Below are 69,764 nucleotides of genomic sequence, written 5' to 3'. Positions count from 1 at the left end.
GCTGCAGGGGGACGGTGAAGACCAGCAACAGCTTTCAGGGCTGCCTCCTTCCGTGTGGGACAAGGAGCCGGACGTGTGCCTTTTCGGAATCAGGCTATGCCGAGGAAGAGAGCCATAAGATGTTCCTCCTCTGGGCAAGCCCGGGTCCCAGATCCTGTTGTACCTGTGAATAGGCTGCAGGGGGACGGTGAAGACCAGCAACAGCTTTCCGGCCTGCCACCTTCCGTGTGGGACAAGGAGCCGGACGTGTACCGTTTCGGAATCAGGATCTGCCGAGGAAGAGAGCCATGAGATCTTCCTCTTATGGGCTTGCCCGGGTCCTGAATCCTGTTGTGCCTTTGAATAGGCTGCAGGGGGACGGTGAAGACCAGCAACAGCTTTCAGGGCTGCCACCTTCCGTGTGGGACAAGGAGCCGGACGTGTGCCTTTTCGGAATCAGGCTCTACCAAGGACGAGAGCCATGAGATGTTCCTTCTCTGGGCAAGCCCGGGTCCCAGATCCTTTTGTGCCTGTGAATAGGCTGCAGGGGGACGGTGAAGACCAGCAACATCTTTCCGGCCTGCCACCTTCCGTGTGGGACAAGGAGCCGGACATGTGCCTTTCCGGAATCAGGCTCTGCCGAGGACGAGAGCCATGTGATGTTCCTCCTCTGGGCAAGCCCGCGTCGTGAATGATGTTGTGCCTGTGAATAGGCTGCAGGGGGACGGTGAAGACCAGCAACAGCTTTCAGGGCTGCCACCTTCCGTGTGGGACAAGGAGCCGGACGTGTGCCTTTCCGGAATCAGGCTCTGCCGAGGACTAGAGCCATGATATCTTCCTCCTCGGGGCAAGCCCGGGTCCCAGATCCTGTTGTACCTGTGAATAGGCTGCAGGGGGATGGTGAAGACCAGCAACAGCTTTCAGGGCTGCCACCTTCCGTGTGGGACAAGTAGCCGGACGTGTGCCTTTCCGGAATCAGGCTCTGCCGAGGACGAGAGCCATGAGATGTTCCTCCACTGGGCAAGCCCGTGTCCTGAATCCTGTAGTGCCTGTGAATTGGCTGCAGGGGGACGGTGAAGACCAGCAACAGCTTTCAGGGCTGCCACCTTCCGTGTGGGACAAGGAGCCGGACGTGTGCCTTTTCGGAATCAGGCTCTGCCGAGGACGAGAGCCATGAGATGTTCCTCCTCTGGGCAAGCCCGGGTCCCAGATCCTGTTGTGCCTGTGAATAGGCTGCAGGGGGACGGTGAGGACCAGCAACATCTTTCAGGGCTGCCACCTTCCGTGTGGGACAAGGAGCCGGACATGTGCCTTTCCGGAATCAGGCTCTGCCGAGGACGAGAGCCATGTGATGTTCCTCCTCTGGGCAAGCCCGGGTCCCAGATCCTGTTGTGCCTGTGAATAGGCTGCAGGGGGACGGTGAGACCAGCAACAGCTTTCAGGGCTGCCACCTTTCTTGTGGGACAAGGAGCCAGACGTGTGCCTTTTCGGAATCAGTCTCTGCCGAGGAGGAGAGCCATGAGATGTTCCTCCTCTGGGCAAGCCCGGGTCCCAGATCCTGTTGTGCCTTTGAATAGGCTGCAGGGGGATGGTGAAGACCAGCAACAGCTTTCCGGCCTGCCACCTTCCGTTTGGGACAAGGAGCCAGACGTGTGCCTTTCCGGAATCAGGCTCTGCCGAGGACGAGAGCCATGAGATGTTCCTCCTCTGGGCATGCCCGGGTCCTGAATCGTGTTGTGCCTGTGAATAGGCTGCAGGGGGACGGTGAAGACCAGCAACAGCTTTCAGGGCTGCCACCTTCCGTGTGGGACAAGGAGCCGGACGTGTGCCTTTTCGGAATCAGGCTATGCCGAGGAAGAGAGCCATAAGATGTTCCTCCTCTGGGCAAGCCCGCGTCATGAATCCTGTTGTGCCTGTGAATTGGCTGCAGGGGGACGGTGAAGATCAGCAACAGCTTTCAGGGCTGCCACCTTCCGTGTGGGACAAGGAGCCGGACGTGTGCCTTTCCGGAATCAGGCTCTGCCGAGGACGAGAGCCATGAGATGTTCCTCCTCTGGGCATGCCCGGGTCCTGAATCCTGTTGTGCCTGTGAATAGGCTGCAGGGGGACGGTGAAGACCAGCAACAGCTTTCAGGGCTGCCACCTTCCGTGTGGGACACGGAGCCAGACGTGTGCCTTTCCGGAATCAGGCTCTGCCGAGGAGGAGAGCCATGAGATGTTCCTCCTCTGGGCAAGCCCGCGTCGTGAATCCAGTTGTGCCTGTGAATTGGCTGCAGGGGGATGGTGAAGACCAGCAACAGCTTTCAGGGCTGCCACCTTCCGTGTGGGACAAGGAGCCGGACATGTGCCTTTTCTGAATAAGAATCTGCCGAGGACGAGAGCCATGAGATTTTCCTCCTCTGGGCAAGCCCGCATCGTGAATGCTGTTGTGCCTGTGAATAGGCTGCAGGGGGACGGTGAAGACCAGCAACAGCTTTCAGGGCTGCCACGTTCCGTGTGGGACGAGGAGCCGGACGTGTGCCTTTTCGGAAACAGGCTCTGCTGAGGACGAGAGCCATGAGATGTTCCTCCTCTGGGCAAGCCCGGGTCCCAGATCCTGTTGTGCCTGTGAATAGCCTGCAGGGGGACGGTGAAGACCAGCAACATCTTTCCGGCCTGCCACCTTCCGTTTGGGACAAGGAGCTGGACATGTGCATTTCCGGAATCAGGCTCTGCCGAGGACGAGAGCCATGAGATCTTCCTCCTCTGGGCAAGCCCGGGTCCCAGATCCTGTTGTACCTGTGAATAGGCTGCAGGGGGACGGTGAAGACCAGCAACAGCTTTCAGGGCTGCCACCTTCCGTGTGGGACAAAGAGCCGGACGAGTGCCTTTTCGGAATCAGGATCTGCCGAGGACGAGAGCCATGAGATCTTCCTCCTCTGGGCAAGCCCGCGTCGTGAATCCCGTTGTGCCTGTGAATAGGCTGCAGGGGGACGGTGAAGACCAGCAACAGCTTTCAGGGCTTCCACCTTCTGTGTGGGACAAGGAGCCGGACGTGTGCCTTTCCGGAATCAGGCTCTGCCGAGGAGGAGAGCCATGAGATGTTCCTCCTCTGGGCATGCCCGGGTCCTGAATCCTGTTGTGCCTGTGAATAGGCTGCAGGGGGACGGTGAAGACCAGCAACAGCTTTCAGGGCTGCCACCATCCGTGTGGGACAAGGAGCCGGACATGTGCCTTTTCAGAAACAGGCCCTGCCGAGGACGAGAGCCATGAGATGTTCCTCCTCTGGGCATGCCCGGGTCCTGAATCCTGTTGTGCCTGTGAATAGGCTGCAGAGGGACGGTGAAGACCAGCAACAGCTTTCAGGGCTGCCACCTTCCGTGTGGGACAAGGAGCCAGACATGTGCCTTTTCGAAATCAGGCTATGCTGAGGAAGAGAGCCATAAGATGTTCCTCCTCTGGGCATGCCCGGGTCCTGAATCCTGTTGTGCCTGTGAATAGGCTGCAGGGGGACGGTGAAGACCAGCAACAGCTTTCAGGGCTGCCACCTTCCGTGTGGGACACGGAGCCGGACGTGTGCCTTTCCGGAATCAGGCTCTGCCGAGGAGGAGAGCCATGAGATGTTCCTCCTCTGGGCAAGCCCGCGTCGTGAATCCTGTTGTGCCTGTGAATAGGCTGCAGGGGGACGGTGAAGACCAGCAACATCTTTCCGGCCTGCCACCTTCCGTGTGGGACAAGGAGCCGGACATGTGCCTTTCCGGAATCAGGCTCTGCCGAGGACGAGAGCCATGTGATGTTCCTCCTCTGGGCAAGCTCGGGTCCCAGATCCTGTTGTGCCTGTGAATAGGCTGCAGGGGGACGGTGAAGACCAGCAACAGCTTTCAGGGCTGCCACCTTCCGTGTGGGACAAGGAGCCAGACGTGAGCCTTTTCGGAATCAGTCTCTGCCGAGGAGGAGAGCCATGAGATGTTCCTCCTCTGGGCAAGCCCGGGTCCCAGATCCTGTTGTACCTGTGAATAGGCTGCAGGGGGACGGTGAAGACCAGCAACAGCTTTCCGGCCTGCCACCTTCCATTTGGGACAAGGAGCCGGACGTATACTGTTTCGGAATCAGGCTCTGCCGAGGAAGAGAGCCATGAGATCTTCCTCTTATGGGCTTGCCCGGGTCCTGAATCCTGTTGTGCCTGTGAATAGGCTGCAGGGGGACGGTGAAGACCAGCAACAGCTTTCAGGGCTGCCACCTTCCGTGTGGGACAAGGAGCCGGACGTGTGTCTTTTCGGAATCAGGCTCTACCAAGGACGAGAGCCATGAGATGTTCCTCCTCTGGGCAAGCCCGGGTCCCAGATCCTGTTGTGCCTGTGAATAGGCTGCAGGGGGACGGTGAAGACCAGCAACATCTTTCCGGCCTGCCACCTTCCGTGTGGGATAAGGAGCCGGACGTGTGCCTTTCCGGAATCAGGCTCTGCCGAGGACAAGAGCCATGAGATCTTCCTCCTTGGGGCAAGCCCGGGTCCCAGATCCTGTTGTACCTGTGAATAGGCTGCAGGGGGACGGTGAAGACCAGCAACAGCTTTCAGGGCTGCCACCTTCTGTGTGGGACAAAGAGCCGGACGTGTGCCTTTCCGGAATCAGGCTCTGCCGAGGAGGAGAGCCATGAGATGTTCCTCCTCTGGGCAAGCCCGCGTCCCAGATCCTGTTGTACCTGTGAATAGGCCACAGGGGGACGGTGAAGACCAGAAACATCTTTCCGGCCTGCCACCTTCCGTGTGGGACACGGAGCCGGATGTGTGCCTTTCCAGAAGCAGGCTCTGCCGAGGAGGAGAGCCATGAGATCTTCCTCCTTGGGGCAAGCCCGGGTCGCATATCCTGTTGTACCTGTGAATAGGCTGCAGGGGGACGGTGAAGACCAGCAACAGCTTTCAGGGCTGCCACCTTCCGTATGGGACAAGAAGCCGGACATGTGCCTTTTCGGAATCAGACTCTGCCGAGGACGAGAGCCATGAGATTTTCCTCCTATGGGCAAGCCCGCGTCGTGAATGCTGTTGTGCCTGTGAATAGGCTGCAGGGGGACGGTGAAGACCAGCAACAGCTTTCAGGGCTGCCACCTTCCGTGTGGGACAAGGAGCCGGACGTGTGCCTTTTCGGAATCAGACTCTGCCGAGGAGGAGAGCCATGAGATGTTCCTCCTCTGGGCAAGCCCGCGTCCCAGATCCTGTTGTACCTGTGAATAGGCCACAGGGGGACGGTGAAGACCGGAAACATCTTTCCGGCCTGCCACCTTCCGTGTGGGACACGGAGCCGGACGTGTGCCTTTCCAGAAGCAGGCTCTGCCGAGGAGGAGAGCCATGAGATCTTCCTCCTTGGGGCAAGCCCGGGTCGCATATCCTGTTGTACCTGTGAATAGGCTGCAGGGGGACGGTGAAGACCAGCAACAGCTTTCAGGGCTGCCACCATCCGTGTGGGACAAGGAGCCGGACATGTGCCTTTTCAGAAACAGGCCCTGCCGAGGACGAGAGCCATGAGATGTTCCTCCTCTGGGCAAGCCTGGGTCCCAGATCCTGTTGTACCTGTGAATAGGCTGCAGGGGGATGGTGAAGACCAGCAACAGCTTTCTGGGCTGCCTCCTTCCGTGTGGGACAAGGTGCCGGACGTGTGCCTTTTCGGAATCAGGCTCTGCCGAGGACGAGAGCCATGAGATGTTCCTCCTCTGGGCAGGCCCTGGCCCCAGATCCTGTTGTGCCTTTGAATAGGCTGCAGGGGGACAGTGAAGACCAGCAACAGCTTTCAGGGCTGCCACCTTCCGTGTGGGACAAGGAGCCGGACGTGTGCCTTTTCGGAATCAGGCTCTGCCAAGGACGAGAGCCATGAGATGTTCCTCCTCTGGGCAAGCCCGGGTCCCAGATCCTGTTGTGCCTGTGAATAGGCTGCAGGGGGACGGTGAGGACCAGCAACATCTTTCCGGCCTGCCACCTTCCGTGTGGGACAAGGAGCCGGACATGTGCCTTTCCGGAATCAGGCTCTGCCGAGGACGAGAGCCATGTGATGTTCCTCCTCTGGGCAAGCTCGGGTCCCAGATCCTGTTGTGCCTGTGAATAGGCTGCAGGGGGACGGTGAAGACCAGCAACAGCTTTCAGGGCTGCCACCTTCCGTGTGGGACAAGGAGCCAGACGTGTGCCTTTTCGGAATCAGTCTCTGCCGAGGAGGAGAGCCATGAGATGTTCCTCCTCTGGGCAAGCCCAGGTCCCAGATCCTGTTGTAGCTGTGAATAGGCTGCAGGGGGACGGTGAAGACCAGCAACAGCTTTCCGGCCTGCCACCTTCCATTTGGGACAAGGAGCCGGACGTATACTCTTTCGGAATCAGGCTCTGCCGAGGAAGAGAGCCATGAGATCTTCCTCTTATGGGCTTGCCCGGGTCCTGAATCCTGTTGTGCCTGTGAATAGGCTGCAGGGGGACGGTGAAGACCAGCAACAGCTTTAAGGGCTGCCACCTTCCGTGTGGGACAAGGAGCCGGACGTGTGCCTTTTCGGAATCAGGCTCTACCAAGGACGAGAGCCATGAGATGTTCCTCCTCTGGGCAAGCCCGGGTCCCAGATCCTGTTGTGCCTGTGAATAGGCTGCAGGGGGACGGTGAAGACCAGCAACATCTTTCCGGCCTGCCACCTTCCGTGTGGGATAAGGAGCCGGACATGTGCCTTTCCGGAATCAGGCTCTGCCGAGGACGAGAGCCATGTGATGTTCCTCCTCTGGGCAATCCCGGGTCCCAGATCCTGTTGTGCCTGTGAATAGGCTGCAGGGGGACGGTGAAGACCAGAAACAGCTTTCCGGCCTGCCACCTTCCGTTTGGGACAAGGAGCCGGACGTGTGCCTTTCCGGAATCAGGCTCTGCCGAGGAGGAGAGCCATGAGATGTTCCTCCTCTGGGCATGCCCGGGTCCTGAATCCTGTTGTGCCTGTGAATAGGCTGCAGGGGGACGGTGAAGACCAGCAACAGCTTTCAGGGCTGCCACCTTCCGTGTGGGACAAGGAGCCGGACGTGTGCCTTTCCGGAATCAGGCTCTGCTGAGGACGAGAGCCATGAGATGTTCCTCCTCTGGGAAAGCCCGCGTCGTGAATCCTGTTGTGCCTGTGAATTGGCTGCAGGGGGACGGTGAAGACCAGCAACAGCTTTCAGGGCTACCACCTTCCGTGTGGGACAAGGAGCCGGACGTGTGCCTTTTCGGAAAGCGGCTCTGCCGAGGACGAGAGCCATGAGATCTTCCTCCTCGGGGCAAGCCCGGGTCCCAGATCCTGTTGTACCTGTGAATAGGCTGCAGGGGGACGGTGAAGACCAGCAACAGCTTTCAGGGCTGCCACCTTCCGTGTGGGACAAGGAGCCGGACATGTGCCTTTCCGGAATCAGACACTTCCGAGGACGAGATCCATGAGATGTTCCTCCTATCGGAAAGCCCGCGTCATGAATCCTGTTGTGCCTGTGAATAGGCTGCAGGGGGACGGTGAAGACCAGCAACAGCTTTCAGGGCTGCCACCTTCCGTGTGGGACAAGGAGCCGGACGTGTGCCTTTTCGGAATCAGGCTCTGCCGAGGACGAGAGCCATGAGATGTTCCTCCTCTGGGCAAGCCCGGGTCCCAGATCCTGTTGTGCCTGTGAATTGGCTGCAGGGGGACGGTGAGGACCAGCAACAGTTTTCAGGGCTGCCACGTTCCGTGTGGGACGAGGAGCCGGACGAGTGCCTTTTCGGAAACAGGCTCTGCTGAGGACGAGAGCCATGAGATGTTCCTCCTCTGGGCAAGCCCGGGTCCCAGATCCTGTTGTGCCTGTGAATAGCCTGCAGGGGGACGGTGAAGACCAGCAACATCTTTCCGGCCTGCCAACTTCCGTTTGGGACAAGGAGCCGGACATGTGCCTTTCCGGAATCAGGCTCTGCCGAGGACGAGAGCCATGAGATCTTCCTCCTCGGGGCAAGCCCGGGTCCCAGATCCTGTTGTACCTGTGAATAGGCTGCAGGGGGACGGTGAAGACCAGCAACAGCTTTCAGGGCTGCCACCTTCTGTGTGGGACAAAGAGCCGGACTTGTGCCTTTCCGGAATCAGGCTCTGCCGAGGAGGAGAGCCATGAGATGTTCCTCCACTGGGCAAGCCCGTGTCGTGAATCCTGTTGTGCCTGTGAATAGGCTGCAGGGGGACGGTGAAGTCCAGCAACAGCTTTCAGGGCTGCCACCTTCCGTGTGGGACAAGGAGCCGGACGTGTGCCTTGCCCGAATCAGGCTCTGCCGAGGACGAGAGCCATGAGATCTTCCTCCTCGGGGCAAGCCCGCGTCGTGAATCCTGTTGTGCCTGTGAATTGGCTGCAGGGGGACGGTGAAGACCAGCAACAGCTTTCAGGGCTGCCACCTTCCGTATGGGACAAGGAGCCGGAATTTTGCCTTATCGGAATCAGACTCTGCCGAGGAAGAGAGCCATGAGATTTTCCTCCTATGGGCAAGCCCGCGTCGTGAATGCTGTTGTGCCTGTGAATAGGCTGCAGGGGGACGGTGAAGACCAGCAACAGCTTTCAGGGCTGCCACCTTCCGTGTGGGACAAGGAGCCGGACGTGTGCCTTTCCGCAATCTGGCTCTGCTGAGGACGAGATCCATGTGATGTTCCTCCTCTGGGCAAGCCCGGGTCCCAGATCCTGTTGTACCTGTGAATAGGCTGCAGGGGGACGGTGAAGACCAGCAGCAGCTTTCAGGGCTGCCACCTTCTGTGTGGGACAAAGAGCCGGACGTGTGCCTTTCCGGAATCAGGCTCTGCCGAGGAGGAGAGCCATGAGATGTTCCTCCAGTGGGCATGCCCGGGTCCTGAATCCTGTTGTGCCTGTGAATTGGCTGCAGGGGGACGGTGAAGACCAGCAACAGCTTTCAGGGCTGCCACCTTCCATGTGGGACAAGGAGCCGGACGTGTGCCTTTCCGGAATCAGGCTCTGCCGAGGAGGAGAGCCATGAGATGTTCCTCCAATGGGCAAGCCCGTGTCGTGAATCCTGTTGTGCCTGTGAATTGGCTGCAGGGGGACGGTGAAGACCAGCAACAGCTTTCAGGGCTGCCACCTTCCGTGTGGGACAAGGAGCCGGACGTGTGCCTTGACCGAATCAGGCTCTGCCGAGGACGAGAGCCATGAGATCTTCCTCCTCGGGGCAAGCCAGCGTCGTGAATCCTGTTGTGCCTGTGAATTGGCTGCAGGGGGACGATGAAGACCAGCAACAGCTTTCAGGGCTGCCACCTTCCGTGTGGGACGAGGAGCCGGACGTGTGCCTTTTCGGAATCAGACTCTGCCGAGGAGGAGAGCCATGAGATGTTCCTCCTCTGGGCAAGCCCGCGTCCCAGATCCTGTTGTACCTGTGAATAGGCCACAGGGGGACGGTGAAGACCAGAAACATCTTTCCGGCCTGCCACCTTCCGTGTGGGACACGGAGCCGGACGTGTGCCTTTCCAGAAGCAGGCTCTGCCGAGGAGGAGAGCCATGAGATCTTCCTCCTTGGGGCAAGCCCGGGTCCCATATCCTGTTGTACCTGTGAATAGGCTGCAGGGGGACGGTGAAGACCAGCAACAGCTTTCAGGGCTGCCACCATCCGTGTGGGACAAGGAGCCGGACATGTGCCTTTTCAGAAACAGGCCCTGCCGAGGACGAGAGCCATGAGATGTTCCTCCTCTGGGCATGCCCGGGTCCTGAATCCTGTTGTGCCTGTGAATAGGCTGCAGGGGGACGGTGAAGGCCAGCAACAGCTTTCAGGGCTGCCACCTTCCGTGTGGGACAAGGAGCCGGACGTGTGCCTTTTCGGAATCAGGCTATGCCGAGGAAGAGAGCCATAAGATGTTCCTCCTCTGGGCAAGCCCGCGTCATGAATCCTGTTGTGCCTGTGAATTGGCTGCAGGGGGACGGTGAAGACCAGCAACAGCTTTCAGGGCTGCCACCTTCCGTGTGGGACAAGGAGCCGGACGTGTGCCTTTCCGGAATCAGGCTCTGCCGAGGACGAGAGCCATGAGATCTTCCTCCTCTGGGCATGCCCGGGTCCTGAATCCTGTTGTGCCTGTCAATAGGCTGCAGGGGGACGGTGAAGACCAGCAACAGCTTTCAGGGCTGCCACCTTCCGTGTGGGACAAGGAGCCGGACGTGTGCCTTTCCGCAATCAGGCTCTGCTGAGGACGAGAGCCATGTGATGTTCCTCCTCTGGGAAAGCCCGGGTCCCAGATCCTGTTGTACCTGTGAATAGGCTGCAGGGGGACGGTGAAGACCAGCAACAGCTTTCAGGGCTGCCACCTTCCGTATGGGACAAGGAGCCGGACGTGTGCCTTTTCGGAATCAGACTCTGCCGAGGAGGAGAGCCATGAGATGTTCATCCTCTGGGCAAGCCCGCGTCCCAGATCCTGTTGTACCTGTGAATAGGATGCAGGGGGACGGTGAAGACCAGCAACAGCTTTCAGGGCTGCCACCTTCCGTGTGGGACAAGGAGCCGGACGTGTGCCTTTCCGCAATCAGGCTCTGCTGAGGACGAGAGCCATGTGATGTTCCTCCTCTGGGAAAGCCCGGGTCCCAGATCCTGTTGTACCTGTGAATAGGCTGCAGGGGGACGGTGAAGACCAGAAACATCTTTCCGGCCTGCCACCTTCCGTGTGGGACACGGAGCCGGACGTGTGCCTTTCCAGAAGCAGGCTCTGCCGAGGAGGAGAGCCATGAGATCTTCCTCCTTGGGGCAAGCCCGGGTCCCATATCCTGTTGTACCTGTGAATAGGCTGCAGGGGGACGTTGAAGACCAGCAACAGCTTTCAGGGCTGCCACCATCCGTGTGGGACAAGGAGCCGGACATGTGCCTTTTCAGAAACAGGCCCTGCCGAGGACGAGAGCCATGAGATGTTCCTCCTCTGGGCATGCCCGGGTCCTGAATCCTGTTGTGCCTGTGAATAAGCTGCAGGGGGACGGTGAAGACCAGCAACAGCTTTCAGGGCTGCCACCTTCCGTGTGGGACAACGAGCCGGACGTGTGCCTTTTCGGAATCAGGCTATGCCGAGGAAGAGAGCCATAAGATGTTCCTCCTCTGGGCAAGCCCGCGTCATGATTTCTGTTGTGCCTGTGAAAAGGCTGCCGGGGGACGGTGAAGACCAGCAACAGCTTTCAGGGCTGCCACCTTCCGTGTGGGACAAGGAGCCGGACGTGTGCCTTTCCGCAATCAGGCTCTGCTGAGGACGAGAGCCATGTGATGTTCCTCCTCTGGGAAAGCCCGGGTCCCAGATCCTGTTGTGCCTGTCAATAGGCTGCAGGGGGACGGTGAAGACCAGCAACAGCTTTCAGGGCTGCCACCTTCCGTGTGGGACAAGGAGCCGGACGTGTGCCTTTTCGGAATCAGACTCTGCCGAGGAGGAGAGCCATGAGATGTTCCTCCTCTGGGCAAGCCCGCGTCCCAGATCCTGTTGTACCTGTGAATAGGATGCAGGGGGACGGTGAAGACCAGCAACAGCTTTCCGGCCTCCCACCTTCCGTGTGGGACAAGGAGCCAGACATGTGCCTTTTCGGAATCAGGCTCTACCGAGGACGAGAGCCAAGAGATGTTCCTCCTCTGGGCAAGCCCGGGTCCCAGATCCTGTTGTACCTGTGAATAGGCCACAGGGGGACGGTGAAGACCAGAAACATCTTTCCGGCCTGCCACCTTCCGTGTGGGACACGGAGCCGGACGTGTGCCTTTCCAGAAGCAGGCTCTGCCGAGGAGGAGAGCCATGAGATCTTCCTCCTTGGGGCAAGCCCGGGTCCCAGATCCTGTTGTACCTGTGAATAGGCTGCAGGGGGACGTTGAAGACCAGCAACAGCTTTCAGGGCTGCCACCATCCGTGTGGGACAAGGAGCCGGACATGTGCCTTTTCAGAAACAGGCCCTGCCGAGGACGAGAGCCATGAGATCTTCCTCCTCTGGGCATGCCCGGGTCCTGAATCCTGTTGTGCCTGTGAATAGGCTGCAGGGGGACGGTGAAGACCAGCAACAGCTTTCAGGGCTGCCACCTTCCGTGTGGGACAAGGAGCCGGACGTGTGCCTTTTCGGAATCAGGCTATGCCGAGGAAGAGAGCCATAAGATGTTCCTCCTCTGGGCAAGCCCGCGTCATGAATCCTGTTGTGCCTGTGAATTGGCTGCAGGGGGACGGTGAAGACCAGCAACAGCTTTCAGGGCTCCCACGTTCCGTGTGGGACAAGGAGCCGGACGTGTGCCTTTCCGGAATCAGGCTCTGCCGAGGAGGAGAGCCATGAGATGTTCCTCCAATGGGCAAGCCCGTGTCGTGAATCCTGTTGTGCCTGTGAATTGGCTGCAGGGGGACGGTGAAGACCAGCAACAGCTTTCAGGGCTGCCACCTTCCGTGTGGGACAAGGAGCCGGACGTGTGCCTTGACCGAATCAGGCTCTGCCGAGGACGAGAGCCATGAGATCTTCCTCCTCGGGGCAAGCCCGCGTCGTGAATCCTGTTGTGCCTGTGAATTGGCTGCAGGGGGACGATGAAGACCAGCAACAGCTTTCAGGGCTGCCACCTTCCGTATGGGACAAGGAGCCGGAAGTTTGCCTTTTCGGAATCAGACTCTGCCGAGGACGAGAGCCATGAGATTTTCCTCCTATGGGCAAGCCCGCGTCGTGAATGCTGTTGTGCCTGTGAATAGGCTGCAGGGGGACGGTGAAGACCAGCAACAGCTTTCAGGGCTGCCACCTTCCGTGTGGGACAAGGAGCCGGTCGTGTGCCTTTCCGCAATCAGGCTCTGCTGAGGACGAGAGCCATGTGATGTTCCTCCTCTGGGCAAGCCCGGGTCCCAGATCCTGTTGTGCCTGTCAATAGGCTGCAGGGGGACGGTGAAGACCAGCAACAGCTTTCAGGGCTGCCACCTTCCTTGTGGGACAAGGAGCCGGACGTGTGCCTTTTCGGAATCAGACTCTGCCGAGGAGGAGAGCCATGAGATGTTCCTCCTCTGGGCAAGCCCGCGTCCCAGATCCTGTTGTACCTGTGAATAGGATGCAGGGGGATGGTGAAGACCAGCAACAGCTTTCCGGCCTCCCACCTTCCGTGTGGGACAAGGAGCCAGACATGTGCCTTTTCGGAATCAGGCTCTGCCGAGGACGAGAGCCAAGAGATGTTCCTCCTCTGGGCAAGCCCGGGTCCCAGATCCTGTTGTGACTGTGAATTGGCTGCAGGGGGACGGTGAAGTCCAGCAACATCTTTCCGGCCTGCCACCTTCCGTGTGGGACACGGAGCCGGAAGTGTGCCTTTCCAGAATCAGGCTCTGCCGAGGAGGAGAGCCATGAGATGTTCCTCCAATGGGCAAGCCCGGGTCCCAGATCCTGTTGTACATGTGAATAGGCTGCAGGGGGACGGTGAAGACCAGCAACAGCTTTCAGGGCTGCCACCTTCCGTGTGGGACAAGGAGCCGAACGTGTGCCTTTTCTGAATCAGAATCTGCCGAGGACGAGAGCCATGAGATTTTCCTCCTCTGGGCAAGCCCGCATCGTGAATGCTGTTGTGCCTGTGAATAGGCTGCAGGGGGACGGTGAAGACCAGCAACAGCTTTCAGGGCTGCCACCTTCCGTGTGGGACAAGGAGCCGGACGTGTGCCTTTTCGGAATCAGACTCTGCCGAGGAGGAGAGCCATGAGATGTTCCTCCTCTGGGCAAGCCCGCGTCCCAGATCCTGTTGTACCTGTGAATAGGATGCAGGGGGACGGTGAAGACCAGCAACAGCTTTCCGGCCTCCCACCTTCCGTGTGGGACAAGGAGCCAGACATGTGCCTTTTCGGAATCAGGCTCTGCCGAGGACGAGAGCCAAGAGATGTTCCTCCTCTGGGCAAGCCCGGGTCCCAGATCCTGTTGTACCTGTGAATAGGCCACAGGGGGACGGTGAAGACCAGAAACATCTTTCCGGCCTGCCACCTTCCGTGTGGGACACGGAGCCGGACGTGTGCCTTTCCAGAAGCAGGCTCTGCCGAGGAGGAGAGCCATGAGATCTTCCTCCTTGGGGCAAGCCCGGGTCCCAGATCCTGTTGTACCTGTGAATAGGCTGCAGGGGGACGTTGAAGACCAGCAACAGCTTTCAGGGCTGCCACCATCCGTGTGGGACAAGGAGCCGGACATGTGCCTTTTCAGAAACAGGCCCTGCCGAGGACGAGAGCCATGAGATGTTCCTCCTCTGGGCATGCCCGGGTCCTGAATCCTGTTGTGCCTGTGAATAGGCTGCAGGGGGACGGTGAAGACCAGCAACAGCTTTCAGGGCTGCCACCTTCCGTGTGGGACAAGGAGCCGGACGTGTGCCTTTTCGGAATCAGGCTATGCCGAGGAAGAGAGCCATAAGATGTTCCTCCTCTGGGCAAGCCCGCGTCATGAATCCTGTTGTGCCTGTGAATTGGCTGCAGGGGGACGGTGAAGACCAGCAACAGCTTTCAGGGCTCCCACGTTCCGTGTGGGACAAGGAGCCGGACGTGTGCCTTTCCGGAATCAGGCTCTGCCGAGGAGGAGAGCCATGAGATGTTCCTCCAATGGGCAAGCCCGTGTCGTGAATCCTGTTGTGCCTGTGAATTGGCTGCAGGGGGACGGTGAAGACCAGCAACAGCTTTCAGGGCTGCCACCTTCCGTGTGGGACAAGGAGCCGGACGTGTGCCTTGACCGAATCAGGCTCTGCCGAGGACGAGAGCCATGAGATCTTCCTCCTCGGGGCAAGCCCGCGTCGTGAATCCTGTTGTGCCTGTGAATTGGCTGCAGGGGGACGATGAAGACCAGCAACAGCTTTCAGGGCTGCCACCTTCCGTATGGGACAAGGAGCCGGAAGTTTGCCTTTTCGGAATCAGACTCTGCCGAGGACGAGAGCCATGAGATTTTCCTCCTATGGGCAAGCCCGCGTCGTGAATGCTGTTGTGCCTGTGAATAGGCTGCAGGGGGACGGTGAAGACCAGCAACAGCTTTCAGGGCTGCCACCTTCCGTGTGGGACAAGGAGCCGGTCGTGTGCCTTTCCGCAATCAGGCTCTGCTGAGGACGAGAGCCATGTGATGTTCCTCCTCTGGGCAAGCCCGGGTCCCAGATCCTGTTGTGCCTGTCAATAGGCTGCAGGGGGACGGTGAAGACCAGCAACAGCTTTCAGGGCTGCCACCTTCCTTGTGGGACAAGGAGCCGGACGTGTGCCTTTTCGGAATCAGACTCTGCCGAGGAGGAGAGCCATGAGATGTTCCTCCTCTGGGCAAGCCCGCGTCCCAGATCCTGTTGTACCTGTGAATAGGATGCAGGGGGATGGTGAAGACCAGCAACAGCTTTCCGGCCTCCCACCTTCCGTGTGGGACAAGGAGCCAGACATGTGCCTTTTCGGAATCAGGCTCTGCCGAGGACGAGAGCCAAGAGATGTTCCTCCTCTGGGCAAGCCCGGGTCCCAGATCCTGTTGTGACTGTGAATTGGCTGCAGGGGGACGGTGAAGTCCAGCAACATCTTTCCGGCCTGCCACCTTCCGTGTGGGACACGGAGCCGGAAGTGTGCCTTTCCAGAATCAGGCTCTGCCGAGGAGGAGAGCCATGAGATGTTCCTCCAATGGGCAAGCCCGGGTCCCAGATCCTGTTGTACATGTGAATAGGCTGCAGGGGGACGGTGAAGACCAGCGACAGCTTTCAGGGCTGCCACCTTCCGTGTGGGACAAGGAGCCGAACGTGTGCCTTTTCTGAATCAGAATCTGCCGAGGACGAGAGCCATGAGATTTTCCTCCTCTGGGCAAGCCCGCATCGTGAATGCTGTTGTGCCTGTGAATAGGCTGCAGGGGGACGGTGAAGACCAGCAACAGCTTTCAGGGCTGCCACGTTCCGTGTGGGACGAGGAGCCGGACGTGTGCCTTTTCGGAAACAGGCCCTGCCGAGGACGAGAGCCATGAGATGTTCCTCCTCTGGGCATGCCCGGGTCCTGAATCCTGTTGTGCCTGTGAATAAGCTGCAGGGGGACGGTGAAGACCAGCAACAGCTTTCAGGGCTGCCACCTTCCGTGTGGGACAACGAGCCGGACGTGTGCCTTTTCGGAATCAGGCTATGCCGAGGAAGAGAGCCATAAGATGTTCCTCCTCTGGGCAAGCCCGCGTCATGATTTCTGTTGTGCCTGTGAAAAGGCTGCCGGGGGACGGTGAAGACCAGCAACAGCTTTCAGGGCTGCCACCTTCCGTGTGGGACAAGGAGCCGGACATGTGCCTTTCCGCAATCAGGCTCTGCTGAGGACGAGAGCCATGTGATGTTCCTCCTCTGGGAAAGCCCGGGTCCCAGATCCTGTTGTGCCTGTCAATAGGCTGCAGGGGGACGGTGAAGACCAGCAACAGCTTTCAGGGCTGCCACCTTCCGTGTGGGACAAGGAGCCGGACGTGTGCCTTTTCGGAATCAGACTCTGCCGAGGAGGAGAGCCATGAGATGTTCCTCCTCTGGGCAAGCCCGCGTCCCAGATCCTGTTGTACCTGTGAATAGGATGCAGGGGGACGGTGAAGACCAGCAACAGCTTTCCGGCCTCCCACCTTCCGTGTGGGACAAGGAGCCAGACATGTGCCTTTTCGGAATCAGGCTCTGCCGAGGACGAGAGCCAAGAGATGTTCCTCCTCTGGGCAAGCCCGGGTCCCAGATCCTGTTGTACCTGTGAATAGGCCACAGGGGGACGGTGAAGACCAGAAACATCTTTCCGGCCTGCCACCTTCCGTGTGGGACACGGAGCCGGACGTGTGCCTTTCCAGAAGCAGGCTCTGCCGAGGAGGAGAGCCATGAGATCTTCCTCCTTGGGGCAAGCCCGGGTCCCAGATCCTGTTGTACCTGTGAATAGGCTGCAGGGGGACGGTGAAGACCAGCAACAGCTTTCAGGGCTGCCACTATCCGTGTGGGACAAGGAGCCGGACATGTGCCTTTTCAGAAACAGGCCCTGCCGAGGACGAGAGCCATGAGATGTTCCTCCTCTGGGCATGCCCGGGTCCTGAATCCTGTTGTGCCTGTGAATAGGCTGCAGGGGGACGGTGAAGACCAGCAACAGCTTTCAGGGCTGCCACCTTCCGTGTGGGACAAGGAGCCGGACGTGTGCCTTTTCGGAATCAGGCTATGCCGAGGAAGAGAGCCATAAGATGTTCCTCCTCTGGGCAAGCCCGCGTCATGAATCCTGTTGTGCCTGTGAATTGGCTGCAGGGGGACGGTGAAGACCAGCAACAGCTTTCAGGGCTGCCACCTTCCGTGTGGGACAAGGAGCCGGACGTGTGCCTTTTCGGAATCAGGCTATGCCGAGGAAGAGAGCCATAAGATGTTCCTCCTCTGGGCAAGCCCGCGTCATGAATCCTGTTGTGCCTGTGAATTGGCTGCAGGGGGACGGTGAAGACCAGCAACAGCTTTCAGGGCTCCCACGTTCCGTGTGGGACAAGGAGCCGGACGTGTGCCTTTCCGGAATCAGGCTCTGCCGAGGAGGAGAGCCATGAGATGTTCCTCCAATGGGCAAGCCCGTGTCGTGAATCCTGTTGTGCCTGTGAATTGGCTGCAGGGGGACGGTGAAGACCAGCAACAGCTTTCAGGGCTGCCACCTTCCGTGTGGGACAAGGAGCCGGACGTGTGCCTTGACCGAATCAGGCTCTGCCGAGGACGAGAGCCATGAGATCTTCCTCCTCGGGGCAAGCCCGCGTCGTGAATCCTGTTGTGCCTGTGAATTGGCTGCAGGGGGACGATGAAGACCAGCAACAGCTTTCAGGGCTGCCACCTTCCGTATGGGACAAGGAGCCGGAAGTTTGCCTTTTCGGAATCAGACTCTGCCGAGGACGAGAGCCATGAGATTTTCCTCCTATGGGCAAGCCCGCGTCGTGAATGCTGTTGTGCCTGTGAATAGGCTGCAGGGGGACGGTGAAGACCAGCAACAGCTTTCAGGGCTGCCACCTTCCGTGTGGGACAAGGAGCCGGTCGTGTGCCTTTCCGCAATCAGGCTCTGCTGAGGACGAGAGCCATGTGATGTTCCTCCTCTGGGCAAGCCCGCGTCCCAGATCCTGTTGTACCTGTGAATAGGATGCAGGGGGATGGTGAAGACCAGCAACAGCTTTCCGGCCTCCCACCTTCCGTGTGGGACAAGGAGCCAGACATGTGCCTTTTCGGAATCAGGCTCTGCCGAGGACGAGAGCCAAGAGATGTTCCTCCTCTGGGCAAGCCCGGGTCCCAGATCCTGTTGTGACTGTGAATTGGCTGCAGGGGGACGGTGAAGTCCAGCAACATCTTTCCGGCCTGCCACCTTCCGTGTGGGACACGGAGCCGGAAGTGTGCCTTTCCAGAATCAGGCTCTGCCGAGGAGGAGAGCCATGAGATGTTCCTCCAATGGGCAAGCCCGGGTCCCAGATCCTGTTGTACATGTGAATAGGCTGCAGGGGGACGGTGAAGACCAGCAACAGCTTTCAGGGCTGCCACCTTCCGTGTGGGACAAGGAGCCGAACGTGTGCCTTTTCTGAATCAGAATCTGCCGAGGACGAGAGCCATGAGATTTTCCTCCTCTGGGCAAGCCCGCATCGTGAATGCTGTTGTGCCTGTGAATAGGCTGCAGGGGGACGGTGAAGACCAGCAACAGCTTTCAGGGCTGCCACGTTCCGTGTGGGACGAGGAGCCGGACGTGTGCCTTTTCGGAAACAGGCTCTGCTGAGGACGAGAGCCATGAGATGTTCCTCCTCTGGGCAAGCCCGCGTCATGAATCCTGTTGTGCCTGTGAATTGGCTGCAGGGGGACGGTGAAGACCAGCAACATCTTTCCGGCCTGCCACCTTCCGTTTGGGACAAGGAGCTGGACATGTGCCTTTCCGGAATCAGGCTCTGCCGAGGACGAGAGCCATGAGATCTTACTCCTCGGGGCAAGCCCGGGTCCCAGATCCTGTTGTACCTGTGAATAGGCTGCAGGGGGATGGTGAAGACCAGCAACAGCTTTCAGGGCTGCCACCTTCCGTGTGGGACAAGGAGCCGGACATGTGCCTTTCCGGAATCAGGCTCTGCCGAGGACGAGAGCCATGAGATGTTCCTCCTCTGGGCAATCCCGCGTCATGAATCCTGTTGTGCCTGTGAATTGGCTGCAGGGGGACGGTGAAGACCAGCAACAGCTTTCAGGACTGCCACCTTCCGTGTGGGACAAGGAGCCGGACGTGTGCCTTTTCGGAATCAGGGTCTGCCGAGGACGAGAGCCATGAGATGTTCCTCCTCTGGGCAGGCCCTGGCCCCAAATCCTGTTGTGCCTTTGAGTAGGCTGCAGGGGGACAGTGAAGACCAGCAACAGCTTTCAGGGCTGCCACCTTCCGTGTGGGACAAGGAGCCGGACGTGTGCCTTTTCGGAATCAGGCTCTGCCAAGGACGAGAGCCATGAGATGTTCCTCCTCTGGGCAAGCTCGGGTCCCAGATCCTGTTGTGCCTGTGAATAGGCTGCAGGGGTACGGTGAGGACCAGCAACATCTTTCCGGCCTGCCAACTTCCGTGTGGGACAAGGAGCCGGACATGTGCCTTTCCGGAATCAGGCTCTGCCGAGGACGAGAGCCATGTGATGTTCCTCCTCTGGGCAAGCCCGGGTCCCAGATCCTGTTGTGCCTGTGAATGGGCTGCAGGGGGACGGTGAAGACCAGCAACAGCTTTCAGGGCTGCCACCTTCCGTGTGGGACAAGGAGCCAGACGTGTGCCTTTTCGGAATCAGTCTCTGCCGAGGAGGAGAGCCATGAGATGTTCCTCCTCTGGGCAAGCCCGGGTCCCAGATCCTGTTGTACCTGTGAATAGGCTGCAGGGGGACGGTGAAGACCAGCAACAGCTTTCCGGCCTGCCACCTTCCGTTTGGGACAAGGAGCCAGACGTGTACTGTTTCGGAATCAGGCTCTGCCGAGGAGGAGAGCCATGAGATGTTCCTCCTCTGGGCAAGCCCGGGTCCCAGATCCTGTTGTACCTGTGAATAGGCTGCAGGGGGACGGTGAAGACCAGCAACAGCTTTCCGGCCTGCCACCTTCCGTTTGGGACAAGGAGCCGGACGAGTGCCTTTCCGGAATCAGGCTCTGCCGAGGAGGAGAGCCATGAGATGTTCCTCCTCTGGGCATGCCCGGGTCCTGAATCCTGTTGTGCCTGTGAATAGGCTGCAGGGGGATGGTGAAGACCAGCAACAGCTTTCAGGGCTGCCACCTTCCGTGTGGGACGAGGAGCCGGAAGTGTGCCTTTTCGGAATCAGACTCTGCCGAGGACGAGAGCCATGAGATGTTCCTCCTCTGGGCAAGACAGCATTGTGAAAGCTGTTGTGCCTGTGAATAGGCTGCAGGGGGACGGTGAAGACCAGCAACAGCTTTCAGGGCTTCCACCTTCCGTGTGGGACGAGGAGCCGGACCTGTGCCTTTTCGGAATCAGGCTCTGCTGAGGACGAGAGCCATGAGATGTTCCTCCTCTGGGCAAGCCCGGGTCCCAGATCCTGTTGTGCCTGTGAGTAGCCTGCAGGGGGACGGTGAGGACCAGCAACATCTTTCCGGCCTGCCACCTTCCGTGTGGGACAAGGAGCCGGACGTGTGCCTTTCCGGAATCAGGCTCTGCCGAGGACGAGAGCCATGAGATGTTCCTCCTCGGGGCAAACCCGGGTCCCAGATCCTGTTGTGCCTGTGAATAGGCTGCAGGGGGACGGTGAAGACCAGCAACAGCTTTCAGGGCTGCCACCTTCCGTGTGGGACAAGGAGCCGGACGTGTGCCTTTTCGGAATCAGACTCTGCCGAGGAGGAGAGCCATGAGATGTTCCTCCTCTGGTCAAGCCCGCGTCGTGAATCCTGTTGTGCCTGTGAATAGGCTGCAGGGGGACGGTGAAGACCAGGAACAGCTTTCAGGGCTGCCACCTTCCGTGTGGGACAAGGAGCCGGACGTGTGCCTTTCCGGAATCAGGCTCTGCCGAGGAGGAGAGCCATGAGATTTTCCTCCTCTGGGCAAGCCCGCATCGTGAATGCTGTTGTGCCTGTGAATAGGCTGCAGGGGGACGGTGAAGACCAGCAACAGCTTTCAGGGCTGCCACCTTCCGTGTGGGACTAGCAGCCGGATGTGTGCCTTTTCGGAAACAGGCTCTGCCGAGGACGAGAGCCATGAGATGTTCCTCCTCTGGGCAAGCCCGTGTCCCAGATCCTGTTGTGCCTGTGAATAGGCTGCAGGGGGACGGTGAAGACCAGCAAAATCTTTCCGGCCTGCCACCTTCCGTGTGGGACAAGGAGCCGGACATGTGCCTTTCCGGAATCAGGCTCTGCCGAGGACGAGAGCCATGAGATCTTCCTCCTCGGGGCAAGCCCGGGTCCCAGATCCTGTTGTACCTGTGAATAGACTGCAGGGGGACGGTGAAGACCAGCAACAGCTTTCAGGGCTGCCACCTTCCGTGTGGGACAAGGAGCTGGACGTGTGCCTTTTCGGAAAGCGTCTCTGCCGAGGACGAGAGCCATGAGATGTTCCTCCTCTGGGCAAGCCCGCGTCGTGAATCCTGTTGTGCCGTGAATAGGCTGCAGGGGGACGGTGAAGACCAGCAAGAGCTTTCAGGGCTGCCACCTTCCGTGTGGGACAAGGAGCCGGACATGTGCCTTTCCGGAATCAGGCTCTGCCGAGGACGAGAGCCATGAGATGTTCCTCCTCTGGGCAAGCCCGGGTCCCAGATCCTGTTGTACCTGTGAATAGGCTGCAGGGGGATGGTGAAGACCAGCAACAGCTTTCAGGGCTGCCACCTTCCGTGTGGGACAAGGAGCCGGACGTGTGCCTTTTCGGAATCAGACTCTGCCGAGGAGGAGAGCCATGAGATGTTCCTCCTCTGGGCAAGCCCGCGTCCCAGATCCTGTTGTACCTGTGAATAGGATGCAGGGGGACGGTGAAGACCAGCAACAGCTTTCCGGCCTCCCACCTTCCGTGTGGGACAAGGAGCCAGACATGTGCCTTTTCGGAATCAGGCTCTGCCGAGGACGAGAGCCAAGAGATGTTCCTCCTCTGGGCAAGCCCGGGTCCCAGATCCTGTTGTACCTGTGAATAGGCCACAGGGGGACGGTGAAGACCAGAAACATCTTTCCGGCCTGCCACCTTCCGTGTGGGACACGGAGCCGGACGTGTGCCTTTCCAGAAGCAGGCTCTGCCGAGGAGGAGAGCCATGAGATCTTCCTCCTTGGGGCAAGCCCGGGTCCCATATCCTGTTGTACCTGTGAATAGGCTGCAGGGGGACGGTGAAGACCAGCAACAGCTTTCAGGGCTTCCACCATCCGTGTGGGACAAGGAGCCGGACATGTGCCTTTTCAGAAACAGGCCCTGCCGAGGACGAGAGCCATGAGATGTTCCTCCTCTGGGCATGCCCGGGTCCTGAATCCTGTTGTGCCTGTGAATAGGCTGCAGGGGGACGGTGAAGACCAGCAACAGCTTTCAGGGCTGCCACCTTCCGTGTGGGACAAGGAGCCGGACGTGTGCCTTTTCGGAATCAGGCTATGCCGAGGAAGAGAGCCATAAGATGTTCCTCCTCTGGGCAAGCCCGCGTCATGAATCCTGTTGTGCCTGTGAATTGGCTGCAGGGGGACGGTGAAGACCAGCAACAGCTTTCAGGGCTGCCACCTTCCGTGTGGGACAAGGAGCCGGACGTGTGCCTTTTCGGAATCAGGCTATGCCGAGGAAGAGAGCCATAAGATGTTCCTCCTCTGGGCAAGCCCGCGTCATGAATCCTGTTGTGCCTGTGAATTGGCTGCAGGGGGACGGTGAAGACCAGCAACAGCTTTCAGGGCTCCCACGTTCCGTGTGGGACAAGGAGCCGGACGTGTGCCTTTCCGGAATCAGGCTCTGCCGAGGAGGAGAGCCATGAGATGTTCCTCCAATGGGCAAGCCCGTGTCGTGAATCCTGTTGTGCCTGTGAATAGGCTGCAGGGGGACGGTGAAGACCAGCAACAGCTTTCAGGGCTGCCACCTTCCGTGTGGGACAAGGAGCCGGACGTATGCCTTGACCGAATCAGGCTCTGCCGAGGACGAGAGCCATGAGATCTTCCTCCTCGGGGCAAGCCCGCGTCGTGAATCCTGTTGTGCCTGTGAATTGGCTGCAGGGGGACGATGAAGACCAGCAACAGCTTTCAGGGCTGCCACCTTCCGTATGGGACAAGGAGCCGGAAGTTTGCCTTTTCGGAATCAGACTCTGCCGAGGACGAGAGCCATGAGATTTTCCTCCTCTGGGCAAGCCCGCGTCGTGAATGCTGTTGTGCCTGTGAATAGGCTGCAGGGGGACGGTGAAGACCAGCAACAGCTTTCAGGGCTGCCACCTTCCGTGTGGGACAAGGAGCCGGTCGTGTGCCTTTCCGCAATCAGGCTCTGCTGAGGACGAGAGCCATGTGATGTTCCTCCTCTGGGCAAGCCCGGGTCCCAGATCCTGTTGTGCCTGTCAATAGGCTGCAGGGGGACGGTGAAGACCAGCAACAGCTTTCAGGGCTGCCACCTTCCTTGTGGGACAAGGAGCCGGACGTGTGCCTTTTCGGAATCAGACTCTGCCGAGGAGGAGAGCCATGAGATGTTCCTCCTCTGGGCAAGCCCGCGTCCCAGATCCTGTTGTACCTGTGAATAGGATGCAGGGGGATGGTGAAGACCAGCAACAGCTTTCCGGCCTCCCACCTTCCGTGTGGGACAAGGAGCCAGACATGTGCCTTTTCGGAATCAGGCTCTGCCGAGGACGAGAGCCAAGAGATGTTCCTCCTCTGGGCAAGCCCGGGTCCCAGATCCTGTTGTGACTGTGAATTGGCTGCAGGGGGACGGTGAAGTCCAGCAACATCTTTCCGGCCTGCCACCTTCCGTGTGGGACACGGAGCCGGAAGTGTGCCTTTCCAGAATCAGGCTCTGCCGAGGAGGAGAGCCATGAGATGTTCCTCCAATGGGCAAGCCCGGGTCCCAGATCCTGTTGTACATGTGAATAGGCTGCAGGGGGACGGTGAAGACCAGCAACAGCTTTCAGGGCTGCCACCTTCCGTGTGGGACAAGGAGCCGAACGTGTGCCTTTTCTGAATCAGAATCTGCCGAGGACGAGAGCCATGAGATTTTCCTCCTCTGGGCAAGCCCGCATCGTGAATGCTGTTGTGCCTGTGAATAGGCTGCAGGGGGACGGTGAAGACCAGCAACAGCTTTCAGGGCTGCCACGTTCCGTGTGGGACGAGGAGCCGGACGTGTGCCTTTTCGGAAACAGGCTCTGCTGAGGACGAGAGCCATGAGATGTTCCTCCTCTGGGCAAGCCCGCGTCATGAATCCTGTTGTGCCTGTGAATTGGCTGCAGGGGGACGGTGAAGACCAGCAACATCTTTCCGGCCTGCCACCTTCCGTTTGGGACAAGGAGCTGGACATGTGCCTTTCCGGAATCAGGCTCTGCCGAGGACGAGAGCCATGAGATCTTACTCCTCGGGGCAAGCCCGGGTCCCAGATCCTGTTGTACCTGTGAATAGGCTGCAGGGGGATGGTGAAGACCAGCAACAGCTTTCAGGGCTGCCACCTTCCGTGTGGGACAAGGAGCCGGACATGTGCCTTTCCGGAATCAGGCTCTGCCGAGGACGAGAGCCATGAGATGTTCCTCCTCTGGGCAATCCCGCGTCATGAATCCTGTTGTGCCTGTGAATTGGCTGCAGGGGGACGGTGAAGACCAGCAACAGCTTTCAGGACTGCCACCTTCCGTGTGGGACAAGGAGCCGGACGTGTGCCTTTCCGGAATCAGGCTCTGCCGAGGACGAGAGCCATGAGATCTTCCTCCTCGGGGCAAGCCCGGGTCCCAGATCCTGTTGTACCTGTGAATAGGCTGCAGGGGGACGGTGAAGACCAGCAACAGCTTTCAGGGCTGCCACCTTCTGTGTGGGACAAAGAGCCGGACGTGTGCCTTTCCGGAATCAGGCTCTGCCGAGGAGGAGAGCCATGAGATGTTCCTCCACTGGGCAAGCCCGTGTCGTGAATCCTGTTGTGCCTGTGAATAGGCTGCAGGGGGACGGTGAAGTCCAGCAACAGCTTTCAGGGCTGCCACCTTCCGTGTGGGACAAGGAGCCGGACGTGTGCCTTGCCCGAATCAGGGTCTGCCGAGGACGAGAGCCATGAGATCTTCCTCCTCGGGGCAAGCCCGCGTCGTGAATCCTGTTGTGCCTGTGAATTGGCTGCAGGGGGACGGTGAAGACCAGCAACAGCTTTCAGGGCTGCCACCTTCCGTATGGGACAAGGAGCCGGAATTTTGCCTTATCGGAATCAGACTCTGCCGAGGAAGAGAGCCATGAGATTTTCCTCCTATGGGCAAGCCCGCGTCGTGAATGCTGTTGTGCCTGTGAATAGGCTGCAGGGGGACGGTGAAGACCAGCAACAGCTTTCAGGGCTGCCACCTTCTGTGTGGGACAAAGAGCCGGACGTGTGCCTTTCCGGAATCAGGCTCTGCCGAGGAGGAGAGCCATGAGATGTTCCTCCAGTGGGCATGGCCGGGTCCTGAATCCTGTTGTGCCTGTGAATTGGCTGCAGGGGGACGGTGAAGACCAGCAACAGCTTTCAGGGCTGCCACCTTCCGTGTGGGACAAGGAGCCGGACGTGTGCCTTTCCGGAATCAGGCTCTGCCGAGGAGGAGAGCCATGAGATGTTCCTCCAATGGGCAAGCCCGTGTCGTGAATCCTGTTGTGCCTGTGAATTGGCTGCAGGGGGACGGTGAAGACCAGCAACAGCTTTCAGGGCTGCCACCTTCCGTGTGGGACAAGGAGCCGGACGTGTGCCTTGACCGAATCAGGCTCTGCCGAGGACGAGAGCCATGAGATCTTCCTCCTCGGGGCAAGCCAGCGTCGTGAATCCTGTTGTGCCTGTGAATTGGCTGCAGGGGGACGATGAAGACCAGCAACAGCTTTCAGGGCTGCCACCTTCCGTATGGGACAAGAAGCCGGACATGTGCCTTTTCGGAATCAGACTCTGCCGAGGACGAGAGCCATGAGATTTTCCTCCTATGGGCAAGCCCGCGTCGTGAATGCTGTTGTGCCTGTGAATAGGCTGCAGGGGGACGGTGAAGACCAGCAACAGCTTTCAGGGCTGCCACCTTCCGTGTGGGACGAGGAGCCGGACGTGTGCCTTTTCGGAATCAGACTCTGCCGAGGAGGAGAGCCATGAGATGTTCCTCCTCTGGGCAAGCCCGCGTCCCAGATCCTGTTGTACCTGTGAATAGGCCACAGGGGGACGGTGAAGACCAGAAACATCTTTCCGGCCTGCCACCTTCCGTGTGGGACACGGAGCCGGACGTGTGCCTTTCCAGAAGCAGGCTCTGCCGAGGAGGAGAGCCATGAGATCTTCCTCCTTGGGGCAAGCCCGGGTCCCATATCCTGTTGTACCTGTGAATAGGCTGCAGGGGGACGGTGAAGACCAGCAACAGCTTTCAGGGCTGCCACCATCCGTGTGGGACAAGGAGCCGGACATGTGCCTTTTCAGAAACAGGCCCTGCCGAGGACGAGAGCCATGAGATGTTCCTCCTCTGGGCATGCCCGGGTCCTGAATCCTGTTGTGCCTGTGAATAGGCTGCAGGGGGACGGTGAAGGCCAGCAACAGCTTTCAGGGCTGCCACCTTCCGTGTGGGACAAGGAGCCGGACGTGTGCCTTTTCGGAATCAGGCTATGCCGAGGAAGAGAGCCATAAGATGTTCCTCCTCTGGGCAAGCCCGCGTCATGAATCCTGTTGTGCCTGTGAATTGGCTGCAGGGGGACGGTGAAGACCAGCAACAGCTTTCAGGGCTGCCACCTTCCGTGTGGGACAAGGAGCCGGACGTGTGCCTTTCCGGAATCAGGCTCTGCCGAGGACGAGAGCCATGAGATCTTCCTCCTCTGGGCATGCCCGGGTCCTGAATCCTGTTGTGCCTGTCAATAGGCTGCAGGGGGACGGTGAAGACCAGCAACAGCTTTCAGGGCTGCCACCTTCCGTGTGGGACAAGGAGCCGGACGTGTGCCTTTCCGCAATCAGGCTCTGCTGAGGACGAGAGCCATGTGATGTTCCTCCTCTGGGAAAGCCCGGGTCCCAGATCCTGTTGTACCTGTGAATAGGCTGCAGGGGGACGGTGAAGACCAGCAACAGCTTTCAGGGCTGCCACCTTCCGTGTGGGACAAGGAGCCGGACGTGTGCCTTTTCGGAATCAGACTCTGCCGAGGAGGAGAGCCATGAGATGTTCATCCTCTGGGCAAGCCCGCGTCCCAGATCCTGTTGTACCTGTGAATAGGATGCAGGGGGACGGTGAAGACCAGAAACAGCTTTCAGGGCTGCCACCTTCCGTGTGGGACAAGGAGCCGGACGTGTGCCTTTCCGCAATCAGGCTCTGCTGAGGACGAGAGCCATGTGATGTTCCTCCTCTGGGAAAGCCCGGGTCCCAGATCCTGTTGTGACTGTGAATAGGCTGCAGGGGGACGGTGAAGACCAGAAACATCTTTCCGGCCTGCCACCTTCCGTGTGGGACACGGAGCCGGACGTGTGCCTTTCCAGAAGCAGGCTCTGCCGAGGAGGAGAGCCATGAGATCTTCCTCCTTGGGGCAAGCCCGGGTCCCATATCCTGTTGTACCTGTGAATAGGCTGCAGGGGGACGGTGAAGACCAGCAACAGCTTTCAGGGCTGCCACCATCCGTGAGGGACAAGGAGCTGGACATGTGCCTTTTCAGAAACAGGCCCTGCCGAGGACGAGAGCCATGAGATGTTCCTCCACTGGGAATGCCCGGGTCCTGAATCCTGTTGTGCCTGTGAATAGGCTGCAGGGGGACGGTGAAGACCAGCAACAGCTTTCAGGGCTGCCACCTTCCGTGTGGGACAAGGAGCCGGACGTGTGCCTTTTCGGAATCAGGCTATGCCGAGGAAGAGAGCCATAAGATGTTCCTCCTCTGGGCAAGCCCGCGTCATGATTTCTGTTGTGCCTGTGAAAAGGCTGCCGGGGGACGGTGAAGACCAGCAACAGCTTTCAGGGCTGCCACCTTCCGTGTGGGACAAGGAGCCGGACGTGTGCCTTTCCGCAATCAGGCTCTGCTGAGGACGAGAGCCATGTGATGTTCCTCCTCTGGGAAAGCCCGGGTCCCAGATCCTGTTGTGCCTGTCAATAGGCTGCAGGGGGACGGTGAAGACCAGCAACAGCTTTCAGGGCTGCCACCTTCCGTGTGGGACAAGGAGCCGGACGTGTGCCTTTTCGGAATCAGACTCTGCCGAGGAGGAGAGCCATGAGATGTTCCTCCTCTGGGCAAGCCCGCGTCCCAGATCCTGTTGTACCTGTGAATAGGATGCAGGGGGACGGTGAAGACCAGCAACAGCTTTCCGGCCTCCCACCTTCCGTGTGGGACAAGGAGCCAGACATGTGCCTTTTCGGAATCAGGCTCTGCCGAGGACGAGAGCCAAGAGATGTTCCTCCTCTGGGCAAGCCCGGGTCCCAGATCCTGTTGTACCTGTGAATAGGCCACAGGGGGACGGTGAAGACCAGAAACATCTTTCCGGCCTGCCACCTTCCGTGTGGGACACGGAGCCGGACGTGTGCCTTTCCAGAAGCAGGCTCTGCCGAGGAGGAGAGCCATGAGATCTTCCTCCTTGGGGCAAGCCCGGGTCCCATATCCTGTTGTACCTGTGAATAGGCTGCAGGGGGACGGTGAAGACCAGCAAAAGCTTTCAGGGCTGCCACCATCCGTGTGGGACAAGGAGCCGGACATGTGCCTTTTCAGAAACAGGCCCTGCCGAGGACGAGAGCCATGAGATGTTCCTCCTCTGGGCATGCCCGGGTCCTGAATCCTGTTGTGCCTGTGAATAGGCTGCAGGGGGACGGTGAAGACCAGCAACAGCTTTCAGGGCTGCCACCTTCCGTGTGGGACAAGGAGCCGGACGTGTGCCTTTTCGGAATCAGGCTATGCCGAGGAAGAGAGCCATAAGATGTTCCTCCTCTGGGCAAGCCCGCGTCATGAATCCTGTTGTGCCTGTGAATTGGCTGCAGGGGGACGGTGAAGACCAGCAACAGCTTTCAGGGCTGCCACCTTCCGTGTGGGACAAGGAGCCGGACGTGTGCCTTTTCGGAATCAGGCTATGCCGAGGAAGAGAGCCATAAGATGTTCCTCCTCTGGGCAAGCCCGCGTCATGAATCCTGTTGTGCCTGTGAATTGGCTGCAGGGGGACGGTGAAGACCAGCAACAGCTTTCAGGGCTCCCACGTTCCGTGTGGGACAAGGAGCCGGACGTGTGCCTTTCCGGAATCAGGCTATGCCGAGGAAGAGAGCCATAAGATGTTCCTCCTCTGGGCAAGCCCGCGTCATGATTTCTGTTGTGCCTGTGAAAAGGCTGCCGGGGGACGGTGAAGACCAGCAACAGCTTTCAGGGCTGCCACCTTCCGTGTGGGACAAGGAGCCGGACGTGTGCCTTTCCGCAATCAGGCTCTGCTGAGGACGAGAGCCATGTGATGTTCCTCCTCTGGGAAAGCCCGGGTCCCAGATCCTGTTGTGCCTGTCAATAGGCTGCAGGGGGACGGTGAAGACCAGCAACAGCTTTCAGGGCTGCCACCTTCCGTGTGGGACAAGGAGCCGGACGTGTGCCTTTTCGGAATCAGACTCTGCCGAGGAGGAGAGCCATGAGATGTTCCTCCTCTGGGCAAGCCCGCGTCCCAGATCCTGTTGTACCTGTGAATAGGATGCAGGGGGACGGTGAAGACCAGCAACAGCTTTCCGGCCTCCCACCTTCCGTGTGGGACAAGGAGCCAGACATGTGCCTTTTCGGAATCAGGCTCTGCCGAGGACGAGAGCCAAGAGATGTTCCTCCTCTGGGCAAGCCCGGGTCCCAGATCCTGTTGTACCTGTGAATAGGCCACAGGGGGACGGTGAAGACCAGAAACATCTTTCCGGCCTGCCACCTTCCGTGTGGGACACGGAGCCGGATGTGTGCCTTTCCAGAAGCAGGCTCTGCCGAGGAGGAGAGCCATGAGATCTTCCTCCTTGGGGCAAGCCCGGGTCCCATATCCTGTTGTACCTGTGAATAGGCTGCAGGGGGACGGTGAAGACCAGCAAAAGCTTTCAGGGCTGCCACCATCCGTGTGGGACAAGGAGCCGGACATGTGCCTTTTCAGAAACAGGCCCTGCCGAGGACGAGAGCCATGAGATGTTCCTCCTCTGGGCATGCCCGGGTCCTGAATCCTGTTGTGCCTGTGAATAGGCTGCAGGGGGACGGTGAAGACCAGCAACAGCTTTCAGGGCTGCCACCTTCCGTGTGGGACAAGGAGCCGGACGTGTGCCTTTTCGGAATCAGGCTATGCCGAGGAAGAGAGCCATAAGATGTTCCTCCTCTGGGCAAGCCCGCGTCATGAATCCTGTTGTGCCTGTGAATTGGCTGCAGGGGGACGGTGAAGACCAGCAACAGCTTTCAGGGCTGCCACCTTCCGTGTGGGACAAGGAGCCGGACGTGTGCCTTTTCGGAATCAGGCTATGCCGAGGAAGAGAGCCATAAGATGTTCCTCCTCTGGGCAAGCCCGCGTCATGAATCCTGTTGTGCCTGTGAATTGGCTGCAGGGGGACGGTGAAGACCAGCAACAGCTTTCAGGGCTCCCACGTTCCGTGTGGGACAAGGAGCCGGACGTGTGCCTTTCCGGAATCAGGCTCTGCCGAGGAGGAGAGCCATGAGATGTTCCTCCAATGGGCAAGCCCGTGTCGTGAATCCTGTTGTGCCTGTGAATTGGCTGCAGGGGGACGGTGAAGACCAGCAACAGCTTTCAGGGCTGCCACCTTCCGTGTGGGACAAGGAGCCGGACGTGTGCCTTGACCGAATCAGGCTCTGCCGAGGACGAGAGCCATGAGATCTTCCTCCTCGGGGCAAGCCCGCGTCGTGAATCCTGTTGTGCCTGTGAATTGGCTGCAGGGGGACGATGAAGACCAGCAACAGCTTTCAGGGCTGCCACCTTCCGTATGGGACAAGGAGCCGGAAGTTTGCCTTTTCGGAATCAGACTCTGCCGAGGACGAGAGCCATGAGATTTTCCTCCTATGGGCAAGCCCGCGTCGTGAATGCTGTTGTGCCTGTGAATAGGCTGCAGGGGGACGGTGAAGACCAGCAACAGCTTTCAGGGCTGCCACCTTCCGTGTGGGACAAGGAGCCGGTCGTGTGCCTTTCCGCAATCAGGCTCTGCTGAGGACGAGAGCCATGTGATGTTCCTCCTCTGGGCAAGCCCGGGTCCCAGATCCTGTTGTGCCTGTCAATAGGCTGCAGGGGGACGGTGAAGACCAGCAACAGCTTTCAGGGCTGCCACCTTCCTTGTGGGACAAGGAGCCGGACGTGTGCCTTTTCGGAATCAGACTCTGCCGAGGAGGAGAGCCATGAGATGTTCCTCCTCTGGGCAAGCCCGCGTCCCAGATCCTGTTGTACCTGTGAATAGGATGCAGGGGGATGGTGAAGACCAGCAACAGCTTTCCGGCCTCCCACCTTCCGTGTGGGACAAGGAGCCAGACATGTGCCTTTTCGGAATCAGGCTCTGCCGAGGACGAGAGCCAAGAGATGTTCCTCCTCTGGGCAAGCCCGGGTCCCAGATCCTGTTGTGACTGTGAATTGGCTGCAGGGGGACGGTGAAGTCCAGCAACATCTTTCCGGCCTGCCACCTTCCGTGTGGGACACGGAGCCGGAAGTGTGCCTTTCCAGAATCAGGCTCTGCCGAGGAGGAGAGCCATGAGATGTTCCTCCAATGGGCAAGCCCGGGTCCCAGATCCTGTTGTACATGTGAATAGGCTGCAGGGGGACGGTGAAGACCAGCAACAGCTTTCAGGGCTGCCACCTTCCGTGTGGGACAAGGAGCCGAACGTGTGCCTTTTCTGAATCAGAATCTGCCGAGGACGAGAGCCATGAGATTTTCCTCCTCTGGGCAAGCCCGCATCGTGAATGCTGTTGTGCCTGTGAATAGGCTGCAGGGGGACGGTGAAGACCAGCAACAGCTTTCAGGGCTGCCACGTTCCGTGTGGGACGAGGAGCCGGACGTGTGCCTTTTCGGAAACAGGCTCTGCTGAGGACGAGAGCCATGAGATGTTCCTCCTCTGGGCAAGCCCGCGTCATGAATCCTGTTGTGCCTGTGAATTGGCTGCAGGGGGACGGTGAAGACCAGCAACATCTTTCCGGCCTGCCACCTTCCGTTTGGGACAAGGAGCTGGACATGTGCCTTTCCGGAATCAGGCTCTGCCGAGGACGAGAGCCATGAGATCTTACTCCTCGGGGCAAGCCCGGGTCCCAGATCCTGTTGTACCTGTGAATAGGCTGCAGGGAGATGGTGAAGACCAGCAACAGCTTTCAGGGCTGCCACCTTCCGTGTGGGACAAGGAGCCGGACATGTGCCTTTCCGGAATCAGGCTCTGCCGAGGACGAGAGCCATGAGATGTTCCTCCTCTGGGCAATCCCGCGTCATGAATCCTGTTGTGCCTGTGAATTGGCTGCAGGGGGACGGTGAAGACCAGCAACAGCTTTCAGGACTGCCACCTTCCGTGTGGGACAAGGAGCCGGACGTGTGCCTTTTCGGAATCAGGGTCTGCCGAGGACGAGAGCCATGAGATGTTCCTCCTCTGGGCAGGCCCTGGCCCCAGATCCTGTTGTGCCTTTGAATAGGCTGCAGGGGGACAGTGAAGACCAGCAACAGCTTTCAGGGCTGCCACCTTCCGTGTGGGATAAGGAGCCGGACGTGTGCCTTTTCGGAATCAGGCTCTGCCAAGGACGAGAGCCATGAGATGTTCCTCCTCTGGGCAAGCTCGGGTCCCAGATCCTGTTGTGCCTGTGAATAGGCTGCAGGGGTACGGTGAGGACCAGCAACATCTTTCCGGCCTGCCAACTTCCGTGTGGGACAAGGAGCCGGACATGTGCCTTTCCGGAATCAGGCTCTGCCGAGGACGAGAGCCATGTGATGTTCCTCCTCTGGGGAAGCCCGGGTCCCAGATCCTGTTGTGCCTGTGAATGGGCTGCAGGGGGACGGTGAAGACCAGCAACAGCTTTCAGGGCTGCCACCTTCCGTGTGGGACAAGGAGCCGGACATGTGCCTTTTCGGAATCAGTCTCTGCCGAGGAGGAGAGCCATGAGATGTTCCTCCTCTGGGCAAGCCCGGGTCCCAGATCCTGTTGTACCTGTGAATAGGCTGCAGGGGGACGGTGAAGACCAGCAACAGCTTTCCGGCCTGCCACCTTCCGTTTGGGACAAGGAGCCAGACATGTACTGTTTCGGAATCAGGCTCTGCCGAGGAGGAGAGCCATGAGATGTTCCTCCTCTGGGCAAGCCCAGGTCCCAGATCCTGTTGTACCTGTGAATAGGCTGCAGGGGGACGGTGAAGACCAGCAACAGCTTTCCGGCCTGCCACCTTCCGTTTGGGACAAGGAGCCGGACGAGTGCCTTTCCGGAATCAGGCTCTGCCGAGGAGGAGAGCCATGAGATGTTCCTCCTCTGGGCATGCCCGGGTCCTGAATCCTGTTGTGCCTGTGAATAGGCTGCAGGGGGATGGTGAAGACCAGCAACAGCTTTCAGGGCTGCCACCTTCCGTGTGGGACGAGGAGCCGGAAGTGTGCCTTTTCGGAATCAGACTCTGCCGAGGACGAGAGCCATGAGATGTTCCTCCTCTGGGCAAGACAGCATTGTGAAAGCTGTTGTGCCTGTGAATAGGCTGCAGGGGGACGGTGAAGACCAGCAACAGCTTTCAGGGCTTCCACCTTCCGTGTGGGACGAGGAGCCGGACCTGTGCCTTTTCGGAATCAGGCTCTGCTGAGCACGAGAGCCATGAGATGTTCTTCCTCTGGGCAAGCCCGGGTCCCAGATCCTGTTGTGCCTGTGAGTAGCCTGCAGGGGGACGGTGAGGACCAGCAACATCTTTCCGGCCTGCCACCTTCCGTGTGGGACAAGGAGCCGGACGTGTGCCTTTCCGGAATCAGGCTCTGCCGAGGACGAGAGCCATGAGATGTTCCTCCTCGGGGCAAACCCGGGTCCCAGATCCTGTTGTGCCTGTGAATAGGCTGCAGGGGGACGGTGAAGACCAGCAACAGCTTTCAGGGCTGCCACCTTCCGTGTGGGACAAGGAGCCGGACGTGTGCCTTTTCGGAATCAGGCTCTGCCGAGGATGAGAGCCATGAGATGTTCCTCCTCTGGTCAAGCCCGCGTCGTGAATCCTGTTGTGCCTGTGAATAGGCTGCAGGGGGACGGTGAAGACCAGCAACAGCTTTCAGGGCTGCCACCTTCCGTGTGGGACAAGGAGCCGGACGTGTGCCTTTCCGGAATCAGGCTCTGCCGAGGAGGAGAGCCATGAGATTTTCCTCCTCTGGGCAAGCCCGCATCGTGAATGCTGTTGTGCCTGTGAATAGGCTGCAGGGGGACGGTGAAGACCAGCAACAGCTTTCAGGGCTGCCACCTTCCGTGTGGGACGAGCAGCCGGATGTGTGCCTTTTCGGAAACAGGCTCTGCCGAGGACGAGAGCCATGAGATGTTCCTCCTCTGGGCAAGCCCGTGTCCCAGATCCTGTTGTGCCTGTGAATAGGCTGCAGGGGGACGGTGAAGACCAGCAAAATCTTTCCGGCCTGCCACCTTCCGTGTGGGACAAGGAGCCGGACATGTGCCTTTCCGGAATCAGGCTCTGCCGAGGACGAGAGCCATGAGATCTTCCTCCTCGGGGCAAGCCCGGGTCCCAGATCCTGTTGTACCTGTGAATAGACTGCAGGGGGACGGTGAAGACCAGCAACAGCTTTCAGGGCTGCCACCTTCCGTGTGGGACAAGGAGCTGGACGTGTGCCTTTTCGGAAAGCGTCTCTGCCGAGGACGAGAGCCATGAGATGTTCCTCCTCTGGGCAAGCCCGCGTCGTGAATCCTGTTGTGCCGTGAATAGGCTGCAGGGGGACGGTGAAGACCAGCAAGAGCTTTCAGGGCTGCCACCTTCCGTGTGGGACAAGGAGCCGGACATGTGCCTTTCCGGAATCAGGCTCTGCCGAGGACGAGAGCCATGAGATGTTCCTCCTCTGGGCAAGCCCGGGTCCCAGATCCTGTTGTACCTGTGAATAGGCTGCAGGGGGATGGTGAAGACCAGCAACAGCTTTCAGGGCTGCCACCTTCCGCGTGGGACAAGGAGCCGGACGTGTGCCTTTTCGGAATCAGACTCTGCCGAGGAGGAGAGCCATGAGATGTTCCTCCTCTGGGCAAGCCCGCGTCCCAGATCCTGTTGTACCTGTGAATAGGATGCAGGGGGACGGTGAAGACCAGCAACAGCTTTCCGGCCTCCCACCTTCCGTGTGGGACAAGGAGCCAGACATGTGCCTTTTCGGAATCAGGCTCTGCCGAGGACGAGAGCCAAGAGATGTTCCTCCTCTGGGCAAGCCCGGGTCCCAGATCCTGTTGTACCTGTGAATAGGCCACAGGGGGACGGTGAAGACCAGAAACATCTTTCCGGCCTGCCACCTTCCGTGTGGGACACGGAGCCGGACGTGTGCCTTTCCAGAAGCAGGCTCTGCCGAGGAGGAGAGCCATGAGATCTTCCTCCTTGGGGCAAGCCCGGGTCCCATATCCTGTTGTACCTGTGAATAGGCTGCAGGGGGACGGTGAAGACCAGCAACAGCTTTCAGGGCTGCCACCATCCGTGTGGGACAAGGAGCCGGACATGTGCCTTTTCAGAAACAGGCCCTGCCGAGGACGAGAGCCATGAGATGTTCCTCCTCTGGGCATGCCCGGGTCCTGAATCCTGTTGTGCCTGTGAATAGGCTGCAGGGGGACGGTGAAGACCAGCAACAGCTTTCAGGGCTGCCACCTTCCGTGTGGGACAAGGAGCCGGACGTGTGCCTTTTCGGAATCAGGCTATACCGAGGAAGAGAGCCATAAGATGTTCCTCCTCTGGGCAAGCCCGCGTCATGAATCCTGTTGTGCCTGTGAATTGGCTGCAGGGGGACGGTGAAGACCAGCAACAGCTTTCAGGGCTGCCACCTTCCGTGTGGGACAAGGAGCCGGACGTGTGCCTTTTCGGAATCAGGCTATGCCGAGGAAGAGAGCCATAAGATGTTCCTCCTCTGGGCAAGCCCGCGTCATGAATCCTGTTGTGCCTGTGAATTGGCTGCAGGGGGACGGTGAAGACCAGCAACAGCTTTCAGGGCTCCCACGTTCCGTGTGGGACAAGGAGCCGGACGTGTGCCTTTCCGGAATCAGGCTCTGCCGAGGAGGAGAGCCATGAGATGTTCCTCCAATGGGCAAGCCCGTGTCGTGAATCCTGTTGTGCCTGTGAATTGGCTGCAGGGGGACGGTGAAGACCAGCAACAGCTTTCAGGGCTGCCACCTTCCGTGTGGGACAAGGAGCCGGACGTGTGCCTTGACCGAATCAGGCTCTGCCGAGGACGAGAGCCATGAGATCTTCCTCCTCGGGGCAAGCCCGCGTCGTGAATCCTGTTGTGCCTGTGAATTGGCTGCAGGGGGACGATGAAGACCAGCAACAGCTTTCAGGGCTGCCACCTTCCGTATGGGACAAGGAGCCGGAAGTTTGCCTTTTCGGAATCAGACTCTGCCGAGGACGAGAGCCATGAGATTTTCCTCCTATGGGCAAGCCCGCGTCGTGAATGCTGTTGTGCCTGTGAATAGGCTGCAGGGGGACGGTGAAGACCAGCAACAGCTTTCAGGGCTGCCACCTTCCGTGTGGGACAAGGAGCCGGTCGTGTGCCTTTCCGCAATCAGGCTCTGCTGAGGACGAGAGCCATGTGATGTTCCTCCTCTGGGCAAGCCCGGGTCCCAGATCCTGTTGTGCCTGTCAATAGGCTGCAGGGGGACGGTGAAGACCAGCAACAGCTTTCAGGGCTGCCACCTTCCTTGTGGGACAAGGAGCCGGACGTGTGCCTTTTCGGAATCAGACTCTGCCGAGGAGGAGAGCCATGAGATGTTCCTCCTCTGGGCAAGCCCGCGTCCCAGATCCTGTTGTACCTGTGAATAGGATGCAGGGGGATGGTGAAGACCAGCAACAGCTTTCCGGCCTCCCACCTTCCGTGTGGGACAAGGAGCCAGACATGTGCCTTTTCGGAATCAGGCTCTGCCGAGGACGAGAGCCAAGAGATGTTCCTCCTCTGGGCAAGCCCGGGTCCCAGATCCTGTTGTGACTGTGAATTGGCTGCAGGGGGACGGTGAAGTCCAGCAACATCTTTCCGGCCTGCCACCTTCCGTGTGGGACACGGAGCCGGAAGTGTGCCTTTCCAGAATCAGGCTCTGCCGAGGAGGAGAGCCATGAGATGTTCCTCCAATGGGCAAGCCCGGGTCCCAGATCCTGTTGTACATGTGAATAGGCTGCAGGGGGACGGTGAAGACCAGCAACAGCTTTCAGGGCTGCCACCTTCCGTGTGGGACAAGGAGCCGAACGTGTGCCTTTTCTGAATCAGAATCTGCCGAGGACGAGAGCCATGAGATTTTCCTCCTCTGGGCAAGCCCGCATCGTGAATGCTGTTGTGCCTGTGAATAGGCTGCAGGGGGACGGTGAAGACCAGCAACAGCTTTCAGGGCTGCCACGTTCCGTGTGGGACGAGGAGCCGGACGTGTGCCTTTTCGGAAACAGGCTCTGCTGAGGACGAGAGCCATGAGATGTTCCTCCTCTGGGCAAGCCCGCGTCATGAATCCTGTTGTGCCTGTGAATTGGCTGCAGGGGGACGGTGAAGACCAGCAACATCTTTCCGGCCTGCCACCTTCCGTTTGGGACAAGGAGCTGGACATGTGCCTTTCCGGAATCAGGCTCTGCCGAGGACGAGAGCCATGAGATCTTACTCCTCGGGGCAAGCCCGGGTCCCAGATCCTGTTGTACCTGTGAATAGGCTGCAGGGGGATGGTGAAGACCAGCAACAGCTTTCAGGGCTGCCACCTTCCGTGTGGGACAAGGAGCCGGACATGTGCCTTTCCGGAATCAGGCTCTGCCGAGGACGAGAGCCATGAGATGTTCCTCCTCTGGGCAATCCCGCGTCATGAATCCTGTTGTGCCTGTGAATTGGCTGCAGGGGGACGGTGAAGACCAGCAACAGCTTTCAGGACTGCCACCTTCCGTGTGGGACAAGGAGCCGGACGTGTGCCTTTTCGGAATCAGGGTCTGCCGAGGACGAGAGCCATGAGATGTTCCTCCTCTGGGCAGGCCCTGGCCCCAGATCCTGTTGTGCCTTTGAATAGGCTGCAGGGGGACAGTGAAGACCAGCAACAGCTTTCAGGGCTGCCACCTTCCGTGTGGGACAAGGAGCCGGACGTGTGCCTTTTCGGAATCAGGCTCTGCCAAGGACGAGAGCCATGAGATGTTCCTCCTCTGGGCAAGCTCGGGTCCCAGATCCTGTTGTGCCTGTGAATAGGCTGCAGGGGTACGGTGAGGACCAGCAACATCTTTCCGGCCTGCCAACTTCCGTGTGGGACAAGGAGCCGGACATGTGCCTTTCCGGAATCAGGCTCTGCCGAGGACGAGAGCCATGTGATGTTCCTCCTCTGGGCAAGCCCGGGTCCCAGATCCTGTTGTGCCTGTGAATGGGCTGCAGGGGGACGGTGAAGACCAGCAACAGCTTTCAGGGCTGCCACCTTCCGTGTGGGACAAGGAGCCAGACGTGTGCCTTTTCGGAATCAGTCTCTGCCGAGGAGGAGAGCCATGAGATGTTCCTCCTCTGGGCAAGCCCGGGTCCCAGATCCTGTTGTACCTGTGAATAGGCTGCAGGGGGACGGTGAAGACCAGCAACAGCTTTCCGGCCTGCCACCTTCCGTTTGGGACAAGGAGCCAGACGTGTACTGTTTCGGAATCAGGCTCTGCCGAGGAGGAGAGCCATGAGATGTTCCTCCTCTGGGCAAGCCCGGGTCCCAGATCCTGTTGTACCTGTGAATAGGCTGCAGGGGGACGGTGAAGACCAGCAACAGCTTTCCGGCCTGCCACCTTCCGTTTGGGACAAGGAGCCGGACGAGTGCCTTTCCGGAATCAGGCTCTGCCGAGGAGGAGAGCCATGAGATGTTCCTCCTCTGGGCATGCCCGGGTCCTGAATCCTGTTGTGCCTGTGAATAGGCTGCAGGGGGATGGTGAAGACCAGCAACAGCTTTCAGGGCTGCCACCTTCCGTGTGGGACGAGGAGCCGGAAGTGTGCCTTTTCGGAATCAGACTCTGCCGAGGACGAGAGCCATGAGATGTTCCTCCTCTGGGCAAGACAGCATTGTGAAAGCTGTTGTGCCTGTGAATAGGCTGCAGGGGGACGGTGAAGACCAGCAACAGCTTTCAGGGCTTCCACCTTCCGTGTGGGACGAGGAGCCGGACCTGTGCCTTTTCGGAATCAGGCTCTGCTGAGGACGAGAGCCATGAGATGTTCCTCCTCTGGGCAAGCCCGGGTCCCAGATCCTGTTGTGCCTGTGAGTAGCCTGCAGGGGGACGGTGAGGACCAGCAACATCTTTCCGGCCTGCCACCTTCCGTGTGGGACAAGGAGCCGGACGTGTGCCTTTCCGGAATCAGGCTCTGCCGAGGACGAGAGCCATGAGATGTTCCTCCTCGGGGCAAACCCGGGTCCCAGATCCTGTTGTGCCTGTGAATAGGCTGCAGGGGGACGGTGAAGACCAGCAACAGCTTTCAGGGCTGCCACCTTCCGTGTGGGACAAGGAGCCGGACGTGTGCCTTTTCGGAATCAGGCTCTGCCGAGGATGAGAGCCATGAGATGTTCCTCCTCTGGTCAAGCCCGCGTCGTGAATCCTGTTGTGCCTGTGAATAGGCTGCAGGGGGACGGTGAAGACCAGGAACAGCTTTCAGGGCTGCCACCTTCCGTGTGGGACAAGGAGCCGGACGTGTGCCTTTCCGGAATCAGGCTCTGCCGAGGAGGAGAGCCATGAGATTTTCCTCCTCTGGGCAAGCCCGCATCGTGAATGCTGTTGTGCCTGTGAATAGGCTGCAGGGGGACGGTGAAGACCAGCAACAGCTTTCAGGGCTGCCACCTTCCGTGTGGGACGAGCAGCCGGATGTGTGCCGTTTCGGAAACAGGCTCTGCCGAGGACGAGAGCCATGAGATGTTCCTCCTCTGGGCAAGCCCGTGTCCCAGATCCTGTTGTGCCTGTGAATAGGCTGCAGGGGGACGGTGAAGACCAGCAAAATCTTTCCGGCCTGCCACCTTCCGTGTGGGACAAGTAGCCGGACATGTGCCTTTCCGGAATCAGGCTCTGCCGAGGACGAGAGCCATGAGATCTTCCTCCTCGGGGCAAGCCCGGGTCCCAGATCCTGTTGTACCTGTGAATAGACTGCAGGGGGACGGTGAAGACCAGCAACAGCTTTCAGGGCTGCCACCTTCCGTGTGGGACAAGGAGCTGGACGTGTGCCTTTTCGGAAAGCGTCTCTGCCGAGGACGAGAGCCATGAGATGTTCCTCCTCTGGGCAAGCCCGCGTCGTGAATCCTGTTGTGCCGTGAATAGGCTGCAGGGGGACGGTGAAGACCAGCAAGAGCTTTCAGGGCTGCCACCTTCCGTGTGGGACAAGGAGCCGGACATGTGCCTTTCCGGAATCAGGCTCTGCCGAGGACGAGAGCCATGAGATGTTCCTCCTCTGGGCAAGCCCGCATCGTGAATGCTGTTGTGCCTGTGAATAGGCTGCAGGGGGACGGTGAACACCAGCAACAGCTTTCAGGGCTGCCACCTTCCGTGTGGAACAAGGAGCTGGACATGTGCCTTTTCGGAATCAGGCTCTGCCGAGGACGAGAGCCATAAGATGTTCCTCCTCTCGGCAAGCCCGGGTCCCAGATCCTGTTATGCCTGTGAATAGGCTGCAGGGGGACGGTGAAGACCAGGAACAGCTTTCAGGGCTGCCACCTTCCGTGTGGGACAAGGAGACGGACGTGTGCCTTTTCGGAAAGCGGCTCTGCCGAGGACGAGAGCCATGAGATGTTCCTCCTCTGGGCAAGCCCGCGTCGTGAATCCTGTTGTGCCTGTGAATTGGCTGCAGGGGGATGGTGAAGACCAGCAAGAGCTTTCAGGGCTGCCACCTTCCGTGTGGGACAAGGAGCCGGACGTGTGCCTTTCCGGAATCAGGCTCTGCCGAGGATGAGAGCCATGAGATGTTCCTCCTCGGGGCAAGCCCGGGTCCCAGATCCTGTTGTGCCTGTGAATAGGCTGCAGGGGGACGGTGAAGACCAGCAACAGCTTTCAGGGCTGCCACCTGCCGTGTGGGACAAGGAGCCGGACGTGTGCCTTTCCGGAATCAGGCTCTGCCGAGGACGAGAGCCATGAGATGTTCCTCCTCTGGGCAAGCCCGGGTCCCAGATCCTGTTGTGCCTGTGAATAGGCTGCAGGGGGATGGTGAAGACCAGCAACAGCTTTCAGGGCTGCCACCTTCCGTGTGGGACAAGGAGCCGGACGTGTGCCTTTTCGGAAAGCGGCTCTGACGAGGACGAGAGCCATGAGATGTTCCTCCTCTGGGCAAGCCCGCGTCGTGAATCCTGTTGTGCCTGTGAATTGGCTGCAGGGGGATGGTGAAGACCAGCAACAGCTTTCAGGGCTGCCACCTTCCGTGTGGGACAAGGATCCGTAAGTGTGCCTTTTCGGAATCAGACTCTGCCGAGGACGAGAGCCATGAGATGTTCCTCCTCTGGGAAGCCCGCGTCGTGAATCCTGTTGTGCCTGTGAATTGGCTGCAGGGGGACGGTGAAGACCAGCAACAGCTTTCAGGGCTTCCACCTTCCGTGTGGGACGAGGAGCCGGACCTGTGCCTTTTCGGAATCAGGCTCTGCTGAGGACGAGAGCCATGAGATGTTCCTCCTCTGGGCAAGCCCGGGTCCCAGATCCTGTTGTGCCTGTGAGTAGCCTGCAGGGGGACGGTGAGGACCAGCAACATCTTTCCGGCCTGCCACCTTCCGTGTGGGACAAGGAGCCGGACGTGTGCCTTTCCGGAATCAGGCTCTGCCGAGGACGAGAGCCATGAGATGTTCCTCCTCGGGGCAAACCCGGGTCCCAGATCCTGTTGTGCCTGTGAATAGGCTGCAGGGGGACGGTGAAGACCAGCAACAGCTTTCAGGGCTGCCACCTTCCGTGTGGGACAAGGAGCCGGACGTGTGCCTTTTCGGAATCAGGCTCTGCCGAGGATGAGAGCCATGAGATGTTCCTCCTCTGGTCAAGCCCGCGTCGTGAATCCTGTTGTGCCTGTGAATAGGCTGCAGGGGGACGGTGAAGACCAGGAACAGCTTTCAGGGCTGCCACCTTCCGTGTGGGACAAGGAGCCGGACGTGTGCCTTTCCGGAATCAGGCTCTGCCGAGGAGGAGAGCCATGAGATTTTCCTCCTCTGGGCAAGCCCGCATCGTGAATGCTGTTGTGCCTGTGAATAGGCTGCAGGGGGACGGTGAAGACCAGCAACAGCTTTCAGGGCTGCCACCTTCCGTGTGGGACGAGCAGCCGGATGTGTGCCTTTTCGGAAACAGGCTCTGCCGAGGACGAGAGCCATGAGATGTTCCTCCTCTGGGCAAGCCCGTGTCCCAGATCCTGTTGTGCCTGTGAATAGGCTGCAGGGGGACGGTGAAGACCAGCAAAATCTTTCCGGCCTGCCACCTTCCGTGTGGGACAAGTAGCCGGACATGTGCCTTTCCGGAATCAGGCTCTGCCGAGGACGAGAGCCATGAGATCTTCCTCCTCGGGGCAAGCCCGGGTCCCAGATCCTGTTGTACCTGTGAATAGACTGCAGGGGGACGGTGAAGACCAGCAACAGCTTTCAGGGCTGCCACCTTCCGTGTGGGACAAGGAGCTGGACGTGTGCCTTTTCGGAAAGCGTCTCTGCCGAGGACGAGAGCCATGAGATGTTCCTCCTCTGGGCAAGCCCGCGTCGTGAATCCTGTTGTGCCGTGAATAGGCTGCAGGGGGACGGTGAAGACCAGCAAGAGCTTTCAGGGCTGCCACCTTCCGTGTGGGACAAGGAGCCGGACATGTGCCTTTCCGGAATCAGGCTCTGCCGAGGACGAGAGCCATGAGATGTTCCTCCTCTGGGCAAGCCCGCATCGTGAATGCTGTTGTGCCTGTGAATAGGCTGCAGGGGGACGGTGAACACCAGCAACAGCTTTCAGGGCTGCCACCTTCCGTGTGGAACAAGGAGCTGGACATGTGCCTTTCCGGAATCAGGCTCTGCCGAGGATGAGAGCCATGAGATGTTCCTCCTCGGGGCAAGCCCGGGTCCCAGATCCTGTTGTGCCTGTGAATAGGCTGCAGGGGGACGGTGAAGACCAGCAACAGCTTTCAGGGCTGCCACCTGCCGTGTGGGACAAGGAGCCGGACGTGTGCCTTTCCGGAATCAGGCTCTGCCGAGGACGAGAGCCATGAGATGTTCCTCCTCTGGGCAAGCCCGGGTCCCAGATCCTGTTGTGCCTGTGAATAGGCTGCAGGGGGATGGTGAAGACCAGCAACAGCTTTCAGGGCTGCCACCTTCCGTGTGGGACAAGGAGCCGGACGTGTGCCTTTTCGGAAAGCGGCTCTGACGAGGACGAGAGCCATGAGATGTTCCTCCTCTGGGCAAGCCCGCGTCGTGAATCCTGTTGTGCCTGTGAATTGGCTGCAGGGGGATGGTGAAGACCAGCAACAGCTTTCAGGGCTGCCACCTTCCGTGTGGGACAAGGATCCGTAAGTGTGCCTTTTCGGAATCAGACTCTGCCGAGGACGAGAGCCATGAGATGTTCCTCCTCTGGGAAGCCCGCGTCGTGAATCCTGTTGTGCCTGTGAATACGCTGCAGGGGGACGGTGAAGACCAGCAACAGCTTTCAGGGCTGCCACGTTCCGTGTGGGACGAGGAGCCGGACCTGTGCCTTTCCGGAATCAGGCTCTGCTGAGGACGAGAGCCATGAGATGTTCCTCCTCTGGGCAAGCCCGGGTCCCAGATCCTGTTGTGCCTGTGAATAGCCTGCAGGGGGACGGTGAAGACCAGGAACAGCTTTCAGGGCTGCCACCTTCCGTGTGGGACAAGGAGACGGACGTGTGCCTTTTCGGAAAGCGGCTCTGCCGAGGACGAGAGCCATGAGATGTTCCTCCTCTGGGCAAGCCCGCGTCGTGAATCCTGTTGTGCCTGTGAATTGGCTGCAGGGGGATGGTGAAGACCAGCAAGAGCTTTCAGGGCTGCCACCTTCCGTGTGGGACAAGGAGCCGGACGTGTGCCTTTCCGGAATCAGGCTCTGCCGAGGATGAGAGCCATGAGATGTTCCTCCTCGGGGCAAGCCCGGGTCCCAGATCCTGTTGTGCCTGTGAATAGGCTGCAGGGGGACGGTGAAGACCAGCAACAGCTTTCAGGGCTGCCACCTGCCGTGTGGGACAAGGAGCCGGACGTGTGCCTTTCCGGAATCAGGCTCTGCCGAGGACGAGAGCCATGAGATGTTCCTCCTCTGGGCAAGCCCGGGTCCCAGATCCTGTTGTGCCTGTGAATAGGCTGCAGGGGGATGGTGAAGACCAGCAACAGCTTTCAGGGCTGCCACCTTCCGTGTGGGACAAGGAGCCGGACGTGTGCCTTTTCGGAAAGCGGCTCTGACGAGGACGAGAGCCATGAGATGTTCCTCCTCTGGGCAAGCCCGCGTCGTGAATCCTGTTGTGCCTGTGAATTGGCTGCAGGGGGATGGTGAAGACCAGCAACAGCTTTCAGGGCTGCCACCTTCCGTGTGGGACAAGGATCCGTAAGTGTGCCTTTTCGGAATCAGACTCTGCCGAGGACGAGAGCCATGAGATGTTCCTCCTCTGGGAAGCCCGCGTCGTGAATCCTGTTGTGCCTGTGAATAGGCTGCAGGGGGACGGTGAAGACCAGCAACAGCTTTCAGGGCTGCCACGTTCCGTGTGGGACGAGGAGCCGGACCTGTGCCTTTCCGGAATCAGGCTCTGCTGAGGACGAGAGCCATGAGATGTTCCTCCTCTGGGCAAGCCCGGGTCCCAGATCCTGTTGTGCCTGTGAATAGCCTGCAGGGGGACGGTGAAGACCAGCAACAGCTTTCAGGGCTGCCACCTTCCGTGTGGGACAAGGAGCCGGACGAGTGCCTTTTTGGAATCAGGCTCTGCCGAGGACGAGAGCCATGAGATCTTCCTCCTCTGGGCAAGCCCGCGTCGTGGATCCTGTTGTGCCTGTGAATAGGCTGCAGGGGGACGGTGAAGACCAGGAACAGCTTTCAGGGCTGCCACCTTCCGTGTGGGACAAGGAGCCGGACGTGTGCCTTTCCGGAATCAGGCTCTGCCGAGGACGAGAGCCATGAGATGTTCCTCCTCTGGGCATGCCCGGGTCCTGAATCCTGTTGTGCCTGTGAATAGGCTGCAGGGGGACGGTGAAGACCAGCAACAGCTTTCAGGGCTGCCACCTTCCGTTTGGGACAAGGAGCCGGACGTGTGCCTTTCCGGAATCAGGCTCTGCCGAGGACGAGAGCCATGATATCTTCCTCCTCGGGGCAAGCCCGGGTCCCAGATCCTGTTGTACCTGTGAATAGGCTGCAGGGGGACGGTGAAGACCAGCAACAGCTTTCAGGGCTGCCACCTTCCGTGTGGGACAAGGAGCCGGACGAGTGCATTTTCGGAATCAGGCTCTGCCGAGGACGAGAGCCATGAGATGTTCCTCCTCTGGGCATGATTGGGTCCTGAATCCTGTTGTGCCTGTGAATAGGCTGCAGGGGGACGGTGAAGACCAGCAACAGCTTTCAGGGCTGCCACCTTCCGTGTGGGACAAGGAGCCGGACGTGTGCCTTTCCGGAATCAGGCTCTGCCGAGGACGAGAGCCATGAGATGTTCCTCCTCTGGGCAAGCCCGGGTTCCAGATCCTGTTGTGCCTGTGAATAGGCTGCAGGGGGACGGTGAAGACCAGCAACAGCTTTCAGGGCTGCCACCTTCCGTGTGGGACAAGGAGCCGGACGTGTGCCTTTTCGGAAAGCGGCTCTGCCGAGGACGAGAGCCATGAGATGTTCCTCCTCTGGGCAAGCCCGCGTCGTGAATCCTGTTGTGCCTGTGAATTGGCTGCAGGGGGATGGTGAAGACCAGCAACAGCTTTCAGGGCTGCCACCTTCCGTGTGGGACAAGGATCCGTAAGTGTGCCTTTTCGGAATCAGACTCTGCCGAGGACGAGAGCCATGAGATGTTCCTCCTCTGGGCAAGCCCGCGTCGTGAATCCTATTGTGCCTGTGAATAGGCTGCAGGGGGACGGTGAAGACCAGCAACAGCTTTCAGGGCTGCCACGTTCCGTGTGGGACGAGGAGCCGGACCTGTGCCTTTCCGGAATCAGGCTCTGCTGAGGACGAGAGCCATGAGATGTTCCTCCTCTGGGCAAGCCCGGGTCCCAGATCCTGTTGTGCCTGTGAATAGCCTGCAGGGGGACGGTGAGGACCAGCAATATCTTTCCGGCCTGCCACCTTCCGTTTGGGACAAGGAGACGGACATGTGCCTTTCCGGAATCAGGCTCTGCCGAGGACGAGAGCCATGAGATCTTCCTCCTCGGGGCAAGCCTGGGTCCCATATCCCGTTGTACCTGTGAATAGGCTGCAGGGTGACGGTAAAGACCAGCAACAGCTTTCAGGGCTGCCACGTTCCGTGTGGGACAAGGAGCCGGACGAGTGCCTTTTTGGAATCAGGCTCTGCCGAGGACGAGAGCCATGAGATCTTCCTCCTCTGGGCAAGCCCGCGTCGTGAATCCTGTTGTACCTGTGAATAGGCTGCAGGGTGACGGTAAAGACCAGCAACAGCTTTCAGGGCTGCCACCTTCCGTGTGGGACAAGGAGCCAGACGTGTGCCTTTCCGGAATCAGGCTCTGCCGAGGAGGAGAGCCATGAGATGTTCCTCCTCTGGGCATGCCCGGGTCCTGAATCCTGTTGTGACTGTGAATAGGCTGCAGGGGGACGGTGAAGACCAGCAACAGTCTTCAGGGCTGCCACCTTCCGTGTGGGACAAGGAGCCGGACGAGTGCCTTTTCGGAATCAGGCTCTGCCGAGGACGAGAGCCATGAGATCTTCCTCCTCTGGGCAAGCCCGCGTCGTGAATCCTGTTGTGCCTGTGAATAGGCTGCAGGGTGACGGTAAAGACCAGCAACAGCTTTCAGGGCTGCCACCTTCCGTGTGGGACAAGGAGCCGGACGTGTGCCTTTCCGGAATCAGGCTCTGCCGAGGAGGAGAGCCATGAGATGTTCCTCCTCTGGGCATGCCCGGGTCCTGAATCCTGTTGTGCCTGTGAATAGGCTGCAGGGGGACGGTGAAGACCAGCAACAGCTTTCAGGGCTGCCACCTTCCGTTTGGGACAAGGAGACGGACATGTGCCTTTCCGGAATCAGGCTCTGCCGAGGACGAGAGCCATGAGATCTTCCTCCTCGGGGCAAGCCCGCGTCGTGAATCCTGTTGTGCCTGTGAATTGGCTGCAGGGGGACGGTGAAGACCAGCAACAGCTTTCAGGGCTGCCACCTTCCGTGTGGGACAAGGAGCCGGACGTGTGCCTTTCCGGAATCAGGCTCTGCCGAGGAGGAGAGCCATGAGATGTTCCTCCTCTGGGCATGCCCGGGTCCTGAATCCTGTTGTGCCTGTGAATAGGCTGCAGGGGGACGGTGAAGACCAGCAACAGCTTTCAGGGCTGCCACCTTCCGTTTGGGACAAGGAGACGGACATGTGCCTTTCCGGAATCAGGCTCTGCCGAGGACGAGAGCCATGAGATCTTCCTCCTCGGGGCAAGCCCGCGTCATGAATCCTGTTGTGCCTGTGAATTGGCTGCAGGGGGACGGTGAAGACCAGCAACAGCTTTCAGGGCTGCCACCTTCCGTGTGGGACAAGGAGCCGGACGTGTGCCTTTTCGGAAAGCGGCTCTGCCGAGGACGAGAGCCATGAGATGTTCCTCCTCTGGGCAATCCCGCGTCGTGAATCCTGTTGTGCCTGTGAATTGGCTGCAGGGGGACGGTGAAGACCAGCAACAGCTTTCAGGGCTGCCACCTTCCGTGTGGGACAAGGAGCCGGAAGTGTGCCTTTTCGGAATCAGACTCTGCCGAGGAGGAGAGCAATGAGATGTTCCTCCTCTGGGCAAGCCCGCATAGTGAATGCTGTTGTGCCTGTGAATAGGCTGCAGGGGGACGGTGAAGACCAGCAACAGCTTTCAGGGCTGCCACCTTCCGTGTGGGACAAGGAGCCGGACGTGTGCCTTTCCGCAATCAGGCTCTGCTGAGGACGAGAGCCATGTGATGTTCCTCCTCTGGGAAAGCCCGGGTCCCAGATCCTGTTGTACCTGTGAATAGGCTGCAGGGGGACGGTGAAGACCAGCAACAGCTTTCAGGGCTGCCACCTTCCGTGTGGGACAAGGAGCCGGACGTGTGCCTTTTCGGAATCAGACTCTGCCGAGGACGAGAGCCATGAGATGTTCCTCCTCTGGGCAAGCCCGCGTCCCAGATCCTGTTGTACCTGTGAATAGGATGCAGGGGGACGGTGAAGACCAGCAACAGCTTTCCGGCCTCCCACCTTCCGTGTGGGACAAGGAGCCAGACATGTGCCTTTTCGGAATCAGGCTCTGCCGAGGACGAGAGCCAAGAGATGTTCCTCCTCTGGGCAAGCCCGGGTCCCAGATCCTGTTGTACCTGTGAATAGGCCACAGGGGGACGGTGAAGACCAGAAACATCTTTCCGGCCTGCCACCTTCCGTGTGGGACACGGAGCCGGACGTGTGCCTTTCCAGAAGCAGGCTCTGCCGAGGAGGAGAGCCATGAGATCTTCCTCCTTGGGGCAAGCCCGGGTCCCATATCCTGTTGTACCTGTGAATAGGCTGCAGGGGGACGGTGAAGACCAGCAACAGCTTTCAGGGCTGCCACCATCCGTGTGGGACAAGGAGCCGGACATGTGCCTTTTCAGAAACAGGCCCTGCCGAGGACGAGAGCCATGAGATGTTCCTCCTCTGGGCATGCCCGGGTCCTGAATCCTGTTGTGCCTGTGAATAGGCTGCAGGGGGACGGTGAAGACCAGCAACAGCTTTCAGGGCTGCCACCTTCCGTGTGGGACAAGGAGCCGGACGTGTGCCTTTTCGGAATCAGGCTATGCCGAGGAAGAGAGCCATAAGATGTTCCTCCTCTGGGCAAGCCCGCGTCATGAATTCTGTTGTGCCTGTGAAAAGGCTGCCGGGGGACGGTGAAGACCAGCAACAGCTTTCAGGGCTGCCACCTTCCGTGTGGGACAAGGAGCCGGACGTGTGCCTTTCCGGAATCAGGCTCTGCCGAGGACGAGAGCCATGAGATCTTCCTCCTCTGGGCATGCCCGGGTCCTGAATCCTGTTGTGCCTGTGAATAGGCTGCAGGGGGACGGTGAAGACCAGCAACAGCTTTCAGGGCTGCCACCTTCCGTGTGGGACACGGAGCCGGACGTGTGCCTTTCCAGAAGCAGGCTCTGCCGAGGAGGAGAGCCATGAGATCTTCCTCCTTGGGGCAAGCCCGGGTCGCATATCCTGTTGTACCTGTGAATAGGCTGCAGGGGGACGGTGAAGACCAGCAACAGCTTTCAGGGCTGCCACCTTCCGTATGGGACAAGAAGCCGGACATGTGCCTTTTCGGAATCAGACTCTGCCGAGGTTGAGAGCCATGAGATTTTCCTCCTCTGGGCAAGCCCGCGTCGTGAATGCTGTTGTGCCTGTGAATAGGCTGCAGGGGGACGGTGAAGACCAGTAACAGCTTTCAGGGCTGCCACCTTCCGTGTGGGACAAGGAGCCGGACGTGTGCCTTTTCGGAATCAGACTCTGCCGAGGAGGAGAGCCATGAGATGTTCCTCCTCTGGGCAAGCCCGCGTCCCAGATCCTGTTGTACCTGTGAATAGGCCACAGGGGGACGGTGAAGACCAGAAACATCTTTCCGGCCTGCCACCTTCCGTGTGGGACACGGAGCCGGACGTGTGCCTTTCCAGAAGCAGGCTCTGCCGAGGAGGAGAGCCATGAGATCTTCCTCCTTGGGGCAAGCCTGGGTCGCATATCCTGTTGTACCTGTGAATAGGCTGCAGGGGGACGGTGAAGACCAGCAACAGCTTTCAGGGCTGGCACCATCCGTGTGGGACAAGGAGCCGGACATGTGCCTTTTCAGAAACAGGCCCTGCCGAGGACGAGAGCCATGAGATGTTCCTCCTCTGGGCAAGCCCGGGTCCCAGATCCTGTTGTACCTGTGAATAGGCTGCAGGGGGATGGTGAAGACCAGCAACAGCTTTCTGGGCTGCCTCCTTCCGTGTGGGACAAGGTGCCGGACGTGTGCCTTTTCGGAATCAGGCTCTGCCGAGGACGAGAGCCATGAGATGTTCCTCCTCTGGGCAGGCCCTGGCCCCAGATCCTGTTGTGCCTTTGAATAGGCTGCAGGGGGACAGTGAAGACCAGCAACAGCTTTCAGGGCTGCCACCTTCCGTGTGGGACAAGGAGCCGGACGTGTGCCTTTTCGGAATCAGGCTCTGCCAAGGACGAGAGCCATGAGATGTTCCTCCTCTGGGCAAGCCCGCGTCGTGAATCCTGTTGTGCCTGTGAATTGGCTGCAGGGGGACGGTGAAGACCAGCAACAGCTTTCAGGGCTACCACCTTCCGTGTGGGACAAGGAGCCGGACATGTGCCTTTCCGGAATCAGGCTCTGCCGAGGACGAGAGCCATGTGATGTTCCTCCTCTGGGAAAGCTCGGGTCCCAGATCCTGTTGTGCCTGTGAATAGGCTGCAGGGGGACGGTGAAGACCAGCAACAGCTTTCAGGGCTGCCACCTTCCGTGTGGGACAAGGAGCCAGACGTGTGCCTTTTCGGAATCAGACTCTGCCGAGGAGGAGAGCCATGAGATGTTCCTCCTCTGGGCAAGCCCGGGTCCCAGATCCTGTTGTACCTGTGAATAGGCTGCAGGGGGACGGTGAAGACCAGCAACAGCTTTCCGGCCTGCCACCTTCCATTTGGGACAAGGAGCCGGACGTATACTGTTTCGGAATCAGGCTCTGCCGAGGAAGAGAGCCATGAGATCTTCCTCTTATGGGCTTGCCCGGGTCCTGAATCCTGTTGTGCCTGTGAATAGGCTGCAGGGGGACGGTGAAGACCAGCAACAGCTTTCAGGGCTGCCACCTTCCGTGTGGGACAAGGAGCCGGACGTGTGCCTTTTCGGAATCAGACTCTGCCGAGGACGAGAGCCATGAGATGTTCCTCCTCTGGGCAAGCCCGCGTCCCAGATCCTGTTGTACCTGTGAATAGGATGCAGGGGGACGGTGAAGACCAGCAACAGCTTTCCGGCCTCCCACCTTCCGTGTGGGACAAGGAGCCAGACATGTGCCTTTTCGGAATCAGGCTCTGCCGAGGACGAGAGCCAAGAGATGTTCCTCCTCTGGGCAAGCCCGGGTCCCAGATCCTGTTGTACCTGTGAATAGGCCACAGGGGGACGGTGAAGACCAGAAACATCTTTCCGGCCTGCCACCTTCCGTGTGGGACACGGAGCCGGACGTGTGCCTTTCCAGAAGCAGGCTCTGCCGAGGAGGAGAGCCATGAGATCTTCCTCCTTGGGGCAAGCCCGGGTCCCATATCCTGTTGTACCTGTGAATAGGCTGCAGGGGGACGGTGAAGACCAGCAACAGCTTTCAGGGCTGCCACCATCCGTGTGGGACAAGGAGCCGGACATGTGCCTTTTCAGAAACAGGCCCTGCCGAGGACGAGAGCCATGAGATGTTCCTCCTCTGGGCATGCCCGGGTCCTGAATCCTGTTGTGCCTGTGAATAGGCTGCAGGGGGACGGTGAAGACCAGCAACAGCTTTCAGGGCTGCCACCTTCCGTGTGGGACAAGGAGCCGGACGTGTGCCTTTTCGGAATCAGGCTATGCCGAGGAAGAGAGCCATAAGATGTTCCTCCTCTGGGCAAGCCCGCGTCATGAATTCTGTTGTGCCTGTGAAAAGGCTGCCGGGGGACGGTGAAGACCAGCAACAGCTTTCAGGGCTGCCACCTTCCGTGTGGGACAAGGAGCCGGACGTGTGCCTTTCCGGAATCAGGCTCTGCCGAGGACGAGAGCCATGAGATCTTCCTCCTCTGGGCATGCCCGGGTCCTGAATCCTGTTGTGCCTGTGAATAGGCTGCAGGGGGACGGTGAAGACCAGCAACAGCTTTCAGGGCTGCCACCTTCCGTGTGGGACACGGAGCCGGACGTGTGCCTTTCCAGAAGCAGGCTCTGCCGAGGAGGAGAGCCATGAGATCTTCCTCCTTGGGGCAAGCCCGGGTCGCATATCCTGTTGTACCTGTGAATAGGCTGCAGGGGGACGGTGAAGACCAGCAACAGCTTTCAGGGCTGCCACCTTCCGTATGGGACAAGAAGCCGGACATGTGCCTTTTCGGAATCAGACTCTGCCGAGGACGAGAGCCATGAGATTTTCCTCCTCTGGGCAAGCCCGCGTCGTGAATGCTGTTGTGCCTGTGAATAGGCTGCAGGGGGACGGTGAAGACCAGTAACAGCTTTCAGGGCTGCCACCTTCCGTGTGGGACAAGGAGCCGGACGTGTGCCTTTTCGGAATCAGACTCTGCCGAGGAGGAGAGCCATGAGATGTTCCTCCTCTGGGCAAGCCCGCGTCCCAGATCCTGTTGTACCTGTGAATAGGCCACAGGGGGACGGTGAAGACCAGAAACATCTTTCCGGCCTGCCACCTTCCGTGTGGGACACGGAGCCGGACGTGTGCCTTTCCAGAAGCAGGCTCTGCCGAGGAGGAGAGCCATGAGATCTTCCTCCTTGGGGCAAGCCTGGGTCGCATATCCTGTTGTACCTGTGAATAGGCTGCAGGGGGACGGTGAAGACCAGCAACAGCTTTCAGGGCTGCCACCATCCGTGTGGGACAAGGAGCCGGACATGTGCCTTTTCAGAAACAGGCCCTGCCGAGGACGAGAGCCATGAGATGTTCCTCCTCTGGGCAAGCCCGGGTCCCAGATCCTGTTGTACCTGTGAATAGGCTGCAGGGGGATGGTGAAGACCAGCAACAGCTTTCTGGGCTGCCTCCTTCCGTGTGGGACAAGGTGCCGGACGTGTGCCTTTTCGGAATCAGGCTCTGCCGAGGACGAGAGCCATGAGATGTTCCTCCTCTGGGCAGGCCCTGGCCCCAGATCCTGTTGTGCCTTTGAATAGGCTGCAGGGGGACAGTGAAGACCAGCAACAGCTTTCAGGGCTGCCACCTTCCGTGTGGGACAAGGAGCCGGACGTGTGCCTTTTCGGAATCAGGCTCTGCCAAGGACGAGAGCCATGAGATGTTCCTCCTCTGGGCAAGCCCGCGTCGTGAATCCTGTTGTGCCTGTGAATTGGCTGCAGGGGGACGGTGAAGACCAGCAACAGCTTTCAGGGCTACCACCTTCCGTGTGGGACAAGGAGCCGGACATGTGCCTTTCCGGAATCAGGCTCTGCCGAGGACGAGAGCCATGTGATGTTCCTCCTCTGGGCAAGCTCGGGTCCCAGATCCTGTTGTGCCTGTGAATAGGCTGCAGGGGGACGGTGAAGACCAGCAACAGCTTTCAGGGCTGCCACCTTCCGTGTGGGACAAGGAGCCAGACGTGTGCCTTTTCGGAATCAGACTCTGCCGAGGAGGAGAGCCATGAGATGTTCCTCCTCTGGGCAAGCCCGGGTCCCAGATCCTGTTGTACCTGTGAATAGGCTGCAGGGGGACGGTGAAGACCAGCAACAGCTTTCCGGCCTGCCACCTTCCATTTGGGACAAGGAGCCGGACGTATACTGTTTCGGAATCAGGCTCTGCCGAGGAAGAGAGCCATGAGATCTTCCTCTTATGGGCTTGCCCGGGTCCTGAATCCTGTTGTGCCTGTGAATAGGCTGCAGGGGGACGGTGAAGACCAGCAACAGCTTTCAGGGCTGCCACCTTCCGTGTGGGACAAGGAGCCGGACGTGTGCCTTTACGGAATCAGGCTCTACCAAGGACGAGAGCCATGAGATGTTCCTCCTCTGGGCAAGCCCGGGTCCCAGATCCTGTTGTGCCTGTGAATAGGCTGCAGGGGGATGGTGAAGACCAGCAACATCTTTCCGGCCTGCCACCTTCCGTGTGGGATAAGGAGCCGGACATGTGCCTTTCCGGAATCAGGCTCTGCCGAGGACGAGAGCCATGTGATGTTCCTCCTCTGGGCAATCCCGGGTCCCAGATCCTGTTGTGCCTGTGAATAGGCTGCAGGGGGACGGTGAAGACCAGCAACAGCTTTCAGGGCTGCCACCTTCCGTGTGGGACAAGGAACCGGACGTGTGCCTTTCCGGAATCAGGCTCTGCCGAGGAGGAGAGCCATGAGATGTTCCTCCTCTGGGCAAGCCCGGGTCCCAGGTCCTGTTGTACCTGTGAATAGGCTGCAGGGGGACGGTGAAGACCAGCAACAGCTTTCCGGCCTGCCACCTTCCTTTTGGGACAAGGAGCCAGACGTGTGCCTTTCCGGAATCAGGCTCTGCCGAGGAGGAGAGCCATGAGATGTTCCTCCTCTGGGCAAGCCCGCGTCGTGAATCCTGTTGTGCCTGTGAATAGGCTGCAGGGGGACGGTGAAGACCAGAAACAGCTTTCCGGCCTGCCACCTTCCGTTTGGGACAAGGAGCCGGACGTGTGCCTTTCTGGAATCAGGCTCTGCCGAGGAGGAGAGCCATGAGATGTTCCTCCTCTGGGCATGCCCGGGTCCTGAATCCTGTTGTGCCTGTGAATAGGCTGCAGGGGGACGGTGAAGACCAGCAACAGCTTTCAGGGCTGCCACCTTCCGTTTGGGACAAGGAGCCGGACGTGTGCCTTTCCGGAATCATGCTCTGCTGAGGACGAGAGCCATGAGATGTTCCTCCTCTGGGCAAGCCCGCGTCGTGAATCCTGTTGTGCCTGTGAATTGGCTGCAGGGGGACGGTGAAGACCAGCAACAGCTTTCAGGGCTACCACCTTCCGTGTGGGACAAGGAGCCGGACGTGTGCCTTTTCGGAAAGCGGCTCTGCCGAGGACGAGAGCCATGAGATCTTCCTCCTCGGGGCAAGCCCGGGTCCCAGATCCTGTTGTACCTGTGAATAGGCTGCAGGGGGACGTTGAAGACCAGCAACAGCTTTCCGGCCTGCCACCTTCCGTGTGGGACAAGGAGCCGGACGTGTACCGTTTCGGAATCAGGATCTGCCGAGGAAGAGAGCCATGAGATCTTCCTCTTATGGGCTTGCCCGGGTCCTGAATCCTGTTGTGCCTGTGAATAGGCTGCAGGGGGACGGTGAAGACCAGCAACAGCTTTCAGGGCTGCCACCTTCCGTGTGGGACAAGGAGCCGGACGTGTGCCTTTTCGGAATCAGGCTCTGCCGAGGACGAGAGCCATGACATGTTCCTCCTCTGGGCAAGCCCGGGTCCCAGATCCTGTTGTGCCTGTGAATTGGCTGCAGGGGGACGGTGAGGACCAGCAACAGTTTTCAGGGCTGCCACGTTCCGTGTGGGACGAGGAGCCGGACGAGTGCCTTTTCGGAAACAGGCTCTGCTGAGGACGAGAGCCATGAGATGTTCCTCCTCTGGGCAAGCCCGGGTCCCAGATCCTGTTGTGCCTGTGAATAGCCTGCAGGGGGACGGTGAAGACCAGCAACATCTTTCCGGCCTGCCAACTTCCGTTTGGGACAAGGAGCCGGACATGTGCCTTTCCGGAATAAGGCTCTGCCGAGGACGAGAGCCATGAGATCTTCCTCCTCGGGGCAAGCCCGGGTCCCAGATCCTGTTGTACCTGTGAATAGGCTGCAGGGGGACGGTGAAGACCAGCAACAGCTTTCAGGGCTGCCACATTCCGTGTGGGACAAGGAGCCGGACATGTGCCTTTCCGGAATAAGGCTCTGCCGAGGACGAGAGCCATGAGATCTTCCTCCTCGGGGCAAGCCCGGGTCCCAGATCCTGTTGTACCTGTGAATAGGCTGCAGGGGGACGGTGAAGACCAGCAACAGCTTTCAGGGCTGCCACATTCCGTGTGGGACAAGGAGCCGGACGTGTGCCTTTCCGGAATAAGGCTCTGCCGAGGACGAGAGCCATGAGATCTTCCTCCTCGGGGCAAGCCCGGGTCCCAGATCCTGTTGTACCTGTGAATAGGCTGCAGGGGGACGGTGAAGACCAGCAACAGCTTTCAGGGCTGCCACCTTCCGTTTGGGACAAGGAGACGGACATGTGCCTTTCCGGAATCAGGCTCTGCCGAGGACGAGAGCCATGAGATCTTCCTCCTCGGGGCAAGCCCGCGTCGTGAATCCTGTTGTGCCTGTGAATTGGCTGCAGGGGGACGGTGAAGACCAGCAACAGCTTTCAGGGCTGCCACCTTCCGTGTGGGACAAGGAGCCGGACGTGTGCCTTTTCGGAAAGCGGCTCTGCCGAGGACGAGAGCCATGAGATGTTCCTCCTCTGGGCAATCCCGCGTCGTGAATCCTGTTGTGCCTGTGAATTGGCTGCAGGGGGACGGTGAAGACCAGCAACAGCTTTCAGGGCTGCCACCTTCCGTGTGGGACAAGGAGCCGGAAGTGTGCCTTTTCGGAATCAGACTCTGCCGAGGAGGAGAGCAATGAGATGTTCCTCCTCTGGGCAAGCCCGCATAGTGAATGCTGTTGTGCCTGTGAATAGGCTGCAGGGGGACGGTGAAGACCAGCAACAGCTTTCAGGGCTGCCACCTTCCGTGTGGGACAAGGAGCCGGACGTGTGCCTTTCCGCAATCAGGCTCTGCTGAGGACGAGAGCCATGTGATGTTCCTCCTCTGGGAAAGCCCGGGTCCCAGATCCTGTTGTACCTGTGAATAGGCTGCAGGGGGACGGTGAAGACCAGCAACAGCTTTCAGGGCTGCCACCTTCCGTGTGGGACAAGGAGCCGGACGTGTGCCTTTTCGGAATCAGACTCTGCCGAGGAGGAGAGCCATGAGATGTTCCTCCTCTGGGCAAGCCCGCGTCCCAGATCCTGTTGTACCTGTGAATAGGATGCAGGGGGACGGTGAAGACCAGCAACAGCTTTCCGGCCTCCCACCTTCCGTGTGGGACAAGGAGCCAGACATGTGCCTTTTCGGAATCAGGCTCTGCCGAGGACGAGAGCCAAGAGATGTTCCTCCTCTGGGAAGCCCGGGTCCCAGATCCTGTTGTACCTGTGAATAGGCCACAGGGGGACGGTGAAGACCAGAAACATCTTTCCGGCCTGCCACCTTCCGTGTGGGACACGGAGCCGGACGTGTGCCTTTCCAGAAGCAGGCTCTGCCGAGGAGGAGAGCCATGAGATCTTCCTCCTTGGGGCAAGCCCGGGTCCCATATCCTGTTGTACCTGTGAATAGGCTGCAGGGGGACGGTGAAGACCAGCAACAGCTTTCAGGGCTGCCACCATCCGTGTGGGACAAGGAGCCGGACATGTGCCTTTTCAGAAACAGGCCCTGCCGAGGACGAGAGCCATGAGATGTTCCTCCTCTGGGCATGCCCGGGTCCTGAATCCTGTTGTACCTGTGAATAGGCTGCAGGGGGACGGTGAAGACCAGCAACAGCTTTCAGGGCTGCCACCTTCCGTGTGGGACAAGGAGCCGGACGTGTGCCTTTTCGGAATCAGGCTATGCCGAGGAAGAGAGCCATAAGATGTTCCTCCTCTGGGCAAGCCCGCGTCATGAATTCTGTTGTGCCTGTGAAAAGGCTGCCGGGGGACGGTGAAGACCAGCAACAGCTTTCAGGGCTGCCACCTTCCGTGTGGGACAAGGAGCCGGACGTGTGCCTTTCCGCAATCAGGCTCTGCTGAGGACGAGAGCCATGTGATGTTCCTCCTCTGGGAAATACCGGGTCCCAGATCCTGTTGTACCTGTCAATAGGCTGCAGGGGGACGGTGAAGACCAGCAACAGCTTTCAGGGCTGCCACCTTCCGTGTGGGACAAGGAGCCGGACGTGTGCCTTTTCGGAATCAGACTCTGCCGAGGAGGAGAGCCATGAGATGTTCCTCCTCTGGGCAAGCCCGCGTCCCAGATCCTGTTGTACCTGTGAATAGGATGCAGGGGGACGGTGAAGACCAGCAACAGCTTTCCGGCCTCCCACCTTCCGTGTGGGACAAGGAGCCAGACATGTGCCTTTTCGGAATCAGGCTCTGCCGAGGACGAGAGCCAAGAGATGTTCCTCCTCTGGGCAAGCCCGGGTCCCAGATCCTGTTGTACCTGTGAATAGGCCACAGGGGGACGGTGAAGACCAGAAACATCTTTCCGGCCTGCCACCTTCCGTGTGGGACACGGAGCCGGACGTGTGCCTTTCCAGAAGCAGGCTCTGCCGAGGAGGAGAGCCATGAGATCTTCCTCCTTGGGGCAAGCCCGGGTCCCATATCCTGTTGTACCTGTGAATAGGCTGCAGGGGGACGGTGAAGACCAGCAACAGCTTTCAGGGCTGCCACCATCCGTGTGGGACAAGGAGCCGGACATGTGCCTTTTCAGAAACAGGCCCTGCCGAGGACGAGAGCCATGAGATGTTCCTCCTCTGGGCATGCCCGGGTCCTTAATCCTGTTGTGCCTGTGAATAGGCTGCAGGGGGACGGTGAAGACCAGCAACAGCTTTCAGGGCTGCCACCTTCCGTGTGGGACAAGGAGCCGGACGTGTGCCTTTTCGGAATCAGGCTCTGCTGAGGACGAGAGCCATAAGATGTTCCTCCTCTGGGCAAGCCCGCGTCATGAATCCTGTTGTGCCTGTGAATTGGCTGCAGGGGGACGGTGAAGACCAGCAGCAGCTTTCAGGGCTGTCACCTTCTGTGTGGGACAAAGAGCCGGACGTGTGCCTTTCCGGAATCAGGCTCTGCCGAGGAGGAGAGCCATGAGATGTTCCTCCACTGGGCATGCCCAGGTCCTGAATCCTGTTGTGCCTGTGAATTGGCTGCAGGGGGACGGTGAAGTCCAGCAACAGCTTTCAGGGCTGCCCCCTTCCGTGTGGGACAAGGAGCCGGACGTGTGCCTTTCCGGAATCAGGCTCTGCCGAGCAGGAGAGCCATGAGATGTTCCTCCAATGGGCAAGCCCGTGTCGTGAATCCTGTTGTGCCTGTGAATTGGCTGCAGGGGGACGGTGAAGACCAGCAACAGCTTTCAGGGCTGCCACCTTCCGTATGGGACAAGAAGCCGGACATGTGCCTTTTCGGAATCAGACTCTGCCGAGGACGAGAGCCATGAGATTTTCCTCCTAGGGGCAAGCCCGCGTCGTGAATGCTGTTGTGCCTGTGAATAGGCTGCAGGGGGACGGTGAAGACCAGCAACAGCTTTCAGGGCTGCCACCTTCCGTGTGGGACAAGGAGCCGGACGTGTGCCTTTTCGGAATCAGACTCTGCCGAGGAGGAGAGCCATGAGATGTTCCTCCTCTGGGCAAGCCCGCGTCCCAGATCCTGTTGTACCTGTGAATAGGCCACAGGGGGACGGTGAAGACCAGAAACATCTTTCCGGCCTGCCACCTTCCGTGTGGGACACGGAGCCGGACGTGTGCCTTTCCAGAAGCAGGCTCTGCCGAGGAGGAGAGCCATGAGATCTTCCTCCTTGGGGCAAGCCCGGGTCGCATATCCTGTTGTACCTGTGAATAGGCTGCAGGGGGACGGTGAAGACCAGCAACAGCTTTCAGGGCTGCCACCTTCCGTATGGGACAAGAAGCCGGACATGTGCCTTTTTGGAATCAGACTCTGCCGAGGACGAGAGCCATGAGATTTTCCTCCTCTGGGCAAGCCCGCGTCGTGAATGCTGTTGTGCCTGTGAATAGGCTGCAGGGGGACGGTGAAGACCAGCAACAGCTTTCAGGGCTGCCACCTTCCGTGTGGGACAAGGAGCCGGACGTGTGCCTTTTCGGAATCAGACTCTGCCGAGGACGAGAGCCATGAGATGTTCCTCCTCTGGGCAAGCCCGCGTCCCAGATCCTGTTGTACCTGTGAATAGGCCACAGGGGGACGGTGAAGACCAGAAACATCTTTCCGGCCTGCCACCTTCCGTGTGGGACACGGAGCCGGACGTGTGCCTTTCCAGAAGCAGGCTCTGCCGAGGAGGAGAGCCATGAGATCTTCCTCCTTGGGGCAAGCCTGGGTCGCATATCCTGTTGTACCTGTGAATAGGCTGCAGGGGGACGGTGAAGACCAGCAACAGCTTTCAGGGCTGCCACCATCCGTGTGGGACAAGGAGCCGGACATGTGCCTTTTCAGAAACAGGCCCTGCCGAGGACGAGAGCCATGAGATGTTCCTCCTCTGGGCAAGCCCGGGTCCCAGATCCTGTTGTACCTGTGAATAGGCTGCAGGGGGATGGTGAAGACCAGCAACAGCTTTCTGGGCTGCCTCCTTCCGTGTGGGACAAGGTGCCGGACGTGTGCCTTTTCGGAATCAGGCTCTGCCGAGGACGAGAGCCATGAGATGTTCCTCCTCTGGGCAGGCCCTGGCCCCAGATCCTGTTGTGCCTTTGAATAGGCTGCAGGGGGACAGTGAAGACCAGCAACAGCTTTCAGGGCTGCCACCTTCCGTGTGGGACAAGGAGCCGGACGTGTGCCTTTTCGGAATCAGGCTCTGCCAAGGACGAGAGCCATGAGATGTTCCTCCTCTGGGCAAGCCCGCGTCGTGAATCCTGTTGTGCCTGTGAATTGGCTGCAGGGGGACGGTGAAGACCAGCAACAGCTTTCAGGGCTACCACCTTCCGTGTGGGACAAGGAGCCGGACATGTGCCTTTCCGGAATCAGGCTCTGCCGAGGACGAGAGCCATGTGATGTTCCTCCTCTGGGCAAGCTCGGGTCCCAGATCCTGTTGTGCCTGTGAATAGGCTGCAGGGGGACGGTGAAGACCAGCAACAGCTTTCAGGGCTTCCACCTTCCGTGTGGGACAAGGAGCCGGACTTGTGCCTTTTCGGAATCAGTCTCTGCCGAGGAGGAGAGCCATGAGATGTTCCTCCTCTGGGCAAGCCCGGGTCCCAGATCCTGTTGTACCTGTGAATAGGCTGCAGGGGGACGGTGAAGACCAGCAACAGCTTTCCGGCCTGCCACCTTCCATTTGGGACAAGGTGCCGGACGTATACTGTTTCGGAATCAGGCTCTGCCGAGGAAGAGAGCCATGAGATCTTCCTCTTATGGGCTTGCCCGGGTCCTGAATCCTGTTGTGCCTGTGAATAGGCTGCAGGGGGACGGTGAAGACCAGCAACAGCTTTCAGGGCTGCCACCTTCCGTGTGGGACAAGGAGCCGGACGTGTGCCTTTTCGGAATCAGGCTCTACCAAGGACGAGAGCCATGAGATGTTCCTCCTCTGGGCAAGCCCGGGTCCCAGATCCTGTTGTGCCTGTGAATAGGCTGCAGGGGGATGGTGAAGACCAGCAACATCTTTCCGGCCTGCCACCTTCCGTGTGGGATAAGGAGCCGGACATGTGCCTTTCCGGAATCAGGCTCTGCCGAGGACGAGAGCCATGTGATGTTCCTCCTCTGGGCAATCCCGGGTCCCAGATCCTGTTGTGCCTGTGAATAGACTGCAGGGGGACGGTGAAGACCAGCAACAGCTTTCAGGGCTGCCACCTTCCGTGTGGGACAAGGAACCGGACGTGTGCCTTTCCGGAATCAGGCTCTGCCGAGGAGGAGAGCCATGAGATGTTCCTCCTCTGGGCAAGCCCGGGTCCCAGGTCCTGTTGTACCTGTGAATAGGCTGCAGGGGGACGGTGAAGACCAGCAACAGCTTTCCGGCCTGCCACCTTCCGTGTGGGACAAGGAGCCAGACGTGTGCCTTTCCGGAATCAGGCTCTGCCGAGGAGGAGAGCCATGAGATGTTCCTCCTCTGGGCAAGCCCGCGTCGTGAATCCTGTTGTGCCTGTGAATAGGCTGCAGGGGGACGGTGAAGACCAGAAACAGCTTTCCGGCCTGCCACCTTCCGTTTGGGACAAGGAGCCGGACGTGTGCCTTTCTGGAATCAGGCTCTGCCGAGGAGGAGAGCCATGAGATGTTCCTCCTCTGGGCATGCCCGGGTCCTGAATCCTGTTGTGCCTGTGAATAGGCTGCAGGGGGACGGTGAAGACCAGCAACAGCTTTCAGGGCTGCCACCTTCCGTGTGGGACAAGGAGCCGGACGTGTGCCTTTCCGGAATCATGCTCTGCTGAGGACGAGAGCCATGAGATGTTCCTCCTCTGGGCAAGCCCGCGTCGTGAATCCTGTTGTGCCTGTGAATTGGCTGCAGGGGGACGGTGAAGACCAGCAACAGGTTTCAGGGCTACCACCTTCCGTGTGGGACAAGGAGCCGGACGTGTGCCTTTTCGGAAAGCGGCTCTGCCGAGGACGAGAGCCATGAGATCTTCCTCCTCGGGGCAAGCCCGGGTCCCAGATCCTGTTGTACCTGTGAATAGGCTGCAGGGGGACGTTGAAGACCAGCAACAGCTTTCCGGCCTGCCACCTTCCGTGTGGGACAAGGAGCCGGACGTGTACCGTGTCGGAATCAGGATCTGCCGAGGAAGAGAGCCATGAGATCTTCCTCTTATGGGCTTGCCCGGGTCCTGAATCCTGTTGTGCCTGTGAATAGGCTGCAGGGGGACGGTGAAGACCAGCAACAGCTTTCAGGGCTGCCACCTTCCGTTTGGGACAAGGAGCCGGACGTGTGCCTTTTCGGAATCAGGCTCTGCCGAGGACGAGAGCCATGAGATGTTCCTCCTCTGGGCAAGCCCGGGTCCCAGATCCTGTTGTGCCTGTGAATTGGCTGCAGGGGGACGGTGAGGACCAGCAACAGTTTTCAGGGCTGCCACGTTCCGTGTGGGACGAGGAGCCGGACGAGTGCCTTTTCGGAAACAGGCTCTGCTGAGGACGAGAGCCATGAGATGTTCCTCCTCTGGGCAAGCCCGGGTCCCAGATCCTGTTGTGCCTATGAATAGCCTGCAGGGGGACGGTGAAGACCAGCAACATCTTTCCGGCCTGCCAACTTCCGTTTGGGACAAGGAGCCGGACATGTGCCTTTCCGGAATAAGGCTCTGCCGAGGACGAGAGCCATGAGATCTTCCTCCTCGGGGCAAGCCCGGGTCCCAGATCCTGTTGTACCTGTGAATAGGCTGCAGGGGGACGGTGAAGACCAGCAACAGCTTTCAGGGCTGCCACCTTCTGTGTGGGACAAAGAGCCGGACGTGTGCCTTTCCGGAATCAGGCTCTGCCGAGGACGAGAGCCATGAGATGTTCCTCCACTGGGCAAGCCTGTGTCGTGAATCCTGTTGTGCCTGTGAATAGGCTGCAGGGGGACGGTGAAGTCCAGCAACAGCTTTCAGGGCTGCCACCTTCCGTGTGGGACAAGGAGCCGGACGTGTGCCTTGCCCGAATCAGGCTCTGCCGAGGACGAGAGCCATGAGATCTTCCTCCTCGGGGCAAGCCCGCGTCGTGAATCCTGTTGTGCCTGTGAATTGGCTGCAGGGGGACGGTGAAGACCAGCAACAGCTTTCAGGGCTGCCACCTTCCGTATGGGACAAGGAGCCGGAATTTTGCCTTTTCGGAATCAGACTCTGCCGAGGAAGAGAGCCATGAGATTTTCCTCCTATGGGCAAGCCCGCGTCATGAATGCTGTTGTGCCTGTGAATAGGCTGCAGGGGGACGGTGAAGACCAGCAACAGCTTTCAGGTCTGCCACCTTCCGTGTGGGACAAGGAGCCGGACGTGTGCCTTTCCGCAATCTGGCTCTGCTGAGGACGAGATCCATGTGATGTTCCTCCTCTGGGCAAGCCCGGGTCCCAGATCCTGTTGTACCTGTGAATAGGCTGCAGGGGGACGGTGAAGACCAGCAGCAGCTTTCAGGGCTGCCACCTTCTGTGTGGGACAAAGAGCCGGACGTGTGCCTTTCCGGAATCAGGCTCTGCCGAGGAGGAGAGCCATGAGATGTTCCTCCACTGGGCATGCCCGGGTCCTGAATCCTATTGTGCCTGTGAATTGGCTGCAGGGGGACGGTGAAGTCCAGCAACAGCTTTCAGGGCTGCCCCCTTCCGTGTGGGACAAGGAGTCGGACATGTGCCTTTCCGGAATCAGGCTCTGCCGAGGAGGAGAGCCATGAGATGTTCCTCCAATGGGCAAGCCCGTGTCGTGAATCCTGTTGTGCCTGTGAATTGGCTGCAGGGGGACGGTGAAGACCAGCAACAGCTTTCAGGGCTGCCACCTTCCGTGTGGGACAAGGAGCCGGACGTGTGCCTTGACCGAATCAGGCTCTGCCGAGGACGAGAGCCATGAGATCTTCCTCCTCGGGGCAAGCCAGCGTCGTGAATCCTGTTGTGCCTGTGAATTGGCTGCAGGGGGACGATGAAGACCAGCAACAGCTTTCAGGGCTGCCACCTTCCGTATGGGACAAGAAGCCGGACATGTGCCTTTTCGGAATCAGACTCTGCCGAGGAGGAGAGCCATGAGATGTTCCTCCTCTGGGCAAGCCCGCGTCCCAGATCCTGTTGTACCTGTGAATAGGCCACAGGGGGACGGTGAAGACCAGAAACATCTTTCCGGCCTGCCACCTTCCGTGTGGGACAAGGAGCCGGACGTGTGCCTTTCAGAAACAGGCCCTGCCGAGGACGAGAGCCATGAGATGTTCCTCCTCTGGGCATGCCCGGGTCCTGAATCCTGTTGTGCCTGTGAATAGGCTGCAGGGGGACGGTGAAGGCCAGCAACAGCTTTCAGGGCTGCCACCTTCCGTGTGGGACAAGGAGCCGGACGTGTGCCTTTCCGGAATCAGGCTCTGCCGAGGACGAGAGCCATGAGATGTTCCTCCTCTGGGCATGCCCGGGTCCTGAATGCTGTTGTGCCTGTCAATAGGCTGCAGGGGGACGGTGAAGACCAGCAACAGCTTTCAGGGCTGCCACCTTCCGTGTGGGACAAGGAGCCGGACGTGTGCCTTTTCGGAATCAGGCTCTGCCGAGGAGGAGAGCCATGAGATGTTCCTCCTCTGGGCAAGCCCGCGTCCCAGATCCTGTTGTACCTGTGAATAGGATGCAGGGGGACGGTGAAGACCAGCAACAGCTTTCCGGCCTCCCACCTTCCGTGTGGGACAAGGAGCCAGACATGTGCCTTTTCGGAATCTGGCTCTGCCGAGAACGAGAGCCAAGAGATGTTCCTCCTCTGGGCAAGCCCGGGTCCCAGATCCTGTTGTACCTGTGAATAGGCCACAGGGGGACGGTGAAGACCAGAAACATCTTTCCGGCCTGCCACCTTCCGTGTGGGACACGGAGCCGGACGTGTGCCTTTCCAGAAGCAGGCTCTGCCGAGGAGGAGAGCCATGAGATCTTCCTCCTCGGGGCAAGCCCGGGTCCCAGATCCTGTTGTACCTGTGAATAGGCTGCAGGGGGACGGTGAAGACCAGCAACAGCTTTCAGGGCTGCCACCATCCGTGTGGGACAAGGAGCCGGAAATGTGCCTTTTCAGAAACAGGCCCTGCCGAGGACGAGAGCCATGAGATGTTCCTCCTCTGGGCATGCCCGGGTCCTGAATCCTGTTGTGCCTGTGAATAGGCTGCAGGGGGACGGTGAAGACCAGCAACAGCTTTCAGGGCTGCCACCTTCCGTGTGGGACAAGGGGCCGGACGTGTGCCTTTTCGGAATCAGGCTATGCCGAGGAAGAGAGCCATAAGATGTTCCTCCTCTGGGCAAGCCCGCGTCATGAATCCTGTTGTGCCTGTGAATTGGCTGCAGGGGGACGGTGAAGACCAGCAACAGCTTTCAGGGCTGCCACCTTCCGTGTGGGACAAGGAGCCGGACGTGTGCCTTTTCGGAATCAGTCTATGCCGAGGAAGAGAGCCATAAGATGTTCCTCCTCTGGGCAAGCCCGCGTCATGAATCCTGTTGTGCCTGTGAATTGGCTGCAGGGGGACGGTGAAGACCAGCAACAGCTTTCAGGGCTCCCACGTTCCGTGTGGGACAAGGAGCCGGAAGTGTGCCTTTCCGGAATCAGGCTCTGCCGAGGAGGAGAGCCATGAGATGTTCCTCCAATGGGCAAGCCCGTGTCGTGAATCCTGTTGTGCCTGTGAATTGGCTGCAGGGGGACGGTGAAGACCAGCAACAGCTTTCAGGGCTGCCACCTTCCGTGTGGGACAAGGAGCCGGACGTGTGCCTTTTCGGAATCAGGCTCTGCCGAGGACGAGAGCCATGAGATCTTCCTCCTCGGGGCAAGCCCGCGTCGTGAATCCTGTTGTGCCTGTGAATTGGCTGCAGGGGGACGATGAAGACCAGCAACAGCTTTCAGGGCTGCCACCTTCCGTATGGGACAAGGAGCCGGAAGTTTGCCTTTTCGGAATCAGACTCTGCCGAGGACGAGAGCCATGAGATGTTCCTCCTCTGGGCAAGCCCGGGTCCCAGATGCTGTTGTGCCTGTGAATAGGCTGCAGGGGCACGGTGAGGACCAGCAACATCTTTCCGGCCTGCCACCTTCCGTGTGGGACAAGGAGCCGGACATGTGCCTTTCCGGAATCAGGGTCTGCCGAGGAGGAGAGCCCTGAGATGTTCCTCCTCTGGGCAAGCCCGGGTCCCAGATCCTGTTGTGCCTGTGAATAGGCTGCAGGGGGACGGTGAAGACCAGCAACATCTTTCAGGGCTGCCACCTTCCGTGTGGGACAAGGAGCCAGACGTGTGCCTTTTCGGAATCAGTCTCTGCCGAGGAGGAGAGCCATGAGATGTTCCTCCTCTGGGCAAGCCCGGGTCCCAGATCCTGTTGTACCTGTGAATAGGCTGCAGGGGGACGGTGAAGACCAGCAACAGCTTTCCGGCCTGCCACCTTCCGTTTGGGACAAGGAGCCAGACGTGTGCCTTTCCGGAATCAGGCTCTGCCGAGGACGAGAGCCATGAGATGTTCCTCCTCTGGGCATGCCCGGGTCCTGAATCCTGTTGTGCCTGTGAATAGGCTGCAGGGGGACGGTGAAGACCAGCAACAGCTTTCAGGGCTGCCACCTTCCGTGTGGGACAAGGAGCCGGACGTGTGCCTTTCCGGAATCAGGCTCTGCCGAGGAGGAGAGCCATGAGATGTTCCTCCACTGGGCAAGCCCGTGTCCTGAATCCTGTAGTGCCTGTGAATTGGCTGCAGGGGGACGGTGAAGACCAGCAACAGCTTTCAGGGCTGCCACCTTCCGTGTGGGACAAGGAGCCGGACGTGTGCCTTTTCGGAATCAGGCTCTGCCGAGGACGAGAGCCATGAGATGTTCCTCCTCTGGGCAAGCCCGGGTCCCAGATCCTGTTGTACCTGTGAATAGGCTGCAGGGGGATGGTGAAGACCAGCAACAGCTTTCAGGGCTGCCTCCTTCCGTGTGCGACAAGGAGCCGGACATGTGCCTTTTCGGAATCAGGCTCTGCCGAGGACGAGAGCCATGAGATGTTCCTCCTCTGGGCAAGCCCGGGTCCCAGATCCTGTTGTACCTGTGAATAGGCTGCAGGGGGATGGTGAAGACCAGCAACAGCTTTCAGGGCTGCCTCCTTCCGTGTGGGACAAGGTGCCGGACGTGTGCCTTTTCGGAAACAGGCTCTTCCGAGGACGAGAGCCATGAGATGTTCCTCCTCTGGGCAGGCCCGGGCCCCAGATCCTGTTGTGCTTGTGAATAGGCTGCAGGGGGACGGTGAAGACCAGCAACAGCTTTCAGGGCTGCCACCTTCCGTGTGGGACAAGGAGCCAGACGTGTGCCTTTTCGGAATCAGTCTCTGCCGAGGAGGAGAGACATGAGATGTTCCTCCTCTGGGCAAGCCCGGATCCCAGATCCTGTTGTACCTGTGAATAGGCTGCAGGGGGACGGTGAGGACCAGCAACATCTTTCAGGGCTGCCACCTTCCGTTTGGGACAAGGAGCCAGACGTGTGCCTTTCCGGAATCAGGCTCTGCCGAGGACGAGAGCCATGAGATGTTCCTCCTCTGGGCATGCCCGGGTCCTGAATCCTGTTGTGCCTGGGAATAGGCTGCAGGGGCACGGTGAAGACCAGCAACAGCTTTCAGGGCTGCCACCTTCCGTGTGGGACAAGGAGCCGGACGTGTGCCTTTTCGGAATCAGGCTCTGCCGAGGACGAGAGCCATGAGATGTTCCTCCTCTGGGCAAGCCCGGGTCCCAGATCCTGTTGTACCTGTGAATAGGCTGCAGGGGGATGGTGAAGACCAGCAACAGCTTTCAGTGCTGCCTCCTTCCGTGTGGGACAAGGAGCCGGACGTGTGCCTTTTCGGAATCAGGCTCTGCCGAGGACGAGAGCCATGACATGTTCCTCCTCTGGGCAAGCCCGGGTCCCAGATCCTGCTGTACCTGTGAATAGGCTGCAGGGGGACAGTGAAGACCAGCAACAGCTTTCAGGGCTGCCTCCTTCCGTGTGGGACAAGGTGCCGGACGTGTGCCTTTTCGGAATCAGGGTCTGCCGAGGACGAGAGCCATGAGATGTTCCTCCTCTGGGCAGGCCCGGGCCCCAGATCCTGTTGTGCCTGTGAATAGGCTGCAGGGGGACAGTGAAGACCAGCAACAGCTTTCAGGGCTGCCACCTTCCGTGTGGGACAAGGAGCCGGACGTGTGCCTTTTCGGAATCAGGCTCTGCCGAGGACGAGAGCCATGAGATGTTCCTCCTCTGGGCAAGCCCGGGTCCCAGATCCTGTTGTGCCTGTGAATAGGCTGCAGGGGGACGGTGAGGACCAGCAACATCTTTCAGGGCTGCCACCTTCCGTGTGGGACAAGGAGCCGGACATGTGCCTTTCCGGAATCAGGCTCTGCCGAGGACGAGAGCCATGTGATGTTCCTCCTCTGGGCAAGCCCGGGTCCCAGATCCTGTTGTGCCTGTGAATAGGCTGCAGGGGGACGGTGAGACCAGCAACAGCTTTCAGGGCTGCCACCTTCCGTGTGGGACAAGGAGCCAGACGTGTGCCTTTTCGGAATCAGTCTCTGCCAAGGAGGAGAGCCATGAGATGTTCCTCCTCTGGGCAAGCCCGGGTCCCAGATCCTGTTGTGCCTTTGAATAGGCTGCAGGGGGACGGTGAAGACCAGCAACAGCTTTCCGGCCTGCCACCTTCCGTTTGGGACAAGGAGCCAGACGTGTGCCTTTCCGGAATCAGGCTCTGCCGAGGACGAGAGCCATGAGATGTTCCTCCTCTGGGCATGCCCGGGTCCTGAATCGTGTTGTGCCTGTGAATAGGCTGCAGGGGGACGGTGAAGACCAGCAACAGCTTTCAGGGCTGCCACCTTCCGTGTGGGACAAGGAGCCGGACGTGTGCCTTTCCGGAATCGGGTTCTGCCGAGGAGGAGAGCCATGAGATGTTCCTCCACTGGGCAAGCCCGTGTCCTGAATCCTGTAGTGCCTGTGAATTGGCTGCAGGGGGACGGTGAAGACCAGCAACAGCTTTCAGGGCTGCCTCCTTCCGTGTGGGACAAGGAGCCGGACGTGTGCCTTTTCGGAATCAGGCTATGCCGAGGAAGAGAGCCATAAGATGTTCCTCCTCTGGGCAAGCCCGGGTCCCAGATCCTGTTGTACCTGTGAATAGGCTGCAGGGGGACGGTGAAGACCAGCAACAGCTTTCCGGCCTGCCACCTTCCGTGTGGGACAAGGAGCCGGACGTGTACCGTTTCGGAATCAGGATCTGCCGAGGAAGAGAGCCATGAGATCTTCCTCTTATGGGCTTGCCCGGGTCCTGAATCCTGTTGTGCCTTTGAATAGGCTGCAGGGGGACGGTGAAGACCAGCAACAGCTTTCAGGGCTGCCACCTTCCGTGTGGGACAAGGAGCCGGACGTGTGCCTTTTCGGAATCAGGCTCTACCAAGGACGAGAGCCATGAGATGTTCCTTCTCTGGGCAAGCCCGGGTCCCAGATCCTTTTGTGCCTGTGAATAGGCTGCAGGGGGACGGTGAAGACCAGCAACATCTTTCCGGCCTGCCACCTTCCGTGTGGGACAAGGAGCCGGACATGTGCCTTTCCGGAATCAGGCTCTGCCGAGGACGAGAGCCATGTGATGTTCCTCCTCTGGGCAAGCCCGCGTCGTGAATGATGTTGTGCCTGTGAATAGGCTGCAGGGGGACGGTGAAGACCAGCAACAGCTTTCAGGGCTGCCACCTTCCGTGT

This window comes from Accipiter gentilis, unplaced genomic scaffold (assembly GCF_929443795.1).
Source record: "Accipiter gentilis unplaced genomic scaffold, bAccGen1.1, whole genome shotgun sequence".
NCBI classification, from domain to species: domain Eukaryota; kingdom Metazoa; phylum Chordata; class Aves; order Accipitriformes; family Accipitridae; genus Astur; species Astur gentilis.
The sequence above is the reverse complement of the archived record's forward strand: the minus strand, read 5'-3'. Positions refer to the sequence as shown.